We start from the raw sequence: 64,803 nt of genomic DNA, 5'->3' as shown, positions 1-64,803 counted from the left end.
ATAGGAGCATTTCTACTAAGCCATCTTGTGTAGCCTCAAACATAATATAGTACCTGTCAAAGATGACAGCTACAGAGGATATATACGGGTTGGAAGCTATTAAGAACACAGAATATAGTATCAAATGATTTGAAATTTAAGGAAACTAAATGAATATGAGCATACAGTGCATAGTTTTTTCCAAGCTAAGGAATCACAAATCATCTATTATTGAGCTTGGACTGCTGCAAGCATCAGATATCAGCTTAATTGCTAGATGGAGTGCTTCATCAATGAGGCATTAAGCTTCTATTGCATCCTAAATGGTTTTGATTTGTTGGTCAATATGATTCCCTAAGTTAGACCTTCAATATCAACAAGACTTCACTCTGCACCAAGACAGAAAATGTTGGTTAGGTAGCCAAGTTGGAATGCAAGGCTACTAGACTCATTAAAGTTCAAAAATCTTCCTTTAATACAGGCAAGTGATCTAAAACAGCAACAAATGAACAAACCTACTCATCATCTACAGAAAAAAGGGAAAGGTCAACAGCAATTATCGCACTTACAATAATGATTGCAATAACAATATCAACTGAAGCAAATGACACTGGATGTCAAAGGCAGACAACTCAGTTAGTTTCTCGGAAGAAAGATCTGAAAAAAGCAGGAAAAAGGATTCTTATGGAAATATGTGAACTTTATGCCTTTCTTTGTGGAAATGCTCAACCGCTTTCGGAAAAAAAAAAAAAAAAAAATTCCAAAAATGCTCTGTGCTAACTGAAATTCCATATATGACAAAAACCACATCACGTACGTTTGCGCACTAGGAATGGGCATAATATCAAATGAAGTTTCTAACCATTGCCCACGCCAGCGTGTTTCCTTGAACTCAATAACACGAAAACAAGCACGTAATGCCTCGACAGCATGCTCTCGTACTTTCTCCTCTGGATCCCTCCAAAGCAAACCAGATGGATTTGACAAATTTAGGTACAGAGACATAGAAGACAGTTAGCGCATTTTCAGCCATTTCCTAAATCAGACCAGAGAACAAAAATACTACATCATTAAAGCCAATGAATGAAGCCAGCAATAAAAGTGCAACAGAAAGAAGCAGACAATCCCTCAACAATAACGATCCCTCCACCATTAAATCTTGACAAATCCCCCTAGAATTCTCTATCCTCTATTTGAAATTATTATGGCAACAACGTCCGACTGAAAAATAACTTAGTAAAATTGCTTGCTTTCAAGATAAGAACAGCAACAGGGCGATGATGCTGTCCACTCTCTCGCCATGCAGCCAATCAGAGAGCTATTTCGAACTGCAGAAATAAAGAAATCCGTAATACAATTTTTTTTTTTTTAAAAAGCATAAAAGATTCCTTTAGTAGAAAAGTAGCACACCTGGCGTTCAATCTCGCCGTTCATCTCATCATTCCATACAGCCCTGGCTAGATGGCCTAGAACATTACTAGCGGGGACCAAAATTCTCTCCTCATCGGTTCACACTCTAACTGGATTCTCAGGTAATTTGAGGAATCTCAAAACCATGGAAGCATTTTTTCTCTAATAGCCACATCTATAATGACAATGACTCTGAAAGCTTTTCCGGGTTCTTGTAAGGATCATTGCTTTCTACAAGAGCTGATATCCGATCAGCTTCAACTGATCCATTAGACAGCCAAAAGCTTCACTGCTAGGCCCATGGGCTTCTTTCTCAACGTAGTTTTACCAGCTAATCACACCCCTCTATTGAATTGCAGTGTCAAAGCAAAGAAAGATGAGGAGGAGTGACTACTAGAAATGCATTAAGAAAGCATCCTTAGTACACTTGAAAATGACATTTAGAATATTATCTCTTGACTCAAACATAAAAATATGAGCTTGAAAACGCTTGTTGCCTTGTAAAACAAAGTCAAATACTCATTTTCATGCTCAAATACCGTCAATCTAATCACGGCATCATTTCTGAAGCAACTAGAGGCTTTTAAAAGCCCATCGCTTCATATGTGAAACTAGTGCCAAAGCCTTTCACATAGCAATCCAGAACAAAGGGAATGATCAACAACTTTCCGTCAAATTTTCTTTTCCAGAAGCAGAAGCCACGACTTAGGCCCCTTCTCATTGAATCTACAACCCACACCTTTTCCTTTCCTTTCCTTTCCTTTCCTTTCCAGCAAATGCACTAAGTTTCAAAATTCATGGTCCCCCAGCTAGCATATTGCAAAAACTATCTTCACCCACGCCAACCTCGACGCTTCCCAAAAACATGGGAAGAAGCTTGGGGACGAGGACAGTACAGGCGATCGTGACAGAGACACGAGGCGTGACAAGCCAATAAAAACACGAACTTTAACGGAATTTCGGCCGACAGATGTGACCAGTTGGTCGCACCAAGCCGGGCATGTGACCCGCACGCGTCTTCTTGGCGAGGGGACAGAGGGTTGAAGCGAGATACTAGTACGGAGGAGGAAGAATCAGATACCCGGAAGTTCACCGGAGGCGAGGAGGTTCGGGGCATGCGATCGAAGGAGACGTTGAAGCGGTCGCCGCCGCTGGCAGTGGGCCGGCGACGAAGAACGACGGCGACGGGACGGCGGCCCGGGCTGCTATCGGCGTACGCTCTGACTATATTGACACGTAGATTGACATACGTTTTCTACTTTCTCACTTCAATGCAAGTACAGAATCTTCATAGAGAAGGCCAAACAATAGGGGCAAGTTTTATACTATGTATTTTCTTGTGCTTCCATAACTCTTTGGGATAAAATTCTATTTTTTTTTTATTTAGGGCGGCCCTATTCCCATCCCCAAAACTACTAAATTCACCTCAGTTTACACTAAAAAAAAAATAAAACTGCCTCGGTTTTGTTAGGATAGTTACCATGATTAAGTATTTCGCATGTTTTGTTTTTTAGCCTATCAAAGAAAAGTGCAATCTTGGATAGTTCGTCTATACTTCATATTTTGACTTGCCTCGATCCTCTACGTATGTTTCATCTCCATTCCTTAAATCTACGAGTCAGCCTCATCGATTATTTAAGATTTATACATAATTTTATCACTTGTAAAGAAGTAACGTCATGTGATATTTTTAATCACGCCGCATATCCTCATCTTTGTAGAAAAAAGAGATGCGATACATAGTATCGCAAACTTGATCTAGAGCAAAAAAAAAAAAAAAGACACCTTAACGTGAACTCAACCTGTAGCTCTTTGGTCAACGGCAAAAACACAAAAACGAAAACAAAACGTTGCACCGTAATAAAACATGGAAATCATTCGTACCTCTTTAAAACCTTATCATGCTTTTTAAGGAAGATGGTATGGTAAGGGTTTGGGACGACATGTTGCATGGGGATAAATTTTATAGTAGACCCAATCATCTAATTTCAAAAAATTATTGAAGAGTGCAAGAAAGAATAAGCGTCGAAAAGGAAAGTGTCAATAACTTTTGTTGCCTTTGCCTATTACTTCTAGAGTATGAGGAGAAAGGGATAAAGAAAGATAATATCTTGATGTCGTGATTGCGTTTTTCGAAAATATGAGTAATCTTTTTATATGCCTAATTTATTACTCTTCCGAAATCTAATTAGAGGGTCAATGTCAATTGTCAAGTTAGCATTAGAAACTGCAATATCATGTTTCTCTCTATATATACACACACACACACATATCACATAATTCGAAGTTACGGAATTGATCTTCTCCGTTCGTTTGGCGGAAAATATTCTTCTTTTGGAAAATATTTTCCCGGAAGTCATTTTCCTGGAAAATGTTTTCCCGGAACATAATTTTCCGGTGTTCTGTGATCAATATGAAAAAGTTTCGGAAAATATTTTGGCCTTCGCCCGTGTGGCGGCGCGAAGCGTTGTGACAGCGGCGGCAGAAAGCGCGGCAGGCCTGGAGGCAGCGGCGGCCGGTGGCCGGTAACCTTAGTGAAGAAGAAGAAGAAGAAGCCGAGTCCGGAAAATGATTTCATTTGAAGAGCGGAGTCATTTTCGTAGACTTAGGTTATTTTGTGAGGGGAAGAAAAATATTTTCCTACGGAAGCGTTTTCCAGCCAAGGCAACGGAAAATCGGAAAATATTTTTCGGAGAGATATTTTAAAGCCCGAAGAGAAGGCGCAAATCTAATGCTGTCCAAAACCGTGGATACGGGAGCCCCGACCGGTCCATATCGGGATCCGCCCCGGGGCTAAGTGGGTACCGACCCAGACTCGCATTTCGCATCACCGATTCGGGCCAAAACACCGCCCCGAATTCGCTTCAATCTTTCATCGTCTTCCCATCATCGTCGTCGTCGTCGTCGTCGTCATCGTACGTTCATTCTCGTCCGTTGAATCGCGGAGCCGTCGACGGAAGCCACGCTCGCCGGGCAACGCCGATCTGTCCACCGCCTCCGATCGGCTCTCCGAGAACCGACATCGATCCCAGGCCGCTCGCCGTCGCTCGGTCCCCATCTCAGGTAAAGCAAAATTTTGCTGCGGACGGACCGCGAGCGTAGCGAGATGGGTCCTGTCGCTGCTTCCAACGCGATGGTTGTTTTGATGGATTGTTTGTGTTACGGCTTATGCAGAGAATTCGACGAACTCGACGTTCTGGGCAGTCGCAGTTTGAGCATCGCATTGCCAGAGAAGCAGCATGGTACGGTGATGTGAACCTCGTTTAACTTATGTTTCCAGTCGACAATCTTTCTGTCGGGGGCGTTTATCGCGATTTGCTTTTCAGTAATTGCGCTCGTCAAAGATGTGGAGATTGGTTTTAGGAAATTTAGTGGAGATAGAGAACGAGCTCTAAGAGGAGGAGGCAAGAAGAGAAATGCATTGTGTCAAGATAAACCTGATGGGGGTATGAGATCCGTCTCCATGTTTTGAGCAGCAAGCACCAAAACAATGTAGGGGAAGAACAGATGATTCTGAGACTAGAATTGGGTAGCTGCTCATGTTCTCCGTATGTAGTTGGAAATGATATCTAGACTGGACCGAAATTGGCGTCAATTCTGGTCTTCATCTCCGGTGAAAGGTGATGAGGCCTAAGTCTTGCAAAAGAAAGGGCCTTGTAGCTTCCTTCACCTTGAGTATAATTTAGAGATGCCATGTAAAGAGCAAGGAAAGAACTAGACAATGCAGATCAATCTAGATATGACCAGAATGAGACGTGACGCTCGCAATTAACTAAATGCAATGAATCTGCATTCTAAAAGATAAAATTGGAGTGCAAGTTCTTCGAACCAATGCGTTGTTTGTGTAATTTTGCTAAGATGAGCAAAGTTGCGACGTAATCGTCCATTTAGATTGCTTTTTACATTGCTTCGGTTGTGTCTCCTGCAATTCCAGGATATATAGTGTCCTTTTCTGATTATGCTTAGAAATTGCTGTCAGGGCAGGTTTACCATTCAAGTTTTGAATGAGGAAGGGATTACTAAGGCATGTGGGTGTCCTTTGCTTCCCTTAAAAAAGCCATATAAAGGGTCAGCTCCAACTTCTGAGCAACGTAATAGTTGATTTCATCAGTTGAAACATTTTTATTCTGTGTGCTTGGTTTCTGATGCATGCTTTCTGCAGATAGAACCGATATTGTTGATAAACAATCACATTCTTCGGGCCAATGTCTTCTTTAGGAACTTGATATAAAGAGTGCTGCGGATAAGCTCCTTATTTATTTGACATTCTACATCAACGTGGCACTAAAAAGAGGCTAGAGGGCTGCAGAACTTTGGCTGAAGGGACCAAAGCTATCATTAACTTGGGTCTGGAGAAGGTCCCACGTGCCTGGAGAATCTGGGTTCCCCTTTTCCAGGCCTTTTCCCCTTGCCTCAGTCTCCACAGGAAGCAGGCAAGAGCTCTTGTCATATAAAGTTGATAATATCTTGCGTTCATGAGTTATCGTCAATATGCATATTCATCTTATACTTGTCCTTCCACTTGATTGATTGATTGGAACATGTTAAGCATCTCAATTAGTCGTCGTTCATTTGTGCTTTTCTCTGTTTTTGCCTCCCTCAGTTAATTGGTTTGGAAGTGGTTTGATTTGATTCGACTATTCTAAATGTGCAATACTGGCATCTGCAGCATATTCTGGTGGTAACTGGTATCCGATTGGGTGTTCAATTTAGAAAGCTATTGCTTTGGATGAAAACGTTAACGGAGGCAAACATGTTCGTTCCTGTATGAATTTAATCTTGGTGTGCAAATTACTAACTTCAACTTAAAGTTGGGAAGTTGCATTAGTTTCCTACTAGTGCCTCTACATAGTAACAATTTAGCTCTTTAGATGTACGGTTCAGTTTTCCTTATCCATCTAGGAATTTCAAAATAACCTTTTTGCCAATGCAAGCAATCGACTTAGGATTGCAAGCGTTAGACGGATGGCATATAAAGTTGTCCTGGGTACATATGCACTCACTGAAGTGCGTCCATGTGCTGGTGGTCTTATGAAGTACTTGACTCTGTTTTTGTCAACCATGTCCTGTGCTGAATGGGTTTACAGTAATTAAAGCCTATATTTGGGGGTTCTGTCAGAAGGTGTTTGACATCTATCTTTCAGCTGTCAGCCTGCTGAACAGAAATGTGTGGGAGAGTATATACTTCGCGTTGTGCCCCTTTGTGTATCTTTGTAGTGTCAGTCCTAGGTTGCAGCCTGGTTGAGTGAGGCTCCGCAAAGTATTTCTCTGTCTGTGATCCAACGGCCTTAGAAGGCTGGATTTTTCTATCGAAACTTCTCTGTTGCAATAGCATGTCTCTGATGGTGCAAAGTTGGTTGAGTTGCGCATTTGACTCTCCTGGAAGATTGCCTGCTCTAGATTTAAACATTGTGGCATTTAATATTACTTTAAAAAGAGCTTGGCCAAAGGGTAAATGATAAACAACTTCGGAGAACATTGTGATTTGAAGCTTCTTCGGGAACAGCAGAAAAAAAGATCTTGAGCTGGCTGATATAGAGCAGCTGGAGAAATATATTTTCAAAAGAAATGGTCTGAAATGCGGTTCATTGTTCACTTTCACAAACAACTGGGTCGGACTTGTTATTAGAATCAGACAAATTGAATGCTGCCTGTTAAATCCTATGCTTGGATACGAGGAAAAAATGTCAGTTTGGCAATCTCATCACAATTGCCGTATTCCATATTTATAATCTGTTCCGCCACTAATACCCTCTCTGCATGCAGAGCTGTTCAGAGAAAATTATCTAAAGCAGATAAGAGAAAGAAACAAGCGGAAGGCTGCTGAGGCGTTGCATATAGACCTAACGGGACTCCAAACAAGTGGTGGTTAGCATTTGCAAAGAGGAAATTCATGAACATCATCGTACCTTGATCTGTGACAACGTTTGCTCGGATAGTAGTGTTCTCAAGAACAAATAAACCGGTCCAAATTCACAATATCGTTTAGCTTTCCGTTGATTTTCTGAGGTAGTTTCTTCATTTCAACGCGCTTGAATTGTACGTGGCATCGACGTGTTTCATATTGGACAGTTCTTCCCTGAGTTGGGAATTTCTCCCCATGAATGTATATGGCAGATTTGGCTGGGTCAAGGGTTGCTGCTGGTAGAGGCCCCAATTGTATCTGTCTGTCATAAGTTGCTAGCATGGAAATACGTTTATGTAATATCAAGCTCTTCGTTTAAAGGATTGCCTTTAAAGGATAACGCATAGAAAAAGGAACATGGGGCTAACTCAAATTCCAGTTCGCTGAGCACATGGTATTGATTTAAATGAGGCAAGCACAAATTCCAGTTGGAAACAAAATGAGTGGAAAAGATGGCGTCAACTTTAGACTCACCATTAAGATTACAGGAAAATGACGGTTCAATTTTTGAAACTATGAAGGACATAGCATTCCTAATTAAACGGAAGAAACTACTTATGTTCAAACTCCTCTTGTTCATTCACTTGCACATTCACGATGTTCAGTAAGTCAAAATCCTCAAAATTTGCGTGGCACCAATCAGACTACATCTTTCAATCCTATCATGTAAAATTACTGCGAGAAATTGTCACTGGGCTCTCTTCCCCCAAATCTTTCTTTCTGCGTTCTTTTAAAACGCCCCTTCTCATTCAGTACGAAGGTCAAGACCTCTCTTACAAACACAAGTTGCACCAGCTAATCAACACACTGCATAGTCGATACAGAGCCAAAAGTCCACACTAAGATAAAAGAATTTGGAAGCTAAATAAGCTACGGTGGCAACGAATGGACTTATGAGTAACATGTAAGCGTACTTCGGAAACCAATACATAATAACTCGGTACACATATGGTAATCTCGATGCTCGGAGTACGGTATAAATCGCGAACATCTTCGCCAACTAATCCAGATAACATCATTCCAATCATATCATGTAAATTACTGCAATAGATTATGTCACTGATCTCTCTCTCTGTCTCCCCCAAATCTTTCTTTTTCCGTCTTTCAAAACTTCTATTCTCCATTCAGTACCAAGGTCCAGGGCGTTTCTCTATTACAAACAAAAGTTATACCAGCTAAACAACACACTCCATAGTCGATATAGAGTCAGGAGTCACACAAGATGAAAAGATTATTGACTAAAAAGGCTGCCGGTGGCTAACAAAAGCAATCATGAGTAACACGAAAAGCATATTGGAAAACAGTACATAACTCGGTACACGTATGGTAATCTGGATGCTCAGAGTCTGCATGTAGGAAAACGGTACCCCAACCCCCAACATCTTCGTGAAAAACCGGGTAGCATTTAATGAACACAAGACAGTTAGGTGACAATGTACGATTTATTTACCCACTTGACTCAACATCATCATGCATAATCGCAAAAACAGCCAAACATACAAGAGAAGGCATAGCATAGCAAAGCAGAAGTAAGACAGCTTTCCGATGAAGATTCAAAGATGCATAAATCACTGAGTTAGCCGGCATATGCAAATCCCCAAGAATCTTGGGCTTATTATCATCAGAACCATTTTCCTTGCAGACTGATTTTGATGTATGACTCATAGAAATTCAGAGTTATCTCAACAATCATATCTAAGCACTAAGCACCAACCTCATTTGTACAACTTTACATATATCTTCATACTCAACAGCAGGAATCACCCCTCCATCATAGGACCCCTTTCTCTATCTGTACTTTGGCGCAGAGATTTCTCCGTATTAATCCCCAGCAGCCTCGCAGTCGAGCCTCGATATGCCCCGTTTACAATCCTCACAAGCCCCGATTTCGCGGAATCACCGTCTCAACTCCTCTGGTCCACCCACTCAATGCGTACTTGTTCTCGAGCATCTCGATCTCGCCCACATACTTATCGATCACCTTTCGAGACAGCCCCTTCTGCTTGTAATAGCCTTTATCAGCCAGTGCCTTGCTCATCACCCTTCACAACAATCCCTTCACACACAACCAATAGTCCTTCCCTGTTAAACCCGCTCCTAACTTCTTCTCCTCTTCTTTCATCAACTCCTCGAGCGCGGACTTCGCCGTGCTCTTCTTCAGCTCGCCGCCCGGACCGCCCCTTCCTTTCTCGCCCCCTACAATTCTCCGCCCTCCAAGAAAACCAACTTGGAACTCTCCCCTCGTTCTTTAACCTCCTGTTTCGCGAGCGAGAATCCTATCTTCGCGCCGTTCTCTAAATTCACCTCCCTCGCGGGTTCGGCCCCCGGCCCATCGGCCTGCGCCACGGCCGGCAGCGACTGCCCGGCCCGCTCGATCTGCTTCAATATCTCCTTCTCCTGCTTCTCCTCATCCACCATATCCGCCTTAATCCTCTTGTTCTTTTGCCTCTCCTTGAACAGCGCCTCGCTATCCCGATCAATGTACGTCATGAACCAACCCTTGGGCGTCTCGTCCACCTTACACTTGCCGGTCTTGCACCGAGATGGCGACGAACTCGGTCAGGGTGGCCCACTGCGTGGGTTCGCCGTGGACGTGGTGGCGTCGTGGATGTACTCGTTGTGAACGACGGTGGCGGCGACGCGGCTGGAAGCGGTGGCTGCGCTTCACGTATTAACTCCGGGGAAGGAGGTCTCGGACTCCTCGGAGTAGCCGTCGACGATGCGGTGGGGTTCTGGCCGAAGACCTGCATCTGGCGCTGGTGGCTCTCGCTCATGCGAGTGGCACTTGAAGCCGTTCTCGTCGCGGCACGCTTCTGGCATCTGGCAGTACCACCGGGAATCTGGAGGCCCCATGGCGCTGATCCTGTTGGCGATGGCCTTGGGCGTGAGGAACTCGTTCTTCCCCATCTTCCTAGGGTTCCGGCGACGGCGGCGGCGGCGGCGGCGGCGATTGGACCGAAGGAGGCTGCGAGATCGAACAAGGGGGGATTGGGAGATTGGAAATTGGGTCGGGATCAGGCGATCGAAGCGGGCTGGGAACCTAAATCGGTCGATCCGATTGGAGGAAAATGTGGATCGCGACGGCGACGATTTTTAGTTCGATCGGCGATCTGGGAAGAAGAGCGCGGTGGTGACCGTAAATGGGCCGGCCCGGCCCGGCCGGGGATAGATAGGTTTAAGCCCGGAAATAGGGGAACCCGGATCAAGTGAAAATTGGATAAACTGCTTTTGTCAAACAGGCAAGTTGCAACTCGCCCGGACGGGCGGTTTTAGGATCGGTACGGGTTTCATCAAACTCGAAACATATAATAAAGATTGATTGATTCTAGGATGAATGGTTTCAGCCTACCTTAATAGAACAGTTCCGGTCTTTGGAGCTTAGAATCGTTTCTGTTGCTTGCCCAGGAGAACATCCTAACTTGGAATCCGTTTTTCTTTTTGTTCTTTTTTTTTATTTCATCTTTTATAGCAAAATAGCACGAGCAATAAAAAAATGGTTGAAAGTAAAGATAAATGGGGAGAGAGCGAGTAAGGCAAAGACTGCAAAAACCGATCGAGGAGTTCTGGGGGGCGCGAGCAGGTGAGGGCCCTAGCCGCAGTAGTGAGCAAGGAGGGAAGTCAGCCATGAGAGAGAGAGAGAGGGCAGTGGAGTGTCCAAGTTAGGGGTGTCGTAGAGGCAGGGGCCAGGCCGAGGCCAGAACTGGGGCCTGGCCAAGGCCAAGGCAAAGAAAATTAAGTGGAATTCAGGTTCGGTTTCGATTTTAGTTCGGATAATAAAGTAAAAAAAATTTGAGTTCTCTTCCTCTCCCCCACGAAAAGCAAGAGAGAAGACTAGGCCAGGCCTTGACTGTGCTGAACAAGAGGGGCTCCCTCCTTCATTCTCGTCGGAGGACGTCGTCATCAAGTCGCCCGATGACCGACGGCTCCATAAGCTTGTCCGTCTCCACAATGGGCTCCGCGCCTTGCTCGTTCACGATCCCAGATTTACCCCACCGACGGTGCCTGCCCCAGATAACCCTGGATCCACCCAGCGACAAGCGACAGGCGATGAAGGTTTCGACGAAGATGACGATGAGGAAGAAGATGGTAGTCAGGGGGAAGAACAGGAGAAAGAGGACGAAGGAGACGAGGAGGAGGAAGAAGAGGAACCCAAAACCGAAAACCATGCTCGGATGAGAAGCAAAAATAAAAATAAAAAAGAAAGAAAAAGAAACCGAAAACCGGACGGAGAGCAAGGCTCGGTTTTTCAGTTGGGATTAATGTTGGTTCGAGCGAGATTTGGTTCGGTTCGAGGGCTGCAATGGGATTCGGTTCGGTTCGATTTTGCAAAAACCAAAAGTAAAGCTAGATCATTTAACTCGAATAATCCCAGTGAGGTCGGAGAAAACAGAAAAATAGAGAGATAAATAAAGACACACAAGAGAATTCAAAGTTTTGGAATTTTTCATGGCGTGACCCAGGTTGGTCCAGTGGGTCTTTGGTCTCGAGGAAGTGAAGTTCTTCGCTCAAATACAGAAACTAAATCGGTTTTCAAAGAAGTCAATCTAGTTCAGGTAAACTCAATCCATTTGTATCTCTTTACTTATTGACGATTCCCTTGTATTTTTGGATATAATCCATGCGTGTCAATCGTTCCCGAATTGATTCCAGGTCTATATGGGTACTGCCAATTTCTTCTTCTGTTTTTGGTTCATTTTTTGTTTAAGCAAAGTGAAAACAATCCATATCTATAAAAAAAAGAAGAGATTAAATAAAAATATCATTCATTAGATAACTGAAAAAGAATCACAATATAAAAATATATATACGTCAACTTCCAATATATATAATCTGGTTAATCGGTTCCGATTGGTTCTTATCTAGGAATTTAGGAATGAAAGTGCGTAGTACGAATTTCACTTTAGTTGGAGCGATTAATTAGATCGGTAACCGCGGGGAACCGGGAACAGGCCGTTTTTATGGCCGGTTTGGTACAGGTTCCCAATTCTGCTTTGAACCCATGTTCATCCCCTATGAAGTCGCTACTAGTGCTTTAGCTGTATAATACATTAGCAATGGTGGTTTATTAATGCGAGGATGTTTTGCAATAGTATCATGATTACTAAGAAAAATAGTTTTTAATCGAAAGTGGGTGATGGAAACTGAGAAATAGAATTTCTAGCATGATTGGTGGGGCCTTGAAGGAATAATGTAGAAAATCCCCAAACCCATCAGCCAATTACACCAACTACGAGGGTCGCGATGTATTTATTTAATCGACATACTTAGTGCTCCACAAACCTTCGTGGATGATACTAATTAATCTCTCTGCTCATACCATATCTTTGCTTTTTTTCAAATTCGGAGAAAAATTACTCAAACAAAAAATCAGAAATAATTGACAAGTGTACGTAGACCAGGAACCGAAAATTGATTGGGTAGCGACAAAGCACCACTGAGAGAGAGAGAGAGAGAGAGATGCGCTTCAACTCTTGGACAAAATCGGCCATTCCATTACAAAGACATCACGAAACTGTCGTTTTTCTCCGAACAGTCACGTGCGCAAAGAATGGCCACCCTCGATCGATTCCATCCATGTTCAGACAAATGTCGCAGGGCATTGATGGATGATCATTGCTAACAGTTCTTGATCTCACAACACAGGCTTAAGATTCCGTTCTTGATTCTCGAGGCATTCCCAAAACAATGGACTACGCGACAAAGATGTGAGTTTCAAAGCTCTCTCCACCTCAAGCCACGCCGCCACCTTATAGCTTCCCTTTCGCACTTCTTGCTCCTCAACAACCCTTTAAAGCAGCGACCTTTAAACTCACAGCCCCTCCCTCTCTGGCGCGTGATTCTTGAAGGTACTCGTTTCCTCTCGCTCTTTACACGACCCATCTGCGTTTGGCTGAATTGGGTTTGTTCCAGCGATTTGGATTTGCAAGATTTTCGGCCTTCTCCCTGCGCAACGTTGTTTCGTTTCTAATGTTCCTGTGGCGACTGAGCTGCTTGTGTTGTTAAACATGGTTCTCGAAGGGTAATCTGGCATGATTCTTGCTCGTTAGTAGGGAATGAGGATGGGGATGGGAATGGGTGTGTAGTGACATGCGATGGTGACTCTGTCCATCAAGAATTCTGATCGTTTTCTACAGTATGATTTTGTCCATGGAAGATGCATAGAAAAAGGGGGGTAAAATGGAAATTTTCGTGAATTTGCTAAATGGGTCGATTGTTGTTGTGGGTCCATTTGGTGGTAATTCTTGGGATTAGATGTTCGGATGCTTAAAGTGCTATTTCATTTTCAACTCAAATCATTCATTTTCGGGGAGTTGATCCAATGATTAACGGATTCTTGCATTAATTCTTTGGCAGGTGATTGTATATTGTAATCGTGTCAATTTTGAACCATGATGAGCGATGTTAATAGCAGGCCTTCCTGGATTTATCCAAGTTATTTTCAGCCTGGCAATCACCTTCCTGAGCTATGGGGGCAGAGTATATGGTGGGATCACCGGTGCATTTATCAGATCAGAGTGGCCTTCTGTCGACATTCCTTCGATAATAAAGCCTTTGCAGTGCCCAAGAGGTCACAATGCACCACAACAAGTAAGCAATAGTGATCTGTTCACGGGAAGAGATGTCGGTTTTTCTTCCGCTCCCCTCTGTACATTTTCCTTTGAACTCATAAGTGGCGATTATTTTGTAAAAAAAATGGTGGAATAAATAAAGAAGCAATTTCAGATCTTAGTGCTGTACCTCCAACTTTTGATTATATTTCTCATTAGGCAGATGGTGTTGCATAACATTGATACTTGTGAAGCTTATTCATATAAGGTAAAATTTACGTTGGAACTACTCATGAAGGGAGACAACAGAGTGAGACATACGGATTGTCAGCTAATATCTTTCCATCATCCGTCTCTCGACCTAAATTACTGTATCTTGCATAATGATGTTTAGAGTTTTGAGATGCTTGAAGTTCACTTTTCAGTGATAACTGATAAGGGATGCTTTATCTTTTCCCGTGCTGCTGTTCTTTTTCTCGCCTTTATATATTCTGGTAAAAGCCCTGATGATATCGTTTTCTTTTGAAACATCCTATTGCAGGTGCATATCACACAAGGTGATTACGATGGGAAGGCTGTCATTGTATCATGGGTGACTACTGATGCACCTGGTTTGAGTATAGTTCACTTTGGAACATCTCCGGAAAGATACACTCTTTCTGCTGAAGGGACCGTGACCAACTACACCTTCCACAATTACAAGTCTGGTTACATACATCACTGTCTACTTGAGAGCCTCAAGGTCACTTATTGCCATTCTCTAGATTGTTAAACTTTTACAATGTTCTTGTTCTATTGTGAATTTCATATGAATAGAATTTCCAATTTTTATCTGGTAGTAGCTGCATATTTGAGACTCTAAGTTTACTTCACAAAGAATGTTTTGAATAAGATTCTTGTTAATATTTTCTCTCTCTCAGTATGACACCAAGTACTATTACAAGATTGGAGAGGGTGATTCTTCCCGAGAATTTTGGTTTCAAACACCTCCAAAGATTGGTCCGGATGCTCCATACAAATTTGGGATCATTGGTAAGTTGTTTCACCATGTATAAACACATGAGCATGCCCATATATGGATCTGTAGAGCATGAGAGTACGTGCTCATGCATACCACCTTTTATTGAAGGAATAGTAGAAGTGTTGTGATTTCACTAGTTTGAACAAACACCTTTTCCTAGATAAGCAGGGTATTATCCATGGAAATGCAGAGCTCTGGGAGGATGCAAATTGTGCCTGATTGACAAGTAAACTCTTGTTGCAAGAAGCTGAAGAATTAATTGAAATTTCCAGAACTTGTCCTGTTACATTATAAGCACCATATTTTTATGTCAATAATCAGTGCTTGAAATTGTTTCCTTTGGTCCTAAACCAGTTTTTATCTGGCAATTTTGTTTTTTAACATAGAGGCATGTTGCATAAAGCAATATATTTATTCAGTCTTTTGTACTTTCCACAACAAAAAGTGGGCAAAGGAAAGACAGGGTCTCAAGCAGTCATCCTGCTGAGCCTTTGGGAACATTTATTAGTGGATAGCCCTAAACATAATTTTATTGTCTTGGAAGGCCTCCCTAAGAGTAATGTGGGATATTCAGAATTCATTCCTATCTTGGTTCAGTGCTATCTATAATTTCTAATGAACGCATCACTCACTAAGTTCTGATTATAATCTGTTTATTATTTGATATCACTGTATATTGCAGGTGATATGGGCCAGACTTACAATTCTCTATCCACTCTTGAGCATTACATGCACAGTGGAGCTCAAGCTGTGTTATTTGTTGGGGATCTATCTTACGCTGATAGGTATCAGTACGATGATGTTGGCTTAAGGTGGGATACTTGGGGCCGTTTTGTTGAAAAAAGTGCTGCGTATCAACCCTGGATCTGGTCTGCTGGGAATCATGAGATTGAGTACATGCCATACATGGTAAAGTATTGCCTTTCAACCAATACCGCAGACATACAAAATTACTCCTGCACAAGCACACTAAAATGATGCATATAGTTGAACATCTACTGGAATATGATTGATTTCCTAGAGGCAATATGCAAGTTTATAGGTTGTTTTTCCTATTTCCTATTTCCTATTAAGTCCAACCTTAAGTATAGTTATAATTCTGTCATCTAATGTTTCTTCTTGGATATTGATTGTCAGTCACCTTTTCCTCTTCATATTGGATCTTGATAAACGCTTGTAGGAGTAAAGCATTGACAAAAATATGGGAGATAATTTGGTAAGAGGACGCAATAGGACTTAGATACTAGAAAGTTCTTGAGAAAATGTTACAAAAGATGAGCACAATTAACTCAAAATCCACACAGCTGAAGTAGTATTGACCAGGTTTTTAGAAGGATCAATTTGTCAAAATAGTGATAGATTTTTTGTTTATTTTAGTAATTCCATGAAATACCAGTTCAAATTGTCATGACACAACATAAATTGCCACTCTTAGACATAAGCCAGCTATTGAAAGCATCGCACCTCAAACTTTTTTGATAAGGGTAACACAACCAAGAGGGGATGAATTGGTTGTTTTAAATTATAATCTTTTTTGTGGAAGCGTTGCAAAAAGTCTTTTATAGAATGAAATATAGTTGTGCAAATGCAGATGCTTCTATCTAGTAGTTAATAAGATAGTTGAAGAGATAGAAGATATTGCGAACTGATGTATAGTGGTTTCGCCTTCCATTTGGCTTACATTTACTCTCCTAGATTAACGGCCACAAACAAGGCCGAGATCCACCAGTAATCTCAGAGATGTTACGGTCTGTAGATAGTGCTGCTTCTACAAGAAGTTTGGTAGATAGCTCTACAAATGCAAGCACCTCTAACTTTATAAAACACTCTCTTTTCCTATATACTAAGAAAGCACAAACCTCGTGGTGAGTACAAAAGGAGTTTTTTACAAGTGTAACCATGAGAGTATTCAAAGACAGTGAGAATAGACTGATTTCCGCCAAAGTCTTCAGTAATCCTTGATCACTTTAAATAGCTTTCCAATCTTCAAACCAACCGTGGGAAGCCATCTCTGTGTCAAAGCATCTGTTGGACTCACTTCTCTACTCAGGAGACCTACAAACTGCACGCCAGTTTGCGGCAGAAGATTTCCAGAAGTAGAGGCTTCTGCTTTTGCAGGCTGTCTGACTGTCTGACTGCTTGCATGAAAGAGGAAAAACCTCTTATGATTTTCTCTAGGTTGTTTTATGCGGACTCCAGACCTTGAAATTGGTTACTAGACCCCAATTTGAATTTAAATCAAATTGGAAAGAGCTTTGGGCACTCTTCACCAGGAATGTAGAAGCACCCAATACGTATTCTACTCCATCTGAAGCAAGAGCTGCTTCTGCACACGATCCTTTTAGTCTATTCATACTTCACGATAAACTTAATGTTGACCTTCTACACTCTGTTACTTCTCATCTTCTGATTCTACATGGCTGTTGCCTTTAACTGGTCCATCCAAGCCTCAGCGAATCCCTTGTTCTACAGCTCGTTTACCTTCTACACAGGTCCATCCAGCTTTAGACACCTTTTAACGTCCCATACTTTGTTCACCTTCTTAGATGTTTCTGTAGGACTCTATGTGCATATTGGCCAATGCATCTACGGGCTAGTTCTATACAACCAATGCACGCTTTAGTAGCCTTTGATTATTTTATTTCTTCAAGATAATATAGGGGATTTCCCAACATGCATTCAGGTCCACTTATTATATACAAAAGTAATCGCAATATCAAACTTAGAATGGGGTTGGTTGAATAGGGTTTTTATTTTCCTGAAACTTGGGGCATTTTCTTCTATTAGGCTCATAGGTTGTTCAGTTTGTTATGCTGATCCAATGAACCTAGTGACCAAGTTGGCCTAAAAGGTCAAACTGAGGATGCATGAATTAGTCCAGTTGAGACTGAGTTTGAGGACCAAATGGGAAAAAGGAAATTGTCTGAGGACTACATTGTAATACGATGTTGGATCATCAACTTGTGCTCACTCGCCCTTATATTTGAAGCTTGAGGGCAGACTAGTTTTAGTACTGGGGTCCTCCGACTAGCTTTTCTGGATTAGCTTTTCACAGGCTTTGGTAAGACATGTGAGAGTTAGGAGGAGGGTTTGTGAGAAAAGAAGTCCTACAATGTCAGCGGCAATGGCTTACTCCAGCATCCTGTAGGAAAAGAGGATAAACATTTTTCAGATAATTGATTTTCTTGAGCAGCTGGGCGAAATTTCATCTTAAATTATTCCGACAATCTTCCCACTTGTTTTGGAATAGGTACATTGCAGCTAGACTTGTGTAGAGTTGTGGTAGAGTTGGTGAACAGAGCTAAGCACTTTTTTAAGTTTCTATAACAAAGTCAGACTCTTTTTCCCACAACAATTAATAAACATGATTACCTAGAAAAATAACTTCCCAGGGATTTCTCAGAGTTCTAAATTAGAAGAACATAAACATTAAAGTTGAGGTTCACAGGTTTTTTCTTCTTTTTAGTTGCTGGATGGCTTGTCAGTTGAATGGTCTATGCACTTCACAATGAAAAATTTATCATTGGTTTTGTACTTTTATATTTGTATCAACCTTTCAGCTTATTCAATCATGTAGATTTATCTTGTGGCAATTCTTTTGCACTAAAGTCAATTTATTGGAAGAAAAGGGATGTACTTAATAAGTGAACGAGTTTGTGTAGACATTAGAGAATCATATGCCTGCCGATATATTCAAGGTGTAGCTGAATGGCGTTTTTTAGTTTTTTTTATTTTTATTTTTTCCAGAAGACATTTTCGATCGTTTGCAGTTTTATTCTGCTACACTATTTGATCAGACTGAAATGATATTTTCTGATATTTTACTAATATTTTTCCTCATATGTGACATGGATCAATATGTGAACATGTTAGTATAATTTCTTGTTCAAGTAATCTCCAGGGACTATTTATGTTTCAATAAACTTCTTTTCTTCTCCAATTTTTCTTGAACACATGCAGGGGGAAGTTATTCCTTTCAAGTCATACCTTTATCGGTATGCTACCCCTTATCTGGCATCCAGGAGCATTAGTCCTCTTTGGTATGCCATCAGACGTGCATCTGCCCATATTATTGTGCTGTCAAGCTATTCCCCCTTTGGTAATTTCCATCTCCTTATACGTTCAGTCACGAACAACTTTCTGCTGATCAGATAAGTTGATAGAGCACATTTACTTGTAGCAATATTGAGAGTGCTAAATGGAGCCCTTTTCATGTGCCCCACCTTTAGTCTGTGGTCCTCATCCTACCATATACTAAACAGCAACTTGACATAAAAATATCATCTTGTACAATAAATTTGCTACAGAAGCTGCTTTAAAGGAAACTGTCTTCGGCATATTTGACTCAACAACTTACAGTCTTTCTACCCTCGGTATATTGAATGTCAGAGGTTATACTTTGCTCGTGATGACATTTGCAACTGTTTTCTGGCAAATAAACTGCGAAGTTTATTGATTATAGACATGAACATTATTTTGCCCTGTTTTCTCTGTATTTATTGCTGATCAATGGAAGCTCCATGACAGTGAAATACACACCCCAATGGAGGTGGCTAAGAGAAGAATTCAAAAGGGTGGATAGGGAGAAGACCCCTTGGCTCATTGTACTGATGCATGTCCCAAACTACAATAGCAATGATGCTCACTTCATGGAGGGTGAAAGTATGAGATCAGTATTCGAGAGGTGGTTTGTCCTAAGCAAAGTTGATGTTATTTTCGCTGGCCACGTCCATGCTTATGAAAGATCGGTATGATTCTTATACTCAATCTACTTAATGACTTTTGCATAGTAGCATTTTCTATGAAGGTAGTGCACATAGGCGTGGATGCACTCATAGTTGCTTCATAATCGAGACACATTCTAGGGACATGACAAGATAATTTATGGAACATTCTAGGTGGATACTTGGCATTGACTGCAACTACAATTTATTACTTAGAGTAGAATAGTGTGGTTGAAGCCAATTAATGAGGGATAAAGATCTCAACAGTACTAAGGTGCCCTCTTTTTGGAGAAACATTCTCTTTTCTATTTAAAGTTATATTCTGGAATACTGTAAGGTTTCAGCTTTCACTTTTCGAGAAATGTATCTGATAACTTCTTGACTTTAATATATCAGGTTTCTCTAGAACTTTGCTTCCATTTTGTTTGAAAACTGACAAAATGTGATGCAGTATATTGCTTACCAAATTTCACCTTTTTTTTTATTTGAGTTGGGAAACGCTGAGATCTATTTATTTTCCAACTTTCCAAAATTCTTCCAAGTTTCTGAAATTTTGAATTTTGAAAACAATGGAGCCCACGAATTTGCTTTCTGCCCACTTTTAGTCTAAGTTAAAGAAACGGTCAAACTTTACTTCTGGTCCCAGAACTTTGAACCGAGTTTCACTCTGGTCTTTGAACTTCTAAATTTGACAATCACACTCTTGAAGTGTCCATACTTTTGAAAAAGGACAAAACTTAGTTAAAATCCCCTTGAACTATCAATTTTTCTTATCGGCAATCTGTCATGTCACTCCCTTAAACCATCTCTGCCAACTGACACGTTTTATAACTTAGCAGTCTCTTTTTCAAGCCCTAGTGTTTTGTAGGGCTAGGAAAATTAGAGATTATCACTTCTTCGACCCAGATTTCATATTGGGTGATAATTAAGTCAGATCAACTTTGTACTTGTAGGATCGAGTATCTTTTCCTCTCTGTAGTTAGGATATTTTGTAATCAACCCAGGCTGCTAGGATTTTGTTTGTCCATGAAGCTAGATATTTTCAGTTTATCAAATCCGTGGGCTGTAGAGTGGGTGATGCTTGCAATCTGGTGACTTCTCACTTGGTGGTAGATTTGTGCTCGATAATCACCTACTGACAAAATTCAGTTCTAGGAATTGAAAATCCCCTATTTTACAACAGACGCAAAATTTCATAATCTATAGCCTAATTAAACCGGTGGAAGATTTTGGTGACTGGAGTGGCTTGAGCGAGTGCACATCATAGACAGTAGATGATGTTAATAATATCGATAGAAATTTGGTCTCTCTCTCTCTCTCTCTCTCTCTCTCTTTCTCTTTACCAGGGTAGTTGAAGAGTGCAATTGTCAAATTCTAAAGTTTAGGAACAAATGAAACTTGGCTCTTATCTCAGGGATGAAAAGCATAGTTTAAGCAGACGATAATTGGGAGAATTGTGAGCAACCAAAGGTGAACGCATCCTACATTGGGAAGAAACAGTGAAGAAATACCAGACGTGTTTTTTTAAATATGGGAATGAGACCAAAGAGCTTTTTTTTTACAACTGCTAGCCCTGATGAGCATATAGAAGTTTTCAGTTCCTGAATGCACGTTTAAACTTGATTTCTTTACCAGGATAGTTGAAGAGTGCAATTGTCAAATTCTAAAGTTTACGAACAAATGAAACTTGGCTCTTATCTCAGGGATGAAAAGTATAGTTTAAGCAGACAATAATTTGGAGAATTGTGAGCAACCAAAGGTGAACGCATCCTACATTGGGAAGAAACAGTGAAGAAATACCAGACGTGTTTTTTTAGATATGGGAATGAGACCAAAGAGCTTTTTTTTTTACAACTGCTAGCCTGATGAGCATATAGAAGTTTTCAGTTCCTGAATGCACGTTTAAACGCACCACCACCCCCCCACACACATCCCCCTCCCCCCCCCCCCCCTGCGGGGCGGTTTCCATTTACTTCTAAGTGAGAGAAAGGACACAGCATATTAACGGACTATTATTGAACTCTACTAATGAAATAATCACTTTTCAACTACCATAATAGCTCATAAGATCTGCAAAGATCTGATAAATCTTCTTCTTTTCATACTTAGTATCGGATCTCAAATATACATTACAATGTGTCAACCGGTGATCGTTACCCTGTCCCGGACGAGTCAGCTCCTGTCTACATTACTGTTGGAGATGGAGGCAATCAGGAAGGCCTTGCTGGAAGGTGAGTGAGACTAACAGGCTTACAGCCATCATTTTTGTACTGTGGTGCTCAAAAAGTGAGGTTAAGTTGTGTTTCTTGTCGAGATCTCATCCAGAAAAGAAGATTAATCCGGAGTACCATCTCATTGTATTTGCAGGTTTAGAGATCCACAACCAGATTATTCTGCATTTCGAGAAGCCAGTTATGGTCATTCAACACTGGAAATAAAGAACAGAACTCATGCACTCTACCACTGGAACCGAAATGATGATGGCAAAAAGGTGGCAACAGACTCCTTTGTACTCCATAATCAATATTGGTAAGTTTTATTGTCTCTCTGCCCCATTTGTTAGCCGTAGACTAAATGATGCATTCGGTTAATAGGAGTGACCTCTAAATCTTATTCTAAAAACACATTTCAAGAATGGGAACTACAATAGTATAGAATCCACTTGTTTCTTGGTTCAGGGTGAGGAATGCTCGAGTCTGACCAGTTGTCACCTGAAACTAGTATTCATGATTTGGAACTGGTAATTTTATTATCACGTTTGAAATGATAAACAGATCCTACAGAATTAGATCTCCCGTGATTTCTCAAACTTTTTAGGACGTTTAGTTGGAAACTGCTTAACTTAATTGGTAGAAAGCAGTTTGTGAGACGGACATGGACTTTTCACTGCTTAATGTCACTATAACATCTTGCACATGCCGTATGCTATCTATGAGTGTAAACATGTTCAACATGCTGCTGATTCGTGGTAATGCAGGGCAACCAATGCAAGGAGAAGAAAACTGAAGAAGAAGCATTATCTCACAAGCTTAGTGGGCCAAATTTTAGCTTACTGAGCAGAAGTTCAAGCTTTCACTAGGACTGTTCTTTGACTCAATGGAGTTGAATAAGCAAAATGCTAAGCTGAACCTGTCTTGTTCAGTTTAATAGTCTCGCATCCAGCGGACATTTAGGTGCATAGCATCTCTTGCCACTGCTAATCTGTGTGTTGCTTTGTAGCCTGTGTTGCTGGGATAAGCAGGTGAGCTTGTTTTAGAGGATATCGCAATTAACGAGCTATTATTCCTACTCCAGCTATGTGATATGAATTAATTGAAACACCCTGAAATGATTTTTTCTTCTTTTTCTGGACGATGTTGTTTGTGACATAAACAATTGCCCATGCTCTTGATGTACGTATATGGCATTTTGGGCGTTACTCACCATAAATTTTAGAATGCTGGCATGAACTTATATGGCATACCATTTTTTTCCTTTTATATGCATCTTGCAACAAGAATATGGTTGCGTTGACCACATCAGCTGGTGAAGATTCCATTCGAAAGGTACTTTTTTAGGTTAAGATGTTGGGATGAAGGTGAATTTCTTAAACTTTAAAGTTGGCAACTTGGTGTGCTTAGGAACATGCAATGGCACTCTTTTAGTTTCTTCAAATTCGCAATGAAAATAGCCCAAAATATTCATCTGGTGCTGGTAATAGATGGGATAGAGGACATTAAGACGCATCCCAGGCACTTGCATGGTTGTGACCTATTAAATTACATTTTGCGAATGGCTTGAGATAGTTGAAATCTTGCAAACAATCACATGGACTCTACATGATTCATACATTATGATTCGTTGCATTCGCCGATCTGTTATCATAATTTGAAACCTCAGCCATGATTTACCCCATGGTCCAGTCGAGTCTTGCACTTACGCATGTCCCGGGAGTTTCGTTTGCATTTTGAGTCGTATGCCTACTCATTCCACCAACTAAAAATTTATCGCGCAAAGCAGCGAAACTAGATGCCGGTGTGACATGTAAATGACAAGGTTGCTACTACCTATCAGGTTGAAAAATTTGCTGCAATACTATTGGCACGTGATTGAGTTTTTTTTTTTTAGGTCAGAACAAGTGATTGAGTTTTAGTGTGGCCATTGAAGCAGCTCAAAAGCCTAAGTCCTCCCTCCTCTCATTTTGTGTTGTTAGCATAGCTAGGTAGGATCAGATGGGCCACTTTGATGTTCTCAGCCAGAAGATCGAGACATTTGCTCTCTGAAAAGGGGAAAAATAGAGCGTGCAAAGCAATTTATACGTATCAAGTCATGCCAGGTATACTAAAACCGAGTTACAAAAATGATATTCCGAGAGCGGAGAGTGGGTGATATTTAGCGTCTTACAATAGCCTGTCACATCATGATTTCTTAAGCACTTGGTATTATTATTTTTTTCGCACAAAAGTAAAAAGAGATTACTTACACGATAACCTCTATTAGTTGCGAATTGCTTGCTTGTATTCGGGTCCATTACAACTCTTCATTATGTGGGTCGCCCGTGATCCCCACCCGTCGTCTCCACGAAATGGAGAGTTGCTATAGATCCGATATAATAGACTCGAATACAGGCAAGAATTCAGCTCTATATGGCTACTTCTAACTAGGGGTGATCGGTTCTCGATCCAGTTCGATTTCAAGATGGAACCGGGAATCAGACTAGGAGGATCGGTTCCCAAAATTGAGAACTAAGGACTCGACCGGTTGGTCCTAGAATCGGAAACCGGACCAGTTCGGTCCAATGGAATCAGTAACTTTTTTTTTTCTCACTACTTGATGCCATCTTTTTATGTTGAATTGAGTTATATGTATGTAATGATTCTCAAATTGAAAAGACGAATTAAAAAACGTGCTTCACTTAGGGTTTCGTTCACATTTTATTAATTTTTTTTGAAGAAATAAAAAAAAAGTATATGTAGTCAGTTTGGTTCCCTTTCGAACCGTGAACCGAATCGCCCGGATACCAGTTTCACTTTTAGGAATTGAGAATCGGATCGACACTCTCGGGAACCGGACCAAATCGGTTAGTTCGATCCGATCCGGGTAGTTCTTGATTTGGGCGGTCCATTTTGCAAACCTCTGTATCTATCGCAGGAAAAACTATAGAAATCCAGGAGTCCTCACATGAAGTTCAATGCCTGCCAATGACAGGGAGAAGCCAAAAAGAATCCATCACCTACCTTCTGGCCAAGCGGATGGCGGAAATATTATTATAAAGCATCTTTCCCATCACTGCTGACTCATGACAGATAAATGTTCTCACTGTGATTTAAGTTGTTATTTTCAATGAATTTGTGATATACAATAACTAGTAGGAGACGAGGACAGTGGTTGGGGTCAATCCGTGTTTTCTCCTCTCAATGAAACTCCTAAAAGACCTTATCAGATGTTAAATGTTGATCAGTATGATAGCTAGTTGCTTGGTTTATTCTTTTAACCGGTTTAAGCATATATTTACGAATTTTGAACTCGAGATGAGTATGAATATATGATAGCCACTGGAGGAATTCTATAGCCATGGAGCAGTCCGAGGTAGCAGAAGCCACTTGAAGACATTGACTGTTATCTCCATGTTGAGAAGCTTCGGGCTTCCACTTTTTGACATACAAGGACACAACTTTAATGGGTACTTTAAACTTTAAAGAGCAATGCTAGAGCATCCCATGATTTGCAAATTTCTTATAAAATGATTCGATAAAGCATTATGTGGGTTTTTTTCCGCATGAGCTTAGAATTTATCGACTCATTTGATAGATGAATTTTGTGAATCAATATCCGTACGACATTTTCATAAATATCATTACACGAGTCTTCATTCATGGGATGAGTAATCAAAGGCAGGATAAAACAAGTTCTCAGTAGGCTAAGAGTCCAGTGAACCGATTTACGGTGAGAAATAACATTTTTTTAGCTATGCAAAATCCATCCGAACCGTTAACTATGTGGGATCCATGTGATCAATGGCTCCGATGATTTTGTTTTACATTATTTTGCAGATGACGCACCAATCTTCTCGTTTTGGGAAGTAAGGTTGGAGAAGGCAAATCACCTTTTTGCTGTCAAGCGACAAAAGACATCGGACAATTGGAAACTACGGTCATCTTATGAAGCTTCCGGCTTCCTTTTGGCACGCAGGAGGACAGAGACCATTTTTGTCGTCATTACAAAAATCAGAGGGGAAAAAGTTGGGTCTTTCCTAGTAAGAGTGATCATGAAGCAACTCCTTGGTTGAGCCCACTTTCGAATGTCGTTTTCTCCCTCGGAGGCTGGCACTAGATTGACCAAAACTAGGCCAATAAATCATCTTACTAACAATCTTTAAAACTGTTATAAGATTTATACGAAGTGAAATCGAATCTTAAATCTGTTTAACTTAAATCACATTTGTCAATATAGGATAATATGTGACGGCATTTTTTAACAAAGATTTTGAATCTATTAATTGCATTCATTGAAGGGTTGGACACGATTACGCTTTTCTATACTTTTAAGATTTTAGGATCCGATCTTATTTAAGATTTGATTGGATAGCATATAAATGGATTAGGATTTATGGTGAAGTTTGTTTTCTGGATGATGAAGTGCATTAGCATGTATATAATCTAAATTGAGTATTGACTTTTTTTTTTCTAAAAACCGAAGAAATGTAATCTATGACGGTTTCTTCAAATAATATGTTGTAACGAAAATTAAGATAACATGAATAGCATCGTGCTTATGAAAAATGGAGATCAATACTAAAGCATGATATACAGGTTCACAACTAGTAAATATTAATTACACAAAGAGCCCGTTTGGTATTACTATAGCTGAAAGATGTGCCGTGAAGATCATTGCAACCTTTTGAAATTGAGTGAGATAGTGTCTTAAAAACTACTGTATTTGGAAGTGCCGTAACTGCTGAGATGTTTGCCAAACATCTACATAACCGCTTCTCAATGCTATAATAGTTACGAGAAAATTATACCAAACAATCTCATACTATATGCCCCAAATTTTTGTAAAAAAGATACACCCACATTATTCAAATCTCCTCTAAATACCATATATTTGGCCCCCTATCAACAAACCGCTTCTCATCTAAAAAAAACTTCGAATTGAATCATTCCCTTTGAAGTTGGATAAACCATATGCCGTACTCATCGCATCTATGTGGTGTACAATTGTTTTATCCATACAAAACTCGAGAGCCTACAATGCTAACTGGGCAGCCCCCTCAGCCAAAAAAAGCACATCATCTTGTGCTGCACTTAATAGAAGGATCACATTGCATCTATATTGAAAATTTACAAGGACTAAATGCAACAGAAAAGAAAAGAAAAGAAATTATAAACCCCATTGAACACTAAACAAAAGTTCAAGGAGTGCATATCCCAGAAAGAAAATCACGTGAAACATAAAATTCATGGTAAAAAAAAAAGTGACCAAGAACGTGCAAAATCAGATGACCCGGAACATCTCTTGGGCAACATTAACAACATGCGAATTTGCCCCTTTCGAGGATACATGACATGTTGGATGGATAAAGAGAGAGAGAGAGGTATTATATTCAAGAATTTCAGAGCAAATCATGTTTGCTAACGGAGATGGCCAATCCACATGGTACACAAGCCAAGATCCTGCTCAGGACAACAAGCTGCTGCATTTGCATTTAGTTTCTTGGATGGATCTCCAAAACAGCACTTTCGATTTCACTGATCCACACGGGCAAATCATCCCATAGTAAAACACCACCTACCCTTCAAAGTTAGATGTTCAAAGCCAGATCATCAATCGGGCTTTAAAACCGGCGGCTGACGAGGGTAGGGAGCTCGTGGTCCTGAGCAGCACCAGATCATCACCGCCGCGCCTCCTCTTCCTCGCTTGTCCCCCACCCCCCACCCGCCGCCTGACGCCAATTCGAATCAAGAAAAGGACTAGTTCCTCTCGAACACCACCACCTCCTCGGTTCGGTTGTTCTTTTTCGACACTTCCTTGGACGTGTCCGGATTTTGTGCGCCCGTCTCTTGGACTCTTTCCAGGGGTTTCTGATTTCCTCTTTCATTCCTGGACCACGCTTCTTTGTTCTTGAACCGCAAGAACTGAAGTTGATGCTTCACAATTGAGAGAGAGAGAGAGAGGGAGAGGGAGAGAGATTGATGCTTTTGCAATTCATCTGAAGATAGGAATTTTTCCGTAAGAACCATGGCGGCTGAATCCAATGGAGACCCAGAATCGCTCACGCAGCCGTTACTCACCTTGCAAAGATCCAACATAAACTCCACTTCGCAGGTGGCCATTGTCGGAGCCAACGTGTGCCCAATTGAGAGCCTTGACTATGAGTAAGTTTTACTTCCTTTCTGGGGTCTTTTCCCGAGACTCGATTCATCAGCGCGCTGTTCTTTTTCCGTACCCGAGTTGTTTAACTTGCAAAAAATTGGAGCTTTTTTAGTTATTTTTTCGTGGGAATTCTTGATTCTTGGGTGCAGGATTGCAGAGAATGATTTTTTCAAGCAAGATTGGAGGACAAGAGGGAAGAGCCAGATTTTCCGGTTCATATTTATGAAGTGGTTGTTATGCTTTTTGATTGGTGGGATTGTCGGTGTTGTTGGGTTCTGCATCAACCTTGCTGTTGAGAACCTTGCAGGAGTTAAGTTTGTGATCACTTCAAATATGATGTTGGAACGCAGGTAATGAAATCAATACTAACATCATTGCTATTTGTTTTGTTTTTGAGGTAATCTAAGATTAAGAGCATTGATCAAATTAGGCTTAGTTTAAATTGGTGGACTTGTGTTATCTGTGGATGTATGCAGAGTCAATGCAACTTGCAATCAGAACTGTTTGGTTTTCTCAGAGACTTAAGTACTACAGAAAATAAAGCATTGGACTAGCTTTGTTTGTAAAAGTTTGTTTTTTCGCCTTCCAAGCAGAGAAACCTTAATAATATCATCTAATTCCTCCTGCAGGTTTGGAATGGCCTTTCTTGTTTTTTCTCTTTCCAATTTCGGGCTCACTCTTTTTGCGGCCCTTATCACAGCATTGGTGTCACCAGCTGCTGCTGGTTCGGGTATTCCGGAAGTTAAGGCTTACCTCAATGGTGTGGATGCACCAGGAATTTTTACATTGAGAACATTGTTTGTAAAGGTAAAATTTCATGCATTTGGTTTCTCGCTTCGTCAGTTTCTGATTGTATATATCTTGAAATTTCCTTATTGATGTTTTCACAAGCATCTCTTCCTATCCTGGATGTGAGAGGCGAGAGTAATTGGCTTGTAAGAGAGTATCAACATGATTATGCTTGTTGTAGAGTTGCCACTTGAGTTAACACGATTTTTTACAGATTAGCACGCATGATATCTATTGAACATTGCCATTTTTATCCTGTATGTTTTTATCTTGATCTATTTAATCTATTAACCATTACCTCGTCTTTTCTCCATACTCCCCTCTCTTGAAGCGGTCAGGATGAATCTACCCATCTTTTCTGATCGGCTTGTTGACAATACTGGCCCAAAAATTCTCAGAGACTTCCTTGAGACCAGTGAAATATGTAGGACTGAATTTGTCTTGGCTGACCTAGAAGAGGAATTTCATGGATCCTCTCTTAAAATATAACTTATTTAATATCCTTAAAATTGCAAACCCTTTTAAAATTTTGACTATCTTCAGGAATATAAATATTTTGGATGAAAAGGAACTATGCTTGGCTGATTCTTTTACAGTTCAATTTGTGATGACTGTGCTAGTTCAAGCTTTATTTGCATATTTTCCGCTATTCCTGGAAGTGTAACTGTTTAGCTAATTTGTCATTTAAGGTATAGCCTTTTAAGGATGTTCTCTGTCAAGTTTGTGAGAGTCTCATGGGACATGTTCCAATTGTCAGATTATTGGGAGCATTTCTGCAGTGTCATCATCACTTCTTGTTGGCAAGGCTGGACCCTTGGTGCACACTGGTGCTTGTATCGCATCACTATTGGGTCAAGGTGGGTCAAAGAAACATGGTTTAACTTGGAAGTGGCTTCGGTATTTTAAGAACGATCGAGATCGGCGAGACCTTGTAACATGTGGATCAGCTGCTGGAATTGCTGCTGCATTTCGTGCCCCGGTTGGTGGTTTGCTGTTCGCCCTTGAAGAGATGGCGTCTTGGTATGATGAATTGTCCCGATACGCTGCTTTCTTCTGATGCCTCCATTTGTCTATTTAGCAAGTAGAATCCTTGCGATTCAAAATCTCATTGTTCTCACAAGTCCTGGATATCGGACTTGTTAGCAGGTCGTATTTACCTTAGTTCTGAAAAGCTGTAAAAAATTGCTGGTCAAGTACAGAAATCTGGTGTTCTGATATTAACTGTTTATTTGAATTCCTATTTTAACTTATTCTGATTGCCAGGAAGAGATGCTTCTGGGCTTCCTTTCTGTTCTATCAGCCAGTCTGTTTCTCCCCGTTTTTGGTTCTTGGCTGTGTTTGCTTAAGTTGTTTGCACTCTCTCCTTGCTCTTATTATCTGGTTTTGAGATATATCGCTGCAACTTATTGACTATCTGAGATCTTGTAGTATTTTATATTCCATGGCAGTATGTGATGTCATTGCACGGAATAATCTTTATTTTCTTTTACAGGTGGAGAAGTGCCCTGGTGTGGAGAGCTTTCTTTACTACAGCTGTAGTGGCAATCGTGCTAAGGGCTCTCATTGACGTCTGTTTGAGTGGAAAATGTGGGCTTTTTGGGAAAGGAGGGTTGATAATGTATGGCGTTACCTCGTCAAATGTTGCCTATCACATTGTAGATGTACCTCCTGTACTTCTCCTTGGTATAATAGGTGGATTGTTGGGCAGCTTGTATAACTTCTTGCTGGAGAAGGTTCTTCGTGTCTACAACCTCATCAACGAGTAAGCTCCCTTTCCTTTCCTCACCAGTAATCACAAATATGTGATTATGCAGTAACGATCAACTGATCGCAACAATGACTTCTTTCTTTCAGGAAGGGCATTCCCTGCAAAATTGTGCTTGCTTGCTGGATTTCAATTTTCACGTCGTGTCTCCTGTTTGGACTACCGTGGCTGGCATCTTGTCGAGTTTGTCCGATCGATGCTGGAGAAGCCTGTCCCACCATAGGCCGATCTGGCAACTACAAGAAGTTTCAATGTCCTCCCGGACATTACAACGATCTTGCCAGCCTGATATTTAACACGAATGATGATGCAATAAAAAATCTCTTTAGCAAGGGCACAGACGACGAGTTCCAGTACTCTTCTATAATTATATTCTTTGTCACATGTTTTTTCTTGAGTATACTTAGCTATGGCATTGTTGCTCCCGCTGGCCTTTTTGTTCCTGTAATAGTTACTGGTGCATCTTATGGGCGTTTTGTTGGAATGTTGATCGGTTCTCATTCCAATCTTAACCATGGTCTTTTTGCTGTGCTGGGTGCTGCTTCTTTTCTTGGTGGATCTATGAGGATGACAGTTTCTCTTTGTGTAATCCTTTTGGAACTGACGAACAATCTGCTGTTGCTACCCTTGATGATGGTGGTTCTTCTTATTTCAAAGACAGTAGCTGATGCTTTCGACAGCAACATCTATGACCTTATCATGAAAGCAAAGGGCTTTCCGTACCTTGAGACCCATGCCGAGCCATTTATGAGACAACTAACTGTTGGTGATGTAGTGAGCGGGCCCCTTCAGCTGTTTCATGGCATCGAGAAGGTCGCTAACGTGGTGCATGTGTTGCGAACTACAAGGCACAACGGGTTTCCCGTCATTGATAAACCTCCACATTCAGAGTCCCCCTTTCTGTATGGTTTAATTCTCCGTGCTCATCTGACAGAGCTTTTAAAGAAGAAAGCTTTTTTGTCTGATCCAGTTCCGACAGATATTGATGCCTTTAAGCAGATTTCAGCGGAGGACTTCATGAAGAGGGGATCGGGTCATAATAACATGATAGAAGATATAGAATTGACTGAAGAAGAAATGGAGATGTTCTTGGATTTACGTCCATTTACTAATGCTTCACCTTACACAGTTGTGGAGACGATGTCACTTGCAAAGGCTCTTATACTATTCCGTGAAGTTGGCTTGAGACATCTGCTGGTGATCCCTAAAATCTCTGGCGTAAGCTCCCATTTTCACTTCTTTAATTCTATCAAAAGCTATTCTATTTCTATTTTTGTCTTTTGCATCGAGATACTCTACTGCCAATGTAAATAGAGTTCTACACCGTCATTCAGTGATCTTGCTCATATCTCTAGTCCTGTATCTACTTGCAAAATAGACTTTTTCTTTTTGGTTGATGCAGTTGACGATATATAAAAAACACCGATGCTTCCTTCTTTTCAGCAAATTGGGCCATTTTTCAGAATTACATCAATACCATCCTCCTTTGGACTCACGTACTTGGTTCTCACCCTCACCTCTTCCATTCTTATTTCACTTGATTCTCTTTCTTATGTCCAAGTTTAACCCTGTGAAAAGACTTTGGTGAAGACTGCCAAATATTTATGTGGCTTCACTAGCTCAGCTTTGCACTAGGATGTTCTCCTCTCCGTTTAGCTGAATTTCTGTATATACAGCTACTTGACATTTTGTGGCGTCCTAGTTTCACTTAAAAATCAGAGCAGATCAGGGTGAGGGATCACAATTGATTTTTCTTCTCATCTCTTGCCAGTATTTGGTGTGATACTTTGATGTGACTGGGTGCATAAATATTTCTGCTTTAGTTGAACATATTCTTTTATGTTTTTATTTTAATCTCGACACTCTTTTATTGCAGAGATCGCCTGTGGTGGGCATATTAACAAGACATGATTTTATGCCCGAGCATGTGTTGGCAGTGCACCCAACCCTCATTAGGAGCAGATGGAAGAGATTAAGACTACAGTTTCCCCGCCTATTAAAACTATCTTAGCATAGCCCGTTGAGCATTCAGGAATTTATCCAGGAAAATTGCTGCTCAATCAGGCCAGATTTTGTGGGATTCATGCAGCATAGAGCTTATTGGAAGCTACTTCATTATAAGGTCAGGCCCTGATTGAACCCTACAAACCCTGGAACATTAGCCCTTGGCCTTACTAATCGAGCATTGTGAAAGCGGCGGGTTGTAATTTATTTGCGGGATAGAACGTAAAAATAGGAAGTTTTGGCTTGCATTATCTTAACGGTGCGGGATTACTTCTGCTGTGACTGAGATGCTAACGATGCAGGGGACTAATGACAATAAGATCAAAGATGTGCGGAAAACTGTGGATAGTTTCCCTCTTATGCAGTAATTTATAAACAGGAACACTCCCTCCTGTGTACTGATTACTTACGCTAAATGTACACCAAATTACTTTTAGATGTGGTAAATTTTGCATGATGTCGTTAAGTCCATGAGCATGAAATCTGTATGTCGCTACGACATCCATTTAACAAGACACATTGGCTTCGAAACCCGGAACTCCTGTGTGCAAACTCTTGTAGAGTGTCTGCAGAATTATGTTCATTCATCACTGCTGTAACCCTTCCTAGTTAGCACAAGACCCGTCGCATTTTAAGCATTGAATCACCACAATGCCACGGGCACGAACCACATCCATCGAGTGCATGCTGGTCGCGAGACTGCAAAGCAAATTTCCAAGTGTGTCTGAGCATATCTGCGATCATGATTGAAACATTCAATTTGATTGAAACATTCAATTTTCATATCTGCGATCATGATTGGAATATTCAATTTGATTGAAACATTCAATTTCCACGAAGCTACTTGTAAGCGGTTTGAATTCATAAGGTTGAATCAAGTGCGGGCCCTGCCTTCTTATCCATCACTTTCATTTCATCTCATAAAATCTCGTGCTAAACGTGTACGGCCTTTGGTCAAAGTCTTCCAAATTTGTGCGTTCCTTGGAAAATATCAGGTCCTGGCATGCTTATAGAGGTGACTCGCCTTTTTCTAAATTTGACAAGTTCTCTTTCACCATTAATTTCTATATAAAAAAAGGAAAAATAAAGAAAATGAAGAAAAATAAATTCACAAAGATATTATTATCAGAAAAATTAATATCAATGATACTATTATAAGATAATTCTTTTTTAAACTTTGCTGAATATATTAATAGAACTAATAAGATACTTTAAGAAAAAAGAAACAAAAGTAAAAAGGAAAAAAGCCTCAATAACAAAAAGATCAAATCACAAAAATTGGATACTCATTATATACTTAATAAAATATATGGTTAATATCACGAAAAATCCAAGTGATACATCTGTAATAAATTTATCAAAAACTAATTTTTTTTATCGCCAAAAACCTCAAATTGGTACACCTATGACAAATTTACCCTACGTTAGTTTCTAGTAAATTTACCGTCAAATTACTGAGTTGAATGACACGTGACAGTTGATGGGTGTACTAGTTCGGGGTTTTTCATGGTATTAATCCAATTTAATGGAAACTAACGGAGGGTAAATTTGTCACAAATGTACCGGTTTGTGGTTTTTGGTGATAAAAAAATTAGTTTAGGATAAATTTATCAGGGGTGTACCAGTTTGAGGTTTTTCGTGATATTAACCCTAAGATATATTTACAAATATCACCTCATATTTTGATCAATCATTTGCTTTTACTATAGATGGAGCTTTTATAAAACTTCAGAACATTTGGCAAAATTATTATTCTAGATAGATATATGTGTTGACATGGGAAAAGTCTGTCCGCCTATTTGGTTCAAACTAAGCTGCGGCGAAAAAAAGGAGCGATCGCATCTACACGGAGAAGGAATAGTTACCTCTCTCACGTGCCCTGAACGACCGGAGCACGCAATGAAGAACGCTGGTTTCATCTTTAAGGCTGAAGAAGCTCAACTCAAGGAGCACGCAAGTTTCATCTAATATGGCTTCAGTGATACTCGGAATCTTTCTACTACTTGTTCCACTTCCACTTTCTGCCGAAGCTCAGACCTCCGGCAACCTAACCTTGGGCCACTCGTTAACGGCGGATGACAGGAACTCTTCCTGGCTTTCGCCGTCGCGCGAGTTCGCCTTCGGGTTCGGGAGAATGGGAAGTGGAGCTCATTTGTTGGCTATATGGTTCGAGAAAATAGAGGACAAAACCATAGTCTGGTCGGCGAATGGCGGTAATCTAGCACCCGAAGGTTCGACAGTCCAGTTGACCGCCGACAACGGACTGGTGCTTGCCGACCCAAAAGGAAGAGAGCTGTGGTCTTCTAGCCTGACCGGCACCGGCGTAGCATATGCGGCCATGCTCGACACGGGCAACTTCATCCTAGCAAGCACGAACCGCGTCAAATTGTGGGATACGGTCAGCCAACCGACCGACACCATACTGCCTACGCAACAGTTAGGTCAAGGGAGTATAGTTAATGCTCGCTATTCCGAAATGAATTACTCAGCCGGGAGATTCCACTTGATACTGCAAACCGACGGCAATCTCGTGCTCTATCCCACTCCTACCCCGTTCGTCGTCTCAGATGCATATTGGGCCACCAATACCCAGGTGTCGGCTCCCGGTTGATATTCAATCAAAGTGGTCAGGTCTACCTCGTGGATAGGAATGGAACAATACTCAATATCTTCACCTCGGACCCAATTCAAACCAGCGGATTTTACCAAAGAGCGATCCTTGAATACGATGGGGTCTTCAGGCAATATGTCCACCCTAAGACCGCAACTTCGAGTTCTGGCTGGGCAATGGCCTGGTCGATGGTCTCTTCCCCGGTCCCTCCAAATATATGCACGAGCATCACCCAAAATATCGGTCCTGGAGTTTGTGGCTTCAACAGCTACTGTGCTCTTGGAGACGATAAGATTCGGAGGCCCCGATGCCACTGCCCACCTGGATATACTCTGTTAGATTCAACGAACGAGATGAACGGATGCAGACAGGACTTCATACCACAAAGTTGTGACGGAAGTAGGCCGGAAACAGGCCAGTTCACTTTCCAGCACATGCTCAATACAAACTGGCCACTGTCTGATTACGAGCGTAGTACGGCACAAACCGAGGACTGGTGCAGAGAGGCTTGCTTGGCTGATTGTTTTTGCGCAGTTGCTATTTTCGGCGACGGAATTTGCTGGAAAAAGAAGATTCCTCTTTCAAATGGACGGATGGTTCCTAGTGAGATTGGAAAAGCTCTGATCAAGGTCAGGATACAAAACTCGACTTCAAAATCTACAGGAAACGGAAACAAGAATTCTACTCTGATTATCATCGGATCAGTGCTGTTGAGTAGCTCTGTGTTTGTGACCTTTCTGTTACTCATTAGCTATTTAATTTATAAAAGCTTCCGATCTAGGGATTCTAAGTTTTCACGACCAGTCCAGATCAACCAAGCCACAGGCACGCAGATTTTCACTTATCGGGAGCTTCAACAAGCAATAGATGGATTCAAAGAAGAACTGGGTAGGGGTGCTTGTGGAACAGTGTACAAAGGTGTTCTTGGATCCGAGGGTACAAACTTTGTGGCAGTAAAAGTGTTGGCGACAAAGACCGGAGAAAGTGAAAAGGAGTTTGAAAGTGAAGTGAGTGCAATTGGCTGAACTAACCACAAAAACTTAGTGCAGTTGCTTGGATTCTGCAATGAAGGTCAACACCGACTACTGGTGTATGAATTCATGAGCAACGGCAGTTTGGCAGATTTTCTATTTGGCGCTTCAAGGCCCAGCTGGTACAAAAGAGTAGAAATTGCCTGTGGTGTTGCGCAGGGGCTCTCTTACTTGCATGATGATTGCGCCAGGCATATAATCCACTGCGACATCAAGCCGCAAAATATTCTTCTTGATGGCTTTCTCTCTGCAAAAATATCAGACTTCGGATTAGCTAAGCTCTTGATGGCGAACCAAACACGAACCACCACTGGAATCAGAGGAACGAGAGGTTATTTAGCGCCAGACTGGTTCAGGAATATGCCTATTTCTAGCAAAGTAGACGTTTACAGCTTTGGCATTTTGTTGCTAGAGCTCATCTGCTGCAGAAAGGGTAGTTTGTTTGTAAAACAAACAAAAAGGTGTCTTGTCCCACATCAAAAGGATGTGAGTGCGCACGTGGACGATATTTGTCACTAATCAACGATCATTAATTTTTATTTATTAAATTTCGAATTTATTATTATAAAATAACTGTTTTGTCCTATTGAAACAGTGTGACTGTTCGCAATAGAGTGGCGGTTATTTTTTAATAATTTAATTTCGAATTTTTATTTTTTGCCTAATGGTTATTAGGCACGTTTGCAACCTTTGGAAGATTGTGTCTGTTCGGACATAACTTCCTCACATTCGAAAGGTTATGTTTGTTCAACTAAAATAACTTCTTCAAGTTGAACAACTATTTTTTCTTAAAAAGAGATATACAACCATCTTTTCTAATTGTTTCCCTAGAGAGACTCTAGAGATATACCGAAATTGCTATTCGGTATTCTCAATCGAGACTTTGTTGTATCCTGGAGGAAATTTGCCGGTGACCATTAGCAACTTCGTGGGGCAAATAATTCCTTAAAGAAAGTGATATCACGTCTCAAAGTCTGACTTCGTTGTTTATCCCGTTTGAAGTTGAAGTTTCTTTTCTTCTACAAATTCGGAGGAGCATAATTTTTCCAACAATTTTAAGGAATTATTTGGGCAACGATGGAGTCAGACTTTGATTACCTAATCGCATACAAATTGCGTAATCCTTTTTGTTTTCTACACATTCCATGGCGATTTGTGGAGATGGCATGATTGAGTGTGTGGTTGGTGATGCCAAGTTAGACGTGCCAAGGAGGAGGATGTGGAATTATCTTGTGGAACCAAACCAACGCAAACGAAGAGGTAACGTGAAACGTAATTGGCATCAGAACCTCCGAACGGTATATCACCGAATCCAAATCCAAAGCACAGATCTTGCAAATTTATTTCCCTTCTTCTTCTTCTCTCTGATTCTGGGTCACTTTTGAGAGAGAGAGAGAGAGAGAGAGAGAGAGAGAGAGAGAGAGAGAGAGAGAGATGTTGGAGTCGATTTGTCTGACGTTGGTGGACACCGCAGGCAATAACATCGGGAAGGTTTTTCAAAAGAAGAGCACGGCCATTTTGTCCCCTCTTTTTCAAGCTCAAGGTTATTAGAGCATATGCTCTCAACAGAGATTGGGCCGTTGGGTTTTTGATGGACATACTTGGAGCATTGCTGATGTCGATAGCTTTATCTCAGGCTCCAGTATCTATTATTCAATCGGTTTCTGGTTGTGGACTAGCTATTCTTTCAGTATTCTCTGATTTTTCTTTGAAGGAAGTCACGAATGCAGTTGACTGGATGACGATCACATTGGCGGGAAATCATATGTGGTTGTGCTGATCTGATCTGATATTCTCATCTCACATGATATTTACCTTGGTCTCAAATGACCATTTCGGCGAGGCTGTGGACTTTTACCGCTTAATGCGAAAGGATGGTTTATTGCCCGATTACTTCACTCTCCCTTTCGTCTTCAAGGCGTGCACAAGGCTTTTGGACTTCAAGCTCGGCTGGAGGATGCACACTCTCGTGGTGAAGATGGGTCCAGATTGCGATGTCTATGTCAAGACCGGTTTGCTCTGCTTTTATATGAAATGCAGATATTTCGAAGATGCGTACAAGGTGTTTGTGGCGATATTCTCGACAAGAATGTGATTTCGTGGACTGCAATGATAACTTGTTATATTGAGTTCGAGAGGTTTGGGGAGGCGGTTGCTATTTTAGAAATACTATGGAATCCGTATACTGTTATCAAATTGAGATTTACCTTTCTCGAGACCACGAAAGGAAGTTTTCCGAGTCTCTTTTTGTCACTCCATTCGATATGGTGTTCGACAATGGTGTCTTTTGGAATGGTAGGGTTCATTGGATTAGTCCAACGGGGGCTTCCCTTTGCTTTGATGTCTAGAAAGAGCAGTTTGGGACAATGCCAAGACTTCCCATTTCAGAGAATCGGGGGAGTAGGAGGTTCAAGATTATTCTGGGTGGTTTGTTAACTATCACGTGGAACTTGATTCTATCACGAGTGCTTTCCCGGAGATGGTGCGCGATTACATGGATCCTGGCTATATAAATTATAATGTGTTTGTTATGCTCCATCTGGTCAGAGAAGGAAACCATAAGGAGTCAACGTTGTTAGTTCATTTGCCAATTTTTCGATACCAGATGTCTCCAAGCAGATGAAAGCACTTCTTGAGATCGAGCTAGAAGTGATGAGCCAGGGTGGCAGGTTGGTGATTTTTTTATTGATGATACGCTTATTTTGGAGCCAATATAATTGAAATTATTGAGACTTAGAAGTATATAACTTTCATGTTTAAAATGAAAGATTTGGGTGAAGTAGATACTATCTTAGGTATTAAAGTTAAAAGACATAGTGGGGGTTATTCTTTGTGCCAATGTGATTACACTGAAAAAATATTGAATGAATTTCAACATCTTGGTTTCAAAAATATGAGTAATCCATTTGATTCCAGTATTAAATTAAATTATAATACTAGTAGAGTTGTGGCACAACTTGAATATGCAAGTGTTATAGGGTCTTTAATGTATGCGATGCATTGTATTAGACCTGATATTGCTTATTTCGTGTGTAAGTTGAGTAAATATATTTGTAATCCATGTATAGAACATTGGAAAGCTATTACCCGAAGTTTTTGTTGTTATAGAGAACTAAAAATTTAGGACTGCTCTATAATAATTATTCGGTTGTATTAGGAGGATACACCGATACTAATTGGATTACAAGCGTGGGTGATAAACAATCCACTATTAGATGGATTTTCACATTTGATGGTTGTGTTGTTTCTTGGACGAGCAAGAAACAAATGTGTATAACTCACTCAACTATGGAATTTGAATTGTTACTTTAGTAACAATTGAGAAAGAGGCTGAATGGATTAGGAATTTGTTGTTGGATATCAACTTATGACCTAGTCCTATGCCTCATATGTCTATCGATTGTGATAGTTAAGCTATTTTGGCAAGAGCTTATAATAGCACTTATAATGATAAGTCTAGACATATTAGTCTAAGACACAAGTACTTGAGACAATGGATTAAAGATGGTACCGTAACAATTGTCTACGTGAGGTCAAGCAATAATCTAGCTGATTCCTTGACAAAGGCTTTACCAAGAGACATGGTAAATATGACCTCACAAGAAACAGGGTTGAAACCCTTTAATTAAAATCACCAGTAATGGTAACCCAACCTTTTTTCTAGAACATCACTAGTTACAAGGTTTAATGGGTAAGAACAAGTTACTGAATGTGATTGTTTGATATTGACGCTAGCCCAGACATGAGAAGTCAATATCGTCTCTTACGTTTGTAGGTTGAATTAAATTCTTAATGAAGTATGGTTCAAATGTGTTATTAGTAACAGAAACACATGAAAGATACTTCACCTATATGAGCTTAGAAGTGGTGTCGCTTCTTACGAAAGTTGGTGTTGCTTTCTAGAGAGCTAATGAAACAGGTACAAGCATATGGCCATAATAGTGCTGAGTAATATAGAACTTCTTGCTGAAACAAGAGGTTATTATATGTGTGGTATGTCCGAGTCTATTATTTAAAAGTACAAGTTTAAAGCCAATCTACTTGTCACTTCGATAGAGTTTTGAGATACTTGCACTAAGTAAAGGTTTAACTCGAAAGAGACCTTTATGTATGTATATTAATCTCATGGAAATTTTGGCTGTATATTTTTAACGTTTTATTTCAATTTTGTTTTACAAAGTGGGGGATTATTGGTAGTTTGTTTGTAAAACAAACGAAAAGGTGCCTTGTCCCACATCAAAAGGATGTGAGTGCGCACATGGATGAGATTTGGTACTAATCAACGATCATTAATTTTTATTTATTAAATTTCGAATTTATTATTATAAAATAACTGTTTTGTCCTATTGAAACAGTGTGACTGTTCGCAATAGAGTGGCGGTTATTTTTTAATAATTTAATTTCGAATTTTTATTTTCTGCCTAACGGTTATTAGGCGCGTTTGCAACCTTTGGAAGATTGTGTCTGTTCGGACATAACTTCCTCACATTCGAAAGGTTATGTTTGTTCAACAAAAATAACTTCTTCAAGTTGAACAACTATTTTTTCTTAAAAAGAGATATACAACCATCTTTTCTAATTGTTTCCCTAGAGAGACTCTGGAGATATACCGAAATTGCTATTCGGTATTCTCAATCGAGACTTTGTTGTATCCTGCAAGGAAATTTGCCGGTGACCATTAGCAACTTCGTGGGGCAAATAATTCCTTAAAGAAAGTGATATCACGCCTCAAAGTCTGACTTCGTTGTTCATCCCGTTTGAAGTTGAAGTTTTTTTTTCTTCTACAAATTCGGAGGAGCATATTTTTTCCAACAGAAAGAACTATGAGCCGGAAGCTGAAATTGAAGTTGAAATTGTGCTGGTCGACTGGGTGTATGACTTCTACCATGAGGGGACCGTGCATGAGATAGGGCCCGTTTGGTTCGACTTTAGGGGAATGCAAATACTTTTGGGCTAAAGGGGTTTTTCGAAATGCAAGTAGTGTTTGGTAAGTGTTTTTTAAAATCAACTTGGGCTAAAGGACTTTTGCTAATATTTAAAAAAAAAAAAAAAAGCTCCGGTGGAGCTAAACCACCGGCCACCGCCGCCGGCCAGATCTGGTCGCCGGCCAACCGCCGACGGTCAGATCTGGTCGCCGGCCACCACCTCCTCGGGGTCGCGCGACCCGGCGACCGCCGCCCTTTGGGGTCGCCGGACCTCGGGCGTCGCCAGGGGTCAGCGCGACCCAGGGCCAACGCTTGGTGCGGGTCGCGCTGACCCCGGCCGACCCCAGGCGGCGGTCGCCGGGGTCGCGCAACCCCCAGGTGATGGTCGCCGGGGTCGGGCTAGCCCTTAGGCGGTGGTCGCCGGAGCTCGGTCTGGGGAAGATGAACAGTGTTGATGAACAGTGCAAGTTGCATTCCGAAAATGCAACTTCCCAAAGTACCTCCGGAGGAGCATTGGCCAAAGGTAGGGACGGTTTCGGCCCGGTCAAACCCGAGTCTGGCCCATTGACCAGACCCGCGGTTCAAAATCGGATCCGGACCGTGGCCTACGGGCCCGGTTCCGGTTCCGGTTCCAAATTATTTAAAAAAAAAAAAATAATAATGAAATTTTTTTTTAAAAAAAGTCATTATTTAAATTTTTTTTTATAAAACAAATTGAACTCTAATTGCCATGCATTGTAAGTGCATTGATCTCCAATTACAATGCTTGGCTTGGGTGTATTGAACTCTAATTACAAGGCTTGGCTTGGGTTTTATAAACAACCCCTTTGATTGTCTCTTCATTCCCATTCGATATGAGACTATCGGCTTGCCTTGAACACCTTCAATGTGAGACTTTTGGCTTGTCTTCATGCAAATGCCAAGAGTCCCACATCAAATGGGAATGAAGAGACCATCAAAGGGGTTGTTTATAAAACCCAAGCCAAGCCATGAAAATGTGAAGTTGTATGCCTTTTGTGGCTACGATCCTTTGCTAGTTAAGAGCAAAGGGTTCCATTGGACCGCCTAGAACCGGACTGGACCAATGGTCCGGTTCCCGGTTCTATGATTTGCCGGTCTGGTTCCTAGTTCTAAAATTAAATAACTGGTCTTATCGGTTCGGTTCCCGGTCGGAACCGGGAACCGATCACCCCTACAATTTTCATTTTGATTATAATTTATATTGACTAATTCATTATTTCATATTTTTATAATTCATTATTTTTTTATTTCATAATTTTTTTTAATTTTTAAATTACGAACCGGAACAGCTAGGGGCAGTTCCGGTTCACACGTGACCACGAACCGGAACCGCCAGTTCCGAACTGGAACCGGCCGGTTCCGAACCGTGGCCATGACTACTTGGGGAGCATTCCAAATGCAATTGCATCTCCCCAAAGTGAGTAAAAAAAATTACCAAACACCATTTGCATTTGGCCAAGGGACTTTAGAGCCCAAATAAGCATTAAGAATGCTGAACCAAACGGGGTCATAGTGGAGAGTGATGAGGAGGCATCAAGTGACATAAAGAGGGTGAGAAGATTTGTGATGATAGCACTGTGGTGCATCCAGGAGGACCCGGCTTTGAGGCCAACCATGAAGAAAATCACTCAGATGTTGGAAGGGGCTGTTGAAGTCTTAGTCCCTCCAGGCTCTTTATCAGTTCAAAATGATTTTGCTTATTAAGACAACTGGTGTCTGTGTAATCATGGAAAGTATTTGTATTGTCTGTAACTGCTATTAAGCCAGAATAAACTTTTTCATAATGTCTTCACATGGATCCTGCTTAAATAAGCTAAATCTTACTCAAGCTTTAACATTCCCTCACTTGTATTCAAGAGAGAACGGGTTGACGATTGTTGGCATACGGGATTGCATACGAGGCCACATGCAACTTTGAAGAGAGATTTAAATTGTTGAGAGATCAAGTAGCTATATCAAATGATGCAGAATCATTCATTAAAAAATTTAAAGTCACGGGCATTATTGTGTTGAATCTCTTAGGAATTCTATGGGGATCATATACCTCTATGTCACGGGAAAAACTGATATGGCTCCATCAAAGCATTTTCATCAACAATTTTGCTTCATAAAAATTGCATTCGATGAAGTAGAACCGTGTTTTGATCCGATTCAAGCAAAACAGATCTTATCTGCGAAATTAGACGGTTAGAACCATATGAAACTTGCTGATCCTCAAGGCGTGGATCGGTGCCTGGGAATCCCAATTTAAACCGTTCTGCTGCTTGTTTATTCATACAGAAAGGACTCTCACTTCCTTTTTTGGCAACCAATTTCTTCTAGTTCAAAGGAATCACAGTCCGCAAATCACGTAGTTGGAAGCATAATCAAACAAACTTTCTTCTTGATTCATCCATCGAGAAAATATACCAAGACAAGACAATGGAAAGATCCCGAAGATCAAAATCCAACAATCAATTTGCACCAGAAGCTTAATGGGTTCGATGTCATTTGTCTTAGTCGGCTATGGCATCTGCGAGCTCGTCCGCTATCATTTTCTTGTCATTCTTGATCTATAGAACGTGGTCTTCTGTCTTTTGGTTGTTTCACTTTAGAAAAGTCTGCTTGCACCAATTTCACAGAAGTAGATGAATGCCCCCATGAATGCACCTGGCGAAGCAGAAACTTATTAGACGATCATGAGCTCGTTCCCTTGCATGCATGAGGCCATTCCATTCAATGCATGCTTCCTCCACGGGTGGCCGGCCAATGCATGCTCAATTTAAGAGCGTGTGGCTCAATTCCATCTTCATATGCAAGTTGGCTCTATTCCCTATTTCAAAATTGGCCCAATTCCATCTTCATGTGGCCGGCCCCCATTTTATTAAATGAAAGCGTAAATTATCACCTTAGGATTTTGATGATGCACATTAGAACTACAAGTAATCCCAAGGTGAACATTTGTAAACCACTGTGTTAATGATGTATGAGTGGAAATGGAAAAACGAGGTGAGGAAAATGATATCCAAGGCTTCAATGTTCTCGTCAAGTCAAATCTCCCATGATGTAGCGAAGATGACAAAGCCCCTAATTGCGATGAAATGTAGTGAGAAGCATGAACATTAGATAATGCAAGTTTACATATTTTTGCTAAGGATTAACAAGTTAAATCCCTAAGTTTATGGAATGTTATGAAAAGTCTAATAAGTGAAAATTTAGGTGTCAACAGTGAGTCCCCAAGCAAAAACCGTGTCTATCCAACCCAATCTGTGACTAAACCAAGCTCTATTCAAGTCGGTCCTTCTCTAACCTTCATGGCCTCGACGCCCTATAGTTATTCGGTTGTGGTCCATTTATCACATACGGAGCACTGAATCGAAGTTTAAAGTCAGCAGAAGTAACGTGTGCGACTTTTGAACCCTACAAACCCTAGAAAATTAGCCCTTTGCCTTACTAATTGAGATTCATTTGGGGGCCAAATGTATAAACAGGAGGTTTTGGCTTGCATTATCATGTCGGTGCAGGAATACTTCTAGTGTGACCGAGATGCTAGAGATGCAGAGAACTATTAACAATGCAGAATACTGTTGATAGTTTTCTCTTATTGAGTGATTTATAAACAGAAACACTCCCTCTATGTGTACTGATCACATTAATTATATGTAAACCAAATTGCTTTTAGGGTGCGTTTGTTTCGCAGAAAACGTAATGTTTCTGGAAAATGTTTTCCGGGAATTCATTTTCCAGGAAAATGGTTACTTTTCCTTTGTTTGGTGATTTTGATCGAAAAAGTTTTATGGCGTTTGGATCTCACTTGGAAAATGATTTCAATCGCATGATTTTATCTTAGACAAAAACAAAAAAACGAATTTTTAATTAGTTTTTAAAATTTTCTTTTCTTTTCTTTTTCTTTTTCCTTCATCCTCCCTCGTCGGCCCGCACTTGTGGCAGGTCATTAGCCGTCGCCGAGGCCGGCGACCAGTGGAGGAAGGAAGAAGGAAGAAGGAAAAAGAAAAAGAAAGAAAAGAAAAAGAAAAAAAGAAAGAAAAGAAAAAAATTATAAAAAGAAAGAAAAGAATAAAGAAAAGAAAATATTAACAAATTCAAGATAAGCAATTCCAGAAAGTGTTTTCACATTCTTATATTAGGGAATTCACTTTCCTAAATTTATACATGAATGCTTTCCTTGATCGGAAAGTGTTTTCGGTTGATTAATCATTTTCAGCGAACCAAATGGACGAAAGTCCGGAAAATGAATTTCCGGAAAACACTTTTCCTCAAACAAATACACCCTTAGATGTGATAAGTATTGCATGATGTTTTTAAGTCCATGAGCATGATATCTTTATGTCTCTACGAAATCCATTTAACCAAACATATCGGATTCAAAACCCGAAACTCCTGTATCAATTTTTTTGTAGATTATCTGCCGGAACTATGTATATTCATAATTGTTGTAGCCATTCCTCTCCAAGTTACACAAGACCCATCATATTCCAAGCATTGAGTCAACCACCACGCCACAGACCACGTCCATCGAGCACAAGCTGGACACGGGACTATAAAGCAAATTTCCGCGTCCCTCCGAGCATATCTGCCATTATGATTGAAAAATTCAACTTCCATAAAGCAACTCATACTCGGTTTGAATTCGCAGGGATTGAATCAACTGCGGGGCGTGCCTTCTTCTCCATCACGTTCATCTCATAAAATTTCCAACTTAACGTGTACGACGTTTGGTCAAAGTCTTCGAAATTTGCGTGATCCTTGGAAAATTTTTTGGTCCCGGAAAGCACATGGAGAATACTTGCCTTATTCTAAATTTGACAAGTTTTCTTTCACCGTTGATTTCTCTAAAGAAAAAGGGAAAAATAAAGAAAATGAGCAAAACTAAATTTACAAAGATATTATCACCAGAAAAATTTAATATCAATGATACTATTATAAGATAATTTTTTGTAAACTTTGCTGAATATATTAATAGAACTGATAAGATACTTTAAGGAAAAAAGAAATAAAAACAAGAAACACTAATATAAGATTATTCTAGATACACGTGCTGACAGGGGCAAAGTCTGTCCACAGATTTGGTTCAAACTAGCTGTGGGAGAGACTCGGGTAGCGTAGAAAGTGGAAGGAAGATCTATAAAGAATGCCGGTTTCATTCATAAGGCTGAAGTAGCTCAACTCAAGGAGCACGCAAGTTTCATCTAACATGGCTTCAGTGATGTTAGGAATCCTTCTAATACTTGTTCCACTTCCACTTTCCGCCGAAGCTCAGACCTCCGGCAACTTGACCTTGGGCTCCTCGTTAACAGCGAATGACAGGAACTCTTCCTGGCTTTCGCCGTCGGGTGAGTTCGCCTTTGGGTTCCGGGAAATGGGAAGAGGGGCTCATTTGTTGGCTATATGGTTCGAGAAAATAGAGGACAAAACCATAGTCTGGTCGGCAAATGGCGGTAATCTAGCACCCGAAGGTTCAACAGTCCGGTTGACCGCTGACAACGGACTGGTGCTTGCCGACCCAAAAGGAAGAGAGCTGTGGTCTTCTAGCCTGATCGGTACCGGTGTAGCATATGCGGCCATGCTCAACACGGGGAACTTCATCCTAGCGAGCACGAACCACGTCAACTTGTGGGATACGTTCAGCCAACCGACCGATACTATACTGCCTACGCAACAGTTAGGTCAAGGGAGTAAAGTTAACGCTCGCTATTCCGAAATGAATTACTCCGCCGGGAGATTCCTCTTTACACTGCAAACCGACGGAAATCTCGTGCTCTATGCCACTCCTACCCCGTTGAAACCCTCAGATGCTTACTGGGCCAGCGCCACCGCCAGCACCCCACGTATCGGCTTCCAGTTGATATTCAATCAAAGTGGTCAGGTCTACCTCACGAATAGTACTGGAACAGTACTCAATATCGTCACCTCAGGCACAGTTCCAACCAGCGAATTTTACCAAAGGGCGATCCTTGAATACGATGGGGTCTTCAGGCAATATGTCCACCCTAAGACGGCAAATTCGACTTCTGGCTGGGCAATGGGCTGGACGATGGTCTCTTCCCCGGTCCCTTCAAATATATGTACGAGCATTGAGCGAACTGCCGGTACCGGAGCTTGTGGCTTCAACAGCTACTGTACTCTTGGAGACGATCAGAGGCCCCGTTGCCAGTGCCCACCTGGATATACTCTGTTAGATTCGACGAACGAGATGAACGGATGCAGACAAAATTTCGTATCACAGAGTTGTGAAGGAAGTAGACCTGAAAATGACCAGTTCGCTTTGCGTGACATGCCCAATACAGACTGGCCACAGTCTGGTTACGATATTAGCTCGCAACAAACCGAGGACTGGTGCCGAGAGGCTTGCTTGGCTGATTGTTTTTGCGCAGTCGCTTTTTTCAAAGACGGAAATTGCTGGAAAAAGAAGATCCCTCTCTTCAATGGTAGGATGGATACTAGTGGGGGTGGAAAATCTCTGATGAAGGTCAGGATAGATAACTTGACTTCAACATCTACAGGAAACGGCCAGAAGAAGAGCAAGAACTCGACTCTGGTGATCATTGGATCAGTGCTGTTGAGTAGTTCTATGTTTTTGAACTTGCTTTTATTCCTCATTAGCTATTTAGTTTATAAAAGCTTCCGATCTAAGGTTTCTAAGTTGTCAAGACCAGTCCAGATGAACCAAGCCACAGGCACGCAGACTTTCACTTATCAGGAGCTTCAACAAGCAACAGATGGATTCAAAGAAGAACTGGGTAGGGGTGCTTTTGGAACAGTGTACAAAGGTGTTCTCGGATTCGAGCATAGAAACTTTGTGGCAGTAAAAGCGTTGGCAACAAGGACCAGAGAAAGGGAAAAGGAGTTTGAAAGAGAAGTGAGTGCAATTGGCCAAACTAACCACAAGAACTTAGTGCAGTTGCTTGGATTCTGCAATGAGGGTCAAAACCGATTACTGGTGTATGAATTCATGAGCAACGGCAGTTTGGCCGATTTTCTTTTTGGCTCTTCAAGGCCCAGCTGGTACAAAAGAGTAGAAATTGCCTGTGGTGTTGCGCGGGGGCTCTCTTACTTGCATGACGATTGTACCAGGCACATAATCCACTGTGACATCAAGCCGCAAAATATTCTTCTTGATGGCTCTCTCGTTGCAAAAATATCAGACTTCGGATTAGCTAAGCTCTTGATGGCGAACCAAACACAAACCACAACCGGAGTCAGAGGAACAAGAGGTTATTTAGCGCCAGAATGGTTCAGGAATATGCCTATTTCTGGCAAAGTAGACGTTTACAGCTTCGGCATTTTGTTGCTAGAGCTCATCTGCTGCAGAAAGAACTACGAGCCGGAAGCGGAAACTGAAGCTCAAGTTGTGCTGGTCGACTGGGTGTATAACTGCTACCACGACGGGAACATAATTGTGCTGGTGGAGAGTGACGAGGAGGCATCAAGTGACATCAGGAGGGTGAGAAGATTTGTGATGACGGCATTGTGGTGCATCCAGGAAGAGCCAGCTTTGAGGCCAACCATGAAGAAAATCACTCAGATGTTGGAAGGAGCTGTTGAAGTCTCAGTCCCTCCAGATCCAAGCTCTTTTATCAGTGCAATTTGATTTTGCTTATTAAGCCAACTGGAGTCTGTGTAATCATGAAAAGTATTTGTATTGTCTGTAACTGCTATTAAGCCAACATAAACTTGTTCGTCTTCACATGTATCCCGCTTAAATAAGCTAAATCTTACTGATGCTTAACATTCCCTCACATGTATCCAGAAGAGAACGGTTTGACGATTGTCGGCAAAAGCGATTGCATGGGACGCCGCATGCAACTTTGAAGAGAGATTTAGATTGTGGAGTGATCAAGTAACCATATCAAATGATGCAGAACCAGTCATTGAAAAATTTAAAGTCAGGGGCATTATTATGTTGAATCTCTTAGGACTTCTACATGGATCATATACCTGTATGTCGCGGGAAAATATTACGTGGCTCCATCAAAGCATTTTCATCGACAATTTTGCTTCATCAAAATTGCATTCGATGCAGTAGAATAGTGTTTTGATCCGACCCAAGCAAAACATATCTTCTCTGCTAAATTAGACGGTGAGAACCATATGAAATTCACCGATCCTCAAGGCGTGGATCGTCGCCATGAAAATACCAATTTCAACAGTTGTGCTACCTTTCTATTGATACAGAAGGGACTCTCACTTCCTTCTTTGGCAACCAACTTCTTATAGGCCAAAGAAATCACATTCCGCGAATCACGTAGTTGGGAGCATAATCAAACGAACTTTCTTCTCGATTCATCCGTTGAGGAATTGCGAGAAACGACACAAAGGCAGATAATTTTGTCAGCATACGTATTCCTTCCCAATTCAAACACAATCGATCATTGAATACTTTTCATCGATCATTGTTGTAGACATCCCTCTCCAAGTTACACAAGACCCGTTGTATTCTAAGCATTGAATCACCACCGCGCCACGGATCACATCCATTAAGCATGCTGAACATGGGACTACAATGCAAATATCCACGTACGTTCTAGCATATTTGCGGTTGTGATTGAAACGTTCAATTTCCACAAAGCAACTTGTAAACGGCTTGAATTCATGGGATTGAATCAACTGCGGGCCCTGCCTACTTCTCCATCAATTTCATCTCATAAAATTTCCAACTAAACATGCACGACGTTTGGTCAAAGTCCTCCAAATTTATGCGTTCCTATGGAAAATATCTAGTTCCCGGCAAGCTTATGGTGCAGACTCGCGTTACTCTAAAATTTGACAAGTTTTCTTTCACCATTGTTTTCTATAAAAAAAAAAAAGGGAAAAATAAAGAAAATGAAAAAAACTGAATTTAGAAAGATATTATCATCAGAAAAATTAATATCAATGATACTATTATAAGATAATTTTTTTGAATTTTTTATTAATGCATTAATAGAACTAATGGGATACGTTAAGAAAAAAGAAATAAAATCCAGTAAAAAGGAAAAAAGGCCTCAACACCAAGGGATCAAATCACAAAAATTGGATACTCATTATATAATTTTAAATGGTTTATCAATACAAAAGAAAGATTGATTAATAATATATATTTTCACAAAAATCACTTTATATTTTGATCAATCATTTTCTTTTACTACAAATGGAGCTTTTATAAAACTTCAAAACGTTTGGCAAAATCACTGTTCTAGATAGATATACGTGTTGACATGGGCAAAGTCTGTCCACAAATTTGGTTCAAACTTGCTGTGGGAGAGACTCGGGTAGCATAGAAAGTGGAAAATCTATAAAGAATGCTGGTTTCATTCATAAGGCTGAAGTAGCTCAACTCAGGGAGCACGCAAGTTTCATCTAACATGGCTTCAGTGATACTCGGAATGTAACGGATTTCGATATAATTCCGGGATCAATAAAATTGACAATATTTCGCATTTCATTTTAGTAAGTCTCGCCCAGAGCTGATCACTCTCGGGATACTAACCAATAGGGTATGGCTAATTAGAAAACGGTACGTGGACCAAGGATCCGATCGCGAAGCGGACACCGATCACGAGAAATGATGAGAGAATATTATGAACCAATGTGGATCGATCTTAGGAAAGGTAACGGATTTGGTTTGGCCAAGGCCAACGATGTACAATCGAATTCGCAGGTGATTCTGCATGACCGAGAGTGCATGTGGCCAACCAGTCCTGAACTTAAACCGGACGATCGTGACCTCTGGGACTAGTGATAATTTCTCATTCTCTCAATGATCAGGACCGTCATGACTCGGATAACCCTAGGTCGATACGCGTAACCTCTAAACAGCCGCCCGTTAGTGAGAGACCTTGAAATTGGAAATTGAGTGAGTTTTGATCACGAAATTGGGCCCGGATTTCGATGTTGATTTTCGATGGCTTAAGAGACTATTTTTGGGAATCTGACGTCATAGCACGCTGGCCACACACGTTTTGAGTTAGTATGGTTAAAAAGTGGAATTTCGGTCCGAGGGTGAAAAATTACAGTTTTGCCCCTGTGGGCACCGAGGCTGGATTCGGAGGCCGTTTGAGGTTATTTTTTGCTGCCAAGGCCATTTTTGGGTGGCCACGCATACCAGGAGTCGTTATGGCCAAAAATTGGAATTTCGACAAAAATTGGAAAAATAATATTATTTTATTCCCGGAACTTCGCAGTCGATTTTCGAGGGTTTAGAAAGTGAATTTCGCGAATCCGACGTCATATTATGTTGGCCACGCACATATGGAACACGTATGTGCGAAAATTAGAGTTTCGCCCCAGGACCGGAAAAATGACGGTTTGCCCCTGGGCCGTTTTCAGTTCCGAATTATTTTGGAAAAATTTCAGGATATTTATGGAGGGTTATCAGCTCAATTAATGGCCCTATTGACCCTTTTGCCCCGCATTTTTGGATAAGATTAAATTAGAACCGTTAGATTAGGGGTATTTTGGTCAAAACCGTCGGATTTGCGACACGTGTTGCCCCTAGGCTGCCATGTTTGACCAGATAAGACTCTCTCTCTCTCTCTCTCTCTCTCTCTCTCTCTCTCTCTCTCTCTCTCTCTCTCTCACCTCACCCTCACGGCCGAACACCCCAGCCCCTCTTCGCTTTTCTCCCCATTTTTCTCACTTTTCCTCTCTTGTTTGGCTCGCGGGAGCTCGTCGCCGGCCACCGGAGCACCGCCGCCGACCACCGTGCCCCGCCGTGGACCACCTCAGCCCCCTCAGCCTCAGCCTTGCCCTGGCCGACCCTTTCTCTCTCCCTTTCTCTCTCCCTTTCTCTCTCTTTCTCCCTCTTTTCTCTTTCCCGTCCGGCAAAAAGGGCGCCGGAGCTTCGCCGGAGCTCTGGATCACTGCGTCTGTCACCACCCAAATTGTCCAGCCTCGCCGTACGACGCCGGGCGTACCTGTCCGTACGGAGTTACTGTAGCAGTCAGTACGGAAGTTACTGTTCATCCCCCCGTCCGTACGGGTCACTGTTCACGCGTCGCTGGGAATTCCGCCGCCGGTTTCACTGTTCACCAGTGATCGGCCGCCGTTCCCCGTCGTCGTGACCTCGGATTAAGTGAGTAAAATTCCTAAACCCGGATTAGGACTGTTAGTGCGTTTTTCTGGACTGGTTTAGGTATTATCGGTACATTTTGGACTGGCTTAGATAGTATCAGTGTGTATTTCAGACTGGATTGAGGACTGATTAGTGGAAATAAAATCCGAGGAATTTAGTGGGATTGTTATGGACAATTATTGGGCCCGGATTGAGGAAATAGCGGCTGTCCATGTTTTTGAGGAATGTACCGGATTATAATGGACAGCAAGAATTATTAGCTGAATGGCCGGAATTACCCAGAATGATTGGCTATTGATTGATTGGTGATCAATTGTGTTTAATTGCGAAATGCTATATTGCGTGCTTGTGTGGCTGAATCGTGCGGAGTGTGATTGGCCAATTGATGGCTTGAATTGTGTATTTGGAATTGCCCGCATGGTATTAATAGGCCAAGTAAGCACGTGACTTGTGAATTAGGCACTGTGGAATGACTTTGATTGAACTGTGTGCCTGTGCCTATGTTATGTGGATGCTCATGTTGCATTTCATGGCACGCATTATGAATGCCGAGAATGAGGCTTGTGATGAAATTGTGTGAGATTGTGTGCCTGTCATGAGTATGTGATCACCTAAAATATCCTGATGCGTGTTACGCGGGGTTCAGATAATAATGGGTTGTGTGATCACCTAAGGGCCTTCGAGTCGATGCCGTCCTCATGCACTTTGAAGCAGGACGATGCCCGGTACGTCCGGAAGACGACCATCCTCATGCACTTTGAAGCAGGCTTTGGTTCGTAAGGAGATCAGTGTTGCGCCTCATGCACTTTGAAGCAGGCTAGAGACACTGGGCCAGATCGGTTGCTGCGCCTCATGCACTTTGAAGCAGGCTAGATGCACCGGGCCGTGAATATTGTCGACTCGAGTCGTAATGAATAATAAATTGGGCGATTGCCAGTGTGCCAGGGTGGGCCAGTGGGCCGGGAAATGAACGTGACATGTCGACGACATTTGCATGCATGAACATGCGTGGACTGGCATGCGAGTGTGTGAGACTCGGTGCATGAGCATGTGATTGGCGTACGTGTGACTAGGTGTGCCACGTATGTGTCGTGATTATTATATATTGAACTGTCTAACCTGCAGGGTCAGAGAGCTATTCGATTGTTGTTGTGTTATTGTTTTAAGTATTTGTTTCCGGTCAGGAGATTGCATGCTAGCCTAGCCTAGGTTTAGGGGTTGAACTTACTGAGATTCGTCTCACGGTTGTGTAAACCGAAACTTTTCAGACTCCCAGCAGTAGGATGCCAAGGTCACCACCTCTTTTGGAATACCGCATTTTATCCAAATGGTCGTCGAGCATACACCCGGTGGGGACGGAGCGAACGGAGAAGTGGCTATTTGGTTATTCCCAGCTGTTGGTGTTTCCGTTTTGGTTGTAGTGAACACTGTAAAAAGAGTTTTAAAATAGTAATATAAGTATGTACATATTTTTTGCATTGATCGTTGTTTATTGCTTGGCTATCCTTGGCTCGTATTTTATATTAGTCAGGGTTTGTTATGTATTGCTTCCGCATGTGTTTGATCTTTGCCTATTCTGAACGTGGGTCGGCGACGCTTCCTGAGACGTCGCATCATAATCGACCTAAGGTGGGATGCTCGCGCTTCGTAGGGTTCGGGGCGTGACATGGAATCCTTCTACTACTTGTTCCACTTCCACTTTCCGCCGAAGCTCAGACCTCTGGCAACTTGACATTGGGCATCTCGTTAAAAGCGAATGACAGGAACTCTTCCTGGCTTTCGCCGTCGGGCGAGTTCGCCTTTGGGTTCCGGAGAATGGGAAGAGGAGCTCATTTGTTGGCTATATGGTTCGAGAAAATAGAGGACAGAACCATAGTCTGGTCGGCAAATGGCGGTAATCTAGCACCCAAAGGTTCGACAGTCCAGTTGACCGCCGACAACGGACTGGTGCTTGCCGACCAAAAGCTACTGTACTCTTGGAGACGATCAGAGGCCCCGATGCCAATGCCCACCTGGATATACTCCGTAAGATTCAATGAATGCGATGAATGAATGTGGACAGGACTTCGTACCACAGAGTTGTAACGAAGTAGGCCTGAAACAGACCAGTTCGCTTTGCACGAATTGCTCAATAGAAACTGGCCACAGCCTGATTACGAGCATAGCGCGGCACAAATGGAGGACTGGTGCGGACAGGCTTGCTTGGCTGATTGTTTTTGCGCAATCGCCATTTTCAGCAACGGAGTTTGCTGGAAAAAGAAGATCCCTCTTTCAAATGGAAGGATGGATCCTGAGGAGGTTGGGAAAGCTTTGATCAAGGTCAGGATACATAACACGACTTCAAAATGTACAGCAAATGGCCAATAGAAAAACACGAATACGACTCTGATGATCATCGGATCAGTGCTGTTGAGTAGCTCTGTCTTTGTGAACTTGCTTTTACTCCTCATTACCTATTTAATTTATAGAAGCTTCCGATCTAGGGACTCTAAGTTGTCACGACCAGTCCAGATCAACAAAGCCACAGGCACACAGACTTTCACTTATCAGGAGCTTCAACAAGCAACAGATGGATTCAAAGAAGAACTGGGTAGGGGTGCTTTTGGAACAGTGTACAAAGGTGTTCTCGGATCCAAGGAAACAAACTTTGTGGCGGTAAAAGTGTTGGAGATGAGGACTGGAGAAAGCGAAAAGGAGTTCGAAAGAGAAGTCAGTGCAATTGCCCAAACAAACCACACGAACTTAGTGCAGTTGCTTGGATTCTGCAATGAAGGTCAACACCGACTACTGGTGTATGAATTCATGAGCAACGGCAGTTTGGCAGATTTTCTATTTGGCGCTTCAAGGCCCAGCTGGTACAAAAGAGTAGAAATTGCCTGTGGTGTTGCGTGGGGGCTCTCTTACTTGCATGATGATTGCACCAGGCATATAATCCACTGCGACATCAAGCCGCAAAATATTCTTCTTGATGGCACTCTCGCCGCAAAAATATCATACTTCGGGTTGGCTAAGCTCTTGATGGCCAACCAAACACGAACCACCACCGGAGTCAGAGGAACGAGAGGTTATTTAGTGCCAGAATGGTTCAGGAATATGCCTATTTCTGGTAAAGTAGACGTTTACAGCTTCGGCATTTTGTTGCTAGAGCTCATCTGCTGTAGAAAGAACTACGAGCCGGAAGTGGAAACTGAAGCTCAAGTTGTGCTGGTCGACTGGGTGTATGATTGCTACCATGACGTGAACATAATTGTGCTGGTGGAGAGTAACGAGGAGGCATCAAGTGACATGAGAAGGGTGAGAAGATTTGTGATGATGGCATTGTGGTGCATCCAGGGAGACCCAGCTTTGAGGCCAACCATGAAGAAAATCACTCGGATGTTGGAAGGAGCTGTTGAAGTCCCAGTCCCCCCAGTTCCAAGCTCTTTTATTAGTTGAATATGATTTTGCTTGTTAGGACAACTGGTGCCTGTGTAATTATGAAAAGTATTAGTATTGTCTGTGACTGCTATTAAGCCAGAATAAACTTTTTTATAATGTCTTCGCATGGATCCTGCTTAAATAAGCTAAATCTTACTGAAGCTTTAACATTCCCTCACGTGTATTCAAGAGAGAATGGGTTGACACGATTGTTGGCAAACGGGATTGCATGCGAGGCCACATGCAACTTTGAAGAGAGATTTAAATTGTTGAGAGATCAAGTAGCTATATCAAATGATGCAAAAGCAGTCACTAATAAATTTAAAGTCACGGGCATCATAGTGTTGTTCTCTTAGGAATTCTACGTGGATCATATCCCTGTATGTCACGGGAAAAACTAACGTGGCTCCTTTAAAGCATTTTCATTGACATATTGCTTTATCAAAATTGCATTTGACACGGTAGAAGAGTATTTTAACCTGATCCAAGCAAAACAGATCTTATTTGCTAAATTAGATGATGAAAACCATATGAAACTTGCCGATCCTCAGGTCATGGATCGGTAACCTGGAATCCCAATTTCAACAGTTCTGCTGCAGCTTTATTTATACAGAAGGGACACTCACTTCCTTTTGGCAACCAACTTCTTCTAGACCAAAGAAATCACAGTCCGCGAATCAAGTAGTTGGGAGTATAATCAAATGAACTTTCTTCTGGATTCATCTGTCGAGAAATTGCTTGAAGCGACACAGGGCAGACAATTTTCTAAGCATACGTATTCCTTTCCTAGTGATCCTTGGAGATCTCGTATAAACAATGCAGTGAGCTTCAGTTAAAGCCATTCCATAACAAGTCCAAACAGTACGGAACTCGAAAATATACCGAGATGAGACGATGGAAAGACCCCGAAGATCCAAATCTAGCAATTGATCTGCACCAGAAGCTTAATGGGTTCGAATTCATATTTGTCTTAATTGGCTATGGCGTATTGGCGTCTGCAAGCTCGTTCGCTATCATTTTCGTGTCATTCTCAATCGATAGAACGAACGATGTTTCTGTCATGGTCTTCGTCTTTTGGTTGTTTGACTTTGGAAAAGTCTGCTTGCAACAATTTAAGAGCGTGTGGCTCAATTTTCTAATGATGCAGAGAACAATGTACAGCATTTTATGCAGAAAACTGCAAAAAGTTTCCCCTCATGTAATTATTTATAAAAAGGATCTATCCTTGCGTACACGTCGATTATCCGGGAAAATTGCAACTCGGGGGAGATTTAGTAGGATGAAACTCAGCAGAAGTACTTATTATCAGGTCATGCCCGGATTGAACCCTACACACCCTGGAAAATTAGCCCTTTGCCTTGCAAATTGAGATTCATTTGGGGACCAAATGTATGAACAGGAAGTTTTGGCTGCCATTATCACGGCAGTGCAGGAATACTTCTAGTGTGACCGAGATGCTAGAGATGCAAAGGGACTATTGACGGTGCAGAATACTGTTGACAGTTTCCTCTTATTGAGGAGAAAATTTATAAACGGGAACACTCCGTATTTGTGTACTGATCACATTAATTATGTGTAAACCAAATTGCTTTTAGTATTGCATGATGTCGTTAAGTCCATGAGCATGATATCTTTATGTCTCTACGAAATCCATTTAACCAAATATATCGGATTCAAAACCCGTAACTCCAGTATCAATTTTTTGTAGATTATCCGCCGAGTTATGTATATTCATCATTGTTGTAGCCACTCCTTTCCAAGTTGCACAAGACCCGTCGTTTTCTAAGCATTGAATCACCACAGCACCATGGACCACGTCCATTGAGCGCATGCTAGACGTGGGACTACAAAAGCGAATTTCCACGTACGTTTGAGCATATCGGCGATTACTATTGAAACAGTCAATTTCCCCGAAGCAACTCGTAATCGGTTTGAATTCATAGGGATTGAATCAACTGTGGGCCCTGCCTTTTTTCTCCATCACTTTCATCTCATAAAATGTCCAACTTAACGTGTACGACGTTTGGTCAAAGTCTTCCAGAGTTGCGTGTCCCTTGGAAAATTTCTGGGTCCCGGCAAGCTTGTGGAGCATACTTGCCTTATTCTAAATTTGACAAGTTTTCTTTCACCATTGATTTCTCTAAAGAAAAAGGGAAAAATAAAAAAATGAAGAAAAATAAATTTACAAAGATATTATTATCAGAAAAATTTAGTATCAATGATACTATTATAAGATAATTTTTTGTAAGCTTTGCTGAATATATTAATAGAACTAATGAGATACTTTAAGAAAAAAGAAACAAAAACAAGTAATAGTAATATAAGATTATTCTAGATATACGTGTTGACAGGGGCAAAGTCTGTCCACAGATTTGGTTCAAACTAGCCGTGGGAGAGACTCGGGTAGCATAGAAAGTGGAAGATCTATAAAGAATGCTGGTTTCATTCATAAGGCTGAAGTAGCTCAACTCAAGGAGCACGCAAGTTTCATCTAACATGGCTTCAATGATGTTAGGAATCCTTCTAATAATTGTTCCACTTCCACTTTTCGCCGAAGCTCAGACCTCTGGCAACTTGACCTTGGGCTCCTCGTTAACAGCGAATGACAGGAACTCTTCCTGGCTTTCGCCGTCGGGCGAGTTCGCCTTCGGGTTCCGGGAAATGGGACGAGGAGCTCATTTATTGGCTATATGGTTCGAGAAAATAGAGGACAAAACCATAGTCTGGTCGGCGAATGGCGGTACTCTAGCACCCGAAGGTTCGACAGTCCGGTTGACCGCCGACAACGGACTGGTGCTTGCTGACCCAAAAGGAAGAGAGCTGTGGTCTTCTAGACTGACTGGCACCGGAGTAGCATATGCGGCCATGCTCAACACGGGGAACTTCATCCTAGCGAGCACGAACCACATCAACTTGTGGGATACGTTCAGCCAACCGACCGATACTATACTGCCTACGCAACAGTTAGGTCAAGGGAGTATAGTTAATGCTCGCTATTCCGAAATGAATTACTCCGCTGGGAGATTCCACTTGATACTGCAAACCGACGGAAATCTCGTGCTCTATGCCACTCCTAACCCGCGGCTCAGCTCAGATGCATACTGGGCCACCGGCACCACCAGCACCCCAGGTATTGGCTTCCGGTTGATATTCAATCAAAGTGGTCAGGTCTACCTCACGAATAGGACTGGAACAGTACTCAATCTCGTCACCTCAGACACAGTTCCAACCAGCGAATTTTACCAAAGGGCGATCCTTGAATACGATGGGGTCTTCAGGCAATATGTCCACCCTAAGACGGCAAATTCAAGTTCTCGCTGGGGAATGGGCTGGTCGATGGTCTCTTCCCCGATCCCTTCAAATATATGCACGAGCATCGAGCGAGATAGTGGTACTGGAGCTTGTGGCTTCAACAGCTACTGTACTCTTGGAGACGACAAGATTCAGAGGTCCCGATGCCAGTGCCCACCTGGATATACTCTGTTAGATTCGACGAACGAGATGAATGGATGTAGACAGGACTTCGTATCACAGAGTTGTGACGGAAGTAGGCCTGAAAAAGACCAGTTCGCTTTGCGTGACATGCTCAATACAGACTGGCCGCAGCTTGACTACGAGGTTATCGTGCAACAAACCGAGGACCAGTGCCGAGAGGCTTGCTTGGCTGATTGTTTTTGCGCAGTCGCTGTTTTCAAAGGCGGAAGTTGCTGGAAAAAGAAGATCCCTCTTCTTAATGGTAGGAAGGATGCTAGTGAGGGTGGAAAAGCTCTGATAAAGGTCAGGAAAGATAACTTTACTTCGACATCTACAGGAAACGGCCAGAAGAAGAACAAGAACTCGACTCTGGTGATCATTGGATCAGTGCTGTTGAGTAGTTCCGTGTTTTTGAACTTGCTTTTACTCGTCATTGGCTATTTAGTATATAAAAGCTTCCGATCTAGGGATTCTAAGTTTTCACGACTAGTCCAGATCAACCAAGCCACAGGCACGCAGACTTTCGCTTATCAAGAGCTTCAACAAGCAACAGATGGATTCAAAGAAGAACTAGGCAGGGGTGCTTTTGGAACAGTGTACAAAGGTGTTCTGGGATCCGTGGATACGAACTTTGTGGCAGTAAAAGTGTTGATGACAAGGACCGGAGAAAGCGAAAAGGAGTTTGAAAGAGAAGTGAGTGCAATTGGCCAAACTAACCACAAGAACTTAGTGCAGTTGCTTGGATTCTGCAATGAGGGTCAACACCGACTGCTGGTGTATGAATTCATGAGCAAAGGCAGTTTGGCCGATTTTCTATTTGGCTCTTCAAGGCCCAGCTGGTACAAAAGAGTAGAAATTGCCTGTGGTGTTGCGCGGGGGCTCACTTACTTGCATGACGATTGCACCAGGCACATAATCCACTGCGACATCAAGCCGCAAAATATTCTTCTTGATGGCACTCTCGCTGCAAAAATATCAGACTTCGGGTTAGCTAAGCTCTTGATGGCCAACCAAACACGAACCACCACCGGAGTTAGAGGAACCAGAGGTTATTTAGCGCCAGAATGGTTCCGGAATATGCCTATTTCTGGCAAAGTAGACGTTTACAGCTTCGGCATTTTGTTGCTAGAGCTCATCTGCTGTAGAAAGAACTACGAGCCGGAAGCGGAAACGGAAGCTCAAGTTGTGCTGGTCGACTGGGTGTATGACTGCTACCACGATGGGAACATAATTGTGCTGGTGGAGAGTGACGAGGAGGCATCAAGTGACATGAGAAGGGTGAGAAGATTTGTGACGACGGCATTGTGGTGCATCCAGGAAGACCCGGCTTTGAGGCCAACCATGAAGAAAATCACTCAGATGTTGGAAGGAGCTGTTGAAGTCTCAGTCCCTCCAGATCCAAGCTCTTTTATCAGTGCAATTTGATTTTGCTTATTAAGCCAACTGGTGTCTGTGTAATCATGAAAAGTATTTGTATTGTTTGTAACTGCTATTAAGCCAACATAACTTTTTCGTAAGGTCTTCACATGGGTCCTGCTTAAATAAGCTAAATCTTACTGATGCTTAACATTCCCTCACATGTATCCAAAAGAGAACGGGTTGATGATTGTCGGCAAAAGGGATTGTATGTGAGGTGGCATGCAACTTTGAAGAGAGATTTAGATTGATAGAGTGATCAGATAACCATATGAAATGATGCAGAACTAGTCCCTGAAAAATTTTAAGTCAGGGTCATTATTGTATTGAATCTCTTGGGACTTCTACGTGGATCATATACCATTATGTCACGGGAAAAACTAATGTGGCTCCATCAAAGCATTTTCATCGACAATTTTGCTTCATCAAAATGGCATTCGACGCAGTAGAGCAGTGATTTATCCTGACCCAAGCAAAATAGATCTTCTCTGCTAAATTGGATGATGAGAGCCATATGAAAACTTGCCGATCCTCAAGGTGTGGATCGGGTGCCCAGAAATCGCAATTACAATAGTTCTACTGCTTTTTTTTAATTCATACAGAAGGGACTCTCACTTCCTTCTTGGGCAACCAACCTGTTATAGGCCAAATAAGTCACAGTCCGCAAATCACATAGTTGGAAGCATAATCAAATGAACTTTCTTCTCGATTCATCCGTTGAGAAATTGCGAGAAGCGACACAAGGCAAACAATTTTCTAACCATAAGTATTCCCTTCCAAAATGATCATCGGAGATCTTGTATAAAAAACTCGGTGAGCTACAATCAATGCCATTCGATAACTGGTCCAAATTACAGGACGGAACTGGAAAGTATACCAAGACAAGATCAGGGAAAGATCCCGAAGATCAAAATCCAACAGTCATTTGTTGGATTAGTCAGCTATGGCGTCTGCCAGCTCGTTCACTATCATATCCATGTCATTCTCAATTCAATGGACGATGTTTTGGTCAAGGGTCTTCGTCTTTTGTTTGTTTCCCTTCGGAAAAGTCTGCTTGCGCCAATTTCATAGAAGTAGATGAATGCCCCCGTTAATGTAATATTTAGCTATTCTTTTGACTAGATCAAAAAGTGAGCTTTTTATTAAAAAAAGGGGGAAAGAAAAGGGAAAACGAAGAGTTATAATGGGGAAAGAACAGCGCGTCCGGAGAAGGAAAGAGGAAAGGAAAGAAAAAGAAGAGAAAATAAAAAAAAAGGGAAAATAGAAAGAAGAGAGAGAGAGAAAAGAGAAATAGGGCTTTACGTGTATTTGCCACGGGATTTTCATCAAACTGGATTCACTTCAATTCGCAACACCCAATAACGATTCAAGCCCTTCGTTCTTCTAATCGGAGTAGTTTTTGGAATTATGACTCAAATTCATAATTAAGTTAAATTGGAACTGTTAAATTGGAACTGTGAAATCCGAATTTGAGTCATAATTCCAAAAACTACTCCGATTAGAAGAACGAAGGGCTTGAATTCTTACCAGCTGTTGCAAACCGAAATAAATCCGACTTGGTAAGGTCTCTTGGCGACTTGTTCCCATGCATGCACGGGGCCATTCAATTCAATGGATATATATACTTTCCTCCTTGTTCCTCCAATTTTCAAGATCTCCGATGCATGCTCAATTTAAGAGCATGTGGCCCAATTCCATCCTTCATGCGGCCGGCCCCCGCTAAATTATTTGGGTTAGGGCTTGGCGTTCTTGCTTGGTTGGACCACGACTCGGTTCTTTCTCCTTAGGATTTTTGATGATGCTACTTAGAAATAAAAATAATCCCAAGGTGAATATTTGTAGGGTCAGTGTGTTAACAAAGTATGAGTGGATACGAAAAGACGAGGTAAGGAAGATGATATCGAAGGCTTCAATGTTCTCGTCAAATTGAATCTCCCATGATGTAGCAAACACCACAATCCCCTTAACGGCGATGAAATGTAGCGAGAAGCATGACTGTTAATAATGCAAATTCACACATTTTTTTTTTGCCTAGGATTAACGGATTAAATCCTTAATTTTACGTGTCAACAGTGAGTCCCCTAGCAAAAACCGTGTCTGTCCAGTGTGAGCAAGCCAAGGTCCACTCAAATCCATCCATCTCTAATCTTCATCACCTTAATGTCCTAAAAGGTATTCGGTTGTGGTCCGTTTAACACACACCGAGCACTAAATCGAAGTTTAAAGTCGAGTATGTTACCTTGCCTTACTCCAACGGGCGATCGAAAGATTTTTTTTTTTTTAAGTTGTTGACTTGATACTTCATTGATCCTCTGTAAGCTCTAAATGCTCTTTACTTTCGTAGGACAATTGTATTGAAAGTGCTAAAACTTATTGCGAAAGTGCAATCGAATCATAAAACTTTCAAAATATGTAATTAAGTTTTATAACTTGTTAAATAGGTTCGATCAAGTCCATCCGTTAGCTTGTCCAATTTGGTTAACGGAAAAAGATAACATGGCTTTTATTTTTTAACATATTTCGAAGAAAGAGGTATTGATAAGGTTGCCACATCAGCCATTTCAGAAAAATAAAAGAAATTAAAAGGAAAAAAATTGATTTTAAGATTATAGAAAAATAAAAATCTGAAAAGAAAAAGGAAAGAAGGAAGGTGGTAGTTCTGGTTAAGCTGGTGGCGATGGGGCCGGCATTCCTCGTTGGACTCAGATTTTTATTTCTTTGAAATTTTGAAAACAATTATTTATATATTGATAGCAACATAGAACATTTTGCTTTAATATCTTTTAACATTGTTTTTTCTAAAATGGATGATGTGGCAACTAGATCGGCGCCTCTCTCTCTCTCTGAACAACAATTAAAAATCGTATCGATTTTTTCTGTTAGCCATATTGGACGAAGAGAGACTTGATTGCACAATTTCAACAAGTTTTAAGACTTATTTGAACTTTTCTAAAGGTTTAAATACTCGATCGCACTTTTGCGATAAATTTAGGACTTCTGATGCACTTATTCTTATTTTTGTCAACTCTTGTATGCAAATTTTCGTAGAGTATATGCAGACTTATGTTGATTGGTTATTAATGTAACCATTCCTCTCCAAGCTGCACAAGGCTCATTGCAATCTAAGTATTAGATCACCACGATGCCACGGATCACATCCATTGAGCTCATGTTTGATGTGGGACACTATAACAAATTTCCACGTATATTTGAGTATCTGATTGACACATTCAATTTCTAGGAAGCGACCTGTAATCGGATTGATTTCACAGGGAATGAATCAATTGCGGCCTTTGCCTTTCTTCTCCACCATTTTCATCTCATAAAATCTCCACCAAACATGAAAGATGTTTTGGCCAAAGTCTTCCAAATGTGTCTGTTTCTCCTTGGAAAATTTCTGGGTCATGGCAAGCTCAAAGGGCCACGACCAAGCAGACTTGCCTTGTTATAAATTTGATAAGTTTGTGCTGCCGGCCAGTGAAATTCTGACATGAGCTTTACTACAATCGCGAATAGTTATAATATTCTGTTAGTCAATATGTCGCGATCGACCTCCCGCTTTTTATCGACATGCATGCAAAAAAAGGGGGGGTTCGCCTAGTACGCGCTAAGTCTAGGTTCGGGATTTAACTCGGGCTCTCCCAAGCCCATACCATATCGCGACTTAGGGTTTAAGTTTTTTAACCTACAGTTGGTTTTTCATCAAGAGTCGCCACTAATCGATTTGGGGTGGGTCGATTAGAAATCCAAATAGGGTGATGGGAGAATCACCCTATTCCTACGAACCAGAGATTAAATGAGTTCGGGGACTTAGTTACACTAATTGGACAACTAATGCCCTTTCGGTATCTTTTTACCTTGTTCATTTCTGAGAACATTTGTCAGGCAATTTGGATTGATTTTAAGATCTTTCTCCTAACATGTGAGGTGATCAAACGAGTGCATAATCATAAACGATTAGCAATCAAAATAGATATGCAGCCTTAGGTTCTAGTCCTAACTAAGTCAGATGACATTCAAAACACAACAATTCATGCAATTATATTTTAATGAAAAACATGAATAATAATAACAAAACAGTAGTAAAGAACACATGCAAAGTATCACTGCATAATTCTATAGGCTTATCTAATTTAAACATGGAATTTTTTGAAATTATAACAGCATGCATAATAATACAACAATAAATTAAAACATTCAGATATATCACATAATTTAGAGAGGAAAAAAAATTTAAATTTTTTTTAAATTAATTATTTTTAAAAAAAGGGAAATACGGAGAAAAAGAAAAGAAAAAAAATTTAAAATTTTTTAAATTTTTTTTAAAAAAATAAGAAGTAAATACGGGAAAAAAA

The 64,803-nt window shown here is 41.3% G+C and overlaps 4 protein-coding genes and 4 pseudogenes across 5 annotated transcripts; 7 read left to right on the top strand and 1 right to left on the bottom strand.

The window, feature by feature from the left end:
* The first annotated feature begins 4,097 nt into the window (after positions 1 to 4,097).
* LOC130136135 (actin-related protein 2/3 complex subunit 3-like) lies at positions 4,098 to 7,351 on the top strand (annotated as a pseudogene).
* Positions 7,352 to 8,989: 1,638 nt separating this feature from the next.
* LOC115687344 (KIN17-like protein) lies at positions 8,990 to 10,357 on the bottom strand. The gene is given in 9 exon segments (XM_056306210.1): positions 8,990 to 9,070; positions 9,072 to 9,104; positions 9,106 to 9,182; positions 9,185 to 9,505; positions 9,508 to 9,835; positions 9,837 to 9,895; positions 9,898 to 10,020; positions 10,023 to 10,068; positions 10,070 to 10,357. Coding segments are annotated over 9 exon segments (1,200 nt in total). The 5' UTR covers positions 10,202 to 10,357.
* A 3,326-nt stretch (positions 10,358 to 13,683) lies between these two features.
* Positions 13,684 to 22,722, top strand: LOC130136168 (bifunctional purple acid phosphatase 26-like; annotated as a pseudogene).
* Positions 22,723 to 27,721: 4,999 nt separating this feature from the next.
* Positions 27,722 to 33,038, top strand: LOC130136151 (putative chloride channel-like protein CLC-g). Of its 2 annotated transcripts, none has more exons than XM_056306259.1 (7): positions 27,722 to 27,944; positions 28,092 to 28,292; positions 28,572 to 28,749; positions 29,489 to 29,751; positions 30,224 to 30,493; positions 30,586 to 31,693; positions 32,373 to 33,038. In XM_056306259.1, exons 1-7 carry the CDS (start codon positions 27,808 to 27,810, stop codon positions 32,505 to 32,507), a joined length of 2,292 nt encoding a protein of 763 aa, XP_056162234.1. In that variant the 5' UTR covers positions 27,722 to 27,807; the 3' UTR covers positions 32,508 to 33,038. The 2 variants fall into 2 exon arrangements, with proteins under 2 accessions (XP_056162234.1, XP_056162233.1); XM_056306258.1 differs by having other exon boundaries at positions 30,586 to 31,714.
* Positions 33,039 to 34,249: 1,211 nt separating this feature from the next.
* On the top strand, positions 34,250 to 36,661 carry LOC115667833 (G-type lectin S-receptor-like serine/threonine-protein kinase LECRK2; annotated as a pseudogene).
* Positions 36,662 to 46,125: 9,464 nt separating this feature from the next.
* Positions 46,126 to 48,747, top strand: LOC130136150 (G-type lectin S-receptor-like serine/threonine-protein kinase LECRK2). Its single transcript, XM_056306257.1, has one exon. The coding sequence runs from the start codon at positions 46,283 to 46,285 to the stop codon at positions 48,677 to 48,679; it is 2,397 nt and encodes a 798-aa protein (XP_056162232.1). The 5' UTR covers positions 46,126 to 46,282; the 3' UTR covers positions 48,680 to 48,747.
* Positions 48,748 to 53,956: 5,209 nt separating this feature from the next.
* On the top strand, positions 53,957 to 55,682 carry LOC115666894 (G-type lectin S-receptor-like serine/threonine-protein kinase LECRK1; annotated as a pseudogene).
* Positions 55,683 to 58,016: 2,334 nt separating this feature from the next.
* Positions 58,017 to 60,538, top strand: LOC130136149 (G-type lectin S-receptor-like serine/threonine-protein kinase LECRK2). The gene has a single exon (XM_056306256.1). The coding sequence runs from the start codon at positions 58,055 to 58,057 to the stop codon at positions 60,455 to 60,457; it is 2,403 nt and encodes an 800-aa protein (XP_056162231.1). The 5' UTR covers positions 58,017 to 58,054; the 3' UTR covers positions 60,458 to 60,538.
* The last annotated feature ends 4,265 nt before the right edge of the window (positions 60,539 to 64,803 follow it).

The sequence above is a fragment of the Syzygium oleosum genome, unplaced genomic scaffold, assembly GCF_021117445.2.
Source record: "Syzygium oleosum isolate NSW1041296 unplaced genomic scaffold, Sole_v2.1 Sole_v2.42, whole genome shotgun sequence".
Taxonomy (NCBI): domain Eukaryota; kingdom Viridiplantae; phylum Streptophyta; class Magnoliopsida; order Myrtales; family Myrtaceae; genus Syzygium; species Syzygium oleosum.
The sequence above is the reverse complement of the archived record's forward strand: the minus strand, read 5'-3'. Positions and strand labels throughout refer to the sequence as shown.

Excerpts from the sequence above, each read along its gene's own strand:
- LOC130136151 (XM_056306258.1), top strand. The coding sequence starts at position 27,808 with ATGGCGGCTGAATCCAATGGAGACCCAGAATCGCTCACGCAGCCGTTA. Across the intron at positions 28,293-28,571 it reads AATATGATGTTGGAACGCAG|GTTTGGAATGGCCTTTCTTG; the intron begins GTAATGAAATCA and ends TTCCTCCTGCAG. Across the intron at positions 29,752-30,223 it reads CTTGAAGAGATGGCGTCTTG|GTGGAGAAGTGCCCTGGTGT; the intron begins GTATGATGAATT and ends TTTCTTTTACAG.
- LOC130136150 (XM_056306257.1), top strand. The coding sequence starts at position 46,283 with ATGGCTTCAGTGATGTTAGGAATCCTTCTAATACTTGTTCCACTTCCA.
- LOC130136149 (XM_056306256.1), top strand. The coding sequence starts at position 58,055 with ATGGCTTCAATGATGTTAGGAATCCTTCTAATAATTGTTCCACTTCCA.